At 46.1% G+C, this 71229-nt stretch overlaps 2 protein-coding genes across 3 annotated transcripts; both read left to right on the top strand.

The window, feature by feature from the left end:
- The first annotated feature begins 14846 nt into the window (after positions 1–14846).
- On the top strand, positions 14847–34664 carry TSPAN33 (tetraspanin 33). Of its 2 annotated transcripts, none has more exons than XM_032401605.1 (8): positions 14847–15151; positions 28355–28412; positions 29080–29204; positions 29559–29633; positions 30681–30776; positions 32095–32223; positions 32626–32787; positions 32980–34664. In XM_032401605.1, the coding sequence occupies exons 1-8, from the start codon at positions 15050–15052 to the stop codon at positions 33079–33081; spliced, it is 849 nt and encodes a 282-aa protein (XP_032257496.1). In that variant the 5' UTR covers positions 14847–15049; the 3' UTR covers positions 33082–34664. The 2 variants fall into 2 exon arrangements, with proteins under 2 accessions (XP_032257496.1, XP_032257495.1); XM_032401604.1 differs by having other exon boundaries at positions 14848–15151; positions 29077–29204.
- A 14173-nt stretch (positions 34665–48837) lies between these two features.
- Positions 48838–69618, top strand: SMO (smoothened, frizzled class receptor). Its single transcript, XM_032401603.1, is given in 13 exon segments — positions 48838–48909; positions 48911–49172; positions 61447–61652; positions 62400–62609; positions 62808–62980; positions 63322–63541; positions 63630–63753; positions 64974–65066; positions 65522–65630; positions 66456–66641; positions 67085–67233; positions 67729–67863; positions 68109–69618. Coding segments are annotated over 13 exon segments (2373 nt in total). The 3' UTR covers positions 68543–69618.
- Positions 69619–71229: the final 1611 nt, after the last annotated feature.

Below are 71229 nucleotides of genomic sequence, written 5' to 3'. Positions count from 1 at the left end.
GAGAGGGAGAAACAGGCTCTCTCCACCGAGCAGGGAGCCCGATGCAGGCCCCCAAGATCATGACCTGAGCTGAAAGCAGATGCTTAACCGACTGAGCCACCCAGGCGGCCCTCCAGTCCCAGACATCCTATACACAGAACATCTCCAAGGCATCCAGGGCTCCAAATCCCAAACCTTGTTTGTTTCCCACTCACACAACCTGAGCTCTTCTCCCTGTCTTCTGAACCCCTCCACAATCAGCCCCAAACGTCTTCCTTACTCCTCCTCAATACAATCTGTTCCAGGTTTCGAGGTCCCGCTACTTCTCTGGCTCTTCCTCCCTGAAAAAGGCACACACAATCTCACCTCTTCACCTTTGCCCATGATGCTCTTCCCCGATGCCTTACCGAGTTCTGCATGTTGTTACCTCCATGCACTGTGATCTAGAAGGATGATAATGCCAGTGGAAGTTGAGTATGATCAGAATTTTTCACTGGATTCTGACAGACCTTCAGCGAGTGCAAAAGAACCTGAAGCTTCTCCACTCGTTTGCTGGTTGGTAATCTTCCTGCTGAAAACAAAACAAAACAAAACCAAAAAACCTGCCAAAATCTTCTAGGGCCTTTTGCCAACTTACATGTCCACCAGGATCATCTTTTTACCATTCCTATAGTATGTTGGATTTTTTAGATTCCCCTGTAACATGTTTCTGTCCTGTTAGCCTTACCTCTCGCTAGTCTAACCCCCATTAACAACATGCTCCTAATGACTTTGAATCATTTGTTACTGGCTGCTCATTGGCTGTATCACTCTAGCAGCACAAAATCTCTCTCTCTTTCTTTCCCCGTGTCCTCCCTTCCTAACGGGGTTTAGTTCTAGCCCCGAGACTGTAATCTTACATGCCTACTAGGGCCAGGGAGGTAATGCAATATTTGAAGCTGACTGAATATATATAATTAGGGGTGGTGGAGACCGTGGCTAATTGGAGAAGATAAGGCAAAGCTAAAGACATTTGATTTCAAAATTTTTAACACTGGGACAAAGGAAATTCACCTATTGTTCAAAGAGACCAGTATGCAAACCATTGTTTGGGCTTGTCCTGAAGTTTTTCTGTTTTGCAGGACTCTTCCTGGGCAGTACATTTCCTCCTCACCTGGTGGAGTTTGAATGTATTGCTTAAATCTCTCACAGAAAACGGTAGCAATTAGAAATGGAGACTCAAGCGACACCTGGGTGGTTCAGTCGGTTAAGTGTCTGCCTTCGGCTCAGGTCGTGATCCCAGGGTCCTGGGATCGAGTCCTGCATCAGGCTCCTTGCTCAGTGGGGAGTCCGCTTCTCCCTCTGCCTGCTGGTTCCCTGCTTGTGCTCTCTCTCTCTCTCTCTGACAAGCAAATAAATAAATTCTTAAAAAAAAAAAAAAAAGAAAAGAAATGGAGACTCAAGAGGGGGGTTATGCAAATATTAAAATATCATTTCTTTACCATTTTTCATTATCGATGTACCCTGTAATCATAAGGGGGCTATATGGAGACTTCAGTGCAACCTAGAAATATTGCACTTTTAACACCAGCTTCCTTTTCCCTTCTTCAGAATCTGGTTTTGGATCCTTCATGGACTCAGTCAGTTCCAAGTCATTACTCCTTCTTGTAAGAGGCAGTAAGGTTGAGTGGTTATGAGCACAGATCTAAAGCTAGTCTAACTGGGTTGAAACCTGGACTCTACAGCTTCCTGGCTGTGTCTGTCTGTATAACCTTGGGCAAGTTAGCCCTGCCTCAGTTTCCTCATTTGCCAAGTATAAAAAATAAATAGTACCTACCTCATGTCATCATAGAAAGGATGAAATGAATTCACACATATAAAGTGTAGGGTGTCTGAAAAGTCAAGGAACATAAACTTGTTTTTAAACAGTATGCTAGTTACGTTTTCACAGGACATTGTATCTTTTTTTCAACCCTTGGACAACCCCCAATTTAAAGTAACAAATCCAGGGCGGCCTGGCTGGCTCAATCAGTAGAACATGCGACTCTTGATCTCAGGGTTGTGAGTTCAAGCCCCACAATGGGCCTGGAGCCTACTTTAAAACAATAATAATAAAATAAAGCAATGAGTCCAATTATAATCATTAAAAAGTACAATAAATACATTAAAGAGTGTCTAATAAGTCTGGAAGTAGAAGGAAAATTATATATAATTATATGTATTTATAATATATATATAATAAACTTTTTTCCTCATAACAAATGTATCCATTGCTTCAGATTTAGAGGTAGTTCACTGAAAATACATCTTGGGATTAAAAAAAACAACATTATTTGAAAAGCTAAAAAATATGATTTAAAAATAATTTTATCCTATGTTTCCTAACTTTTCAGACACCCTATACTTAGAACAGTGACTGGCACTTAGCAAGAACCATTACAAATATTTTCCTCTGACTGGTTAGGTCCCATTGCCTTTACAGGGAGGGTCCCCTCCTCAGCCTTAACATCTTAACATCAATTCAAGATTGTTTCTTTTTTTTTAAGATTTTATTTATTTATTTGAGAGAGAGAGAGAGAGCACATGAGCAGGGGGGAGGGGCAGAGGGAGAAGGAGACTCCCCACTGGGCAGAGAGCCTGATGCTGGAGCCAAAGGCAGACGCTTCACCGACTGAGCCACCCAGGCACCCACAATTCAAGATTGTTTCAATGTCACTTCATTCTTCCTTTTCCTTTGGTTTTCAGACTCAACTTCTCTTTCAAACCACTAGGCAAAATATATTTGTAAATAAATTTGTATACTTGTAATTTCAAACCACTAGGCCAGCTTAAGCAATTTTATCACTCACTAAGAATTAACCTCAAAACAGCTTCAAAGTAAAATGAGCAGAATTATCAGGACAGTTCAAAAGGCAATCACAGAATTCTTTCTCTTTTTCTTTTAAAAATTCCAGATATTCTCCGTGATGCTCTCTAGGTCTCTGGAAAACATTAATCATCAGACTTAATTTTGTGAAAAATATGCGTTTGTGTATGTGTATGTGTGTGCTCAGAGAAAACTCTGGAAGCCAGAGGGCTTACAGATGATTTTTCTTTTTTTTTTAATTTTTTGTATTTTTTTATGAATATGTTATGATTATATAGCAGTTTAAAGTATTTTTTCTTTCTTTAATTTTTAAATTTATTTTTATTTTCGTTTTCTTTTTAAAGAGGTGCTGGCATGTTGTTTCCAGAATTATCTTGATTCTTTTCAAATTTGTTTTCTATCTCCATTAATCAAGCAGAGTCCAATTTCTTTTTTGAATCTAAACAATTTAGCTAAGCTTGCAGCAAGATTGTGTGCTCTTCAGTTTATGCCTAAGGCTAGATCTTATTTGTAACTAGCACAGTGCCTGACATATAATGGGTGCCCACAGCATGTTTGCTATCCTGGGTTTGACACTCCTAGCAGCACAATTTCATTCTGGATGCAAAGATTCAAATTCTTTTCATGGATTAAATGATTTAAACCTATTATCACAGGTTTTCATTCATGGTTAGTGCCCACAAAAAGTACCACAGAGAACAGTACCCTATTACAAATATATCACCCTGAGAGCCTCAGTGGCTCAGTTGGTTAAGCGGCTGCCTTTGGCTCAGGTCATGATCCCAGAGTCCTGGGATCGAGCCCCACATCAGGCTTCCGGCTCAGCGGGGAGCCTGCTTCTCCCTCTGACCCTTTCCCCTCTCATGCTGTTTCTCTCTTGCTCGCTCTCTAATAAATAAATAAATAAATAAAATCTTAAAATATATATATATATATCACCCTAAAAAGGTAAGCCACAGCTTTCCTTTAATCAAGGGGACATAAAATCCAAGACTAATAGTGGTCAAAATTGCCAGTGGTAATCTCTACTATTGCTATCACAAATATGTGGATTTCATAATAGAATGAATGTAGACTATGAAACCCAATTTATATCCAACCTCTCTTTCGAAAAGAGATAAATTGCATCTGTTTTTATGTAATGAAATCACATCTTTAAAGAACTGATCATACTAGAAATGCAAAATGCAATTATACTTCCATACTTTTATTTATTGTTTCGATGTCATTCCATTAAGAATTGGCAACAGACTCCCCTCGCCTGCAGAACTCGTTTAATAGCCTTCCCCTTGCAAGAGAGTGCAGGTCCTCCTAAGGACTCATCCCTACTGCTTCTCATTGTTCCTAGACCCATATGATTTAAGTTATAGCACACCCCACAGGATCGGGTACATAGGATAACCCATGAAGAGGTAACATGCATACTGAAGAATTGCATTCTTTTACCAATTTTTTAAAAAGATCTTATCTATTTATTTGTATGTGTGAGAGAGAGAGAGCCAGTGTGCACACAAGCAGGGACTCGATCCCAGGACCCTGGGATCATGACCCAAGCTGAAGGCAGACACCTAACCGATGAGCCACCCAGGTGTCCCGTTATTTTACCAATTTATATCAGCCAACCACTTTCCAGAATGGAACAAATTCACAGACTCAGAGCCCCTTGCATGAAGGAGAATGCAGTTCTTCTTGAAGAAGGAACCTATTACACATAAACATGCACACTGTAAATCTTCCTCCTAGCCTTCTCTAATGGGAACTGCAGCCATTTCCCTGGAAACGTTAGGAAAGGAGAAATAAATATTTTAGGGAAAATTAGACACTGGCTCTGAACTAACTCCTGAACACCCAAAATGCCACTGTGGTCCACTAGTCAGAAGAGGAGTCTATGGCTGTCAGGGGATCAGTGGAGTTCTGCCTCGGGTTTATCTCAACAGTGCGCCCAGTGGGTTCCCACAACCACCCTCTGGGTAATTTCCTAGTTCTGTAATGTATAATTGGCACAGACGTGCTCGGCGACTGGCAGAATCCCCACATCGGTTTCTTAATACATGGAGTGAGGGCTATTATGGTAGGAAAGGCCAAGTGGAAGCCTTTGGAGCTGCCTCTGCCTATCAATACAGTAAACTAAAAGCAACACGATATTCTTGAGATTGGTGCCACTATCAAAGACGTGAGCCACGCAGTGCTCATGGTTCCTAATACATCCCCATTCAACTTGCTTATTTGGCCTGTGACGACCGACAAGTGCATCTTAGAGAATGAAAGCAGTTCAATGTCAACTTAATCAAGTGGTGACTTTCATCGTAGCTGCTGCTCCAGCTGTGGTTTCTTTGCTGGAGCAAATCAACCTATCTCCTGGTAACCTGGTAGACAGCCATTGACCTGGTGAATGCTTTTTTCCTGCCAGCCAGCAGGACAGTTTACACCTCCACTGTCCTACCTCAGGGCTATATCAATTAACCAGCGCTATGCCATGATCTAATCTGCAGGGACCCTGATCACCTTTTCATTCCACAGAGCATTGTGCCGGTCCATTGTATTGATGATATGACTTTGATTTGACTCAATGAATAGGAAGCAGGAACTAGGTAGACACATGGGTAATACTCATGTCGCCAGAGGGATGCAAATAAATCCCACAAAAATTCAGGAGGCTCCACCTCAGGAAAATTTCTAGGAGCATTTGAGATAACCCTTTCAAAAAAAAAAAAAAAATAACAGATTGTTCCACCTGGCTCCTCCTATCTGTAAGAAGGAGACACAGTGGACCTCTTTAGATTTTGGAGGTGACATAGGCCTCATTTGGGAGTGCTGCTCGTATTTATTGAAGGACCTGAAAGCTGCCAGTTTTGAGGGCAGCTCAGGACAAGAGAAGGATCACAATAGGTCCAGGCTGCCATGTAGCAGCTCTGCTACTTTGCATAAGACCTAGCAAATGCAACGTTTGAAGAGTCCGTGGCAGATAGAGCAAGCTGCATAAAGCCTTTGGCAGACCCCTATGGGGAATCAAAGCACAGACCCTTAGGACTTTGGAGCAAAGCTGTGCTATTCTCTGCAGGTAAATATTCGCCATTGGAGAAAGAGCTCTGCTCTGCTTCTGGACCTTAGTACATATTGAATGTTTGCTTGGTCATGACCCACCTGATCCTGTCCTGAGCCATCCATCCACCAAGCCGTAAAGTTGGGCATGCACGGCAGTAGTCCATCAGCCAGTGGAAGCGGTGTATACATGATTGGGAGACTGGGCTCAAGCAGGTCCTGAAGATACAAGAGATTTGCATGACTAAGTAGCACAGATGCCCATGTCCGTATTCCTGCCACACTGCTTCCTGCTTCTCCACCTGCATCTCTGGCTTCATGGAGAGCTCCCCATGACCAGATGACTATGGAAGAAAGAATTTAGGGTTCGTTTACAAATGGTCCTGTATGGTAGGCTGGCCCTACTCAAAACTGGGTAGCTGCAGCACTATGGCCCCCCTCCGAGGTGGCCCTGAGGGTAGTGTGGAGGAAACTCCCCGCTGTGGGCAGAACTCAAGCAGGGGACCTTGTGGTTCATTGTGCCTGAAAAGAGAGGTGGCCAGAGGCACATATATAAACTGACTCATGGATAGAGACTGATGATACGATTGGATGGTCAGAGACACAGAGTAACATGATTGGAAAATTGGTGACAAGAAGGTCTGGGGAAATGGTACGTGGTTAGAGGTATATGAATGGTCACAAAATGTGAAAAGATACTTGTGATCCATGTGAATGCTTACAAAGAGCAACCTCAGTAGAGGAGGATGTTAATAATCAATTGGGCTAGAAGACCTGTCCTGTGGACAGGTTGACCTCTTTCTCCAGCCATCCCTGTTCTTGCCCAGTGAGCTCATGAGCAAAGCAGCCGTAGCCCATGAATCAGTAGACAAGGGAAAGGGTTACTGTACTGGCTGGGGTGATCGATCCTGACTACTAAGGGGCAACTGAGAAGTTACTACACAATGGAGGTAAGGAGGCATATGTCTGGAACGCAGGTGGTCTGAGACACATAGAATCACATATTACTATGTGATCAAAGTCAGTGAAGAACTACCATAACCCACATGATGGGACTGTTAAAGGACCAGACCCTTCAGGAATGGAGGTTTGGGTCTCCCCACAAGATCACAGCCACTTTTTTCCCCTCAAGGAAGTAGAACATGTATAGTGGCTACTTTTCTAGACCTTTTGCAGCTAAGGTGGCAAAATGTGTGTGCCTAGGTCTGGCCAATGAGATATTAGCAGAAGTTGCTGGTAGAGCCTCTGTGAACATTTGTGAAAGTGACAGATGTGTCCGGCTTGCACCTTTTCCTGCTCCCTTCCCTTGTCTGGAGTGTGGACACGATTACTTGGACATGCAGCAGCCATCCGACCATGAAAATTAAGGTTGCACCATAATACAAAGGTAGCAGAAGAATAGAACGAGATTGGCTCCTTGGGGACATTACTGAATCTCTGAATGAGAAAGACCAGCCCTGGACAGTCCAGCTCCTGACTTCTTGTTGCCTGAGATAAAAACCAAACCAAACCAACCAGCCAACAAAAATTTACTTGTTTAAGCTACTGTTGGTTGTGTTTTCAAATTACTTGCAGCTGATCTAACAAACAGACTTCATGAAATGTTTTTAAAAAATTATTTTAAACTAGAACTCATTTTTTAATTGGACAAGTTATATTCTTTTTTTTATTTTTATTTTTATTTTTTTATTGAAGTATGATTAACATACAGTGTTATATTAGTTTCAAGTGTACAATATAATGATTCAACAATTCTATACATTATTCAGTGCTAATCATGGTAAATGTACTCTTTTTTTTAAATTTTTTTTATTTTTATGTTAATCCCCATACATTACATCATTAGTTTTAGATATAGTGTTCCTTTGGACAAGTTATATTCTAACCTAAGAAAAGATGGGGTCCTTTAGAGAAGTTTCTCAAAGTATGGTCCGTAGATGATCTGCATCAGAACTACACAGGCTGCTTGTTTAAGAAGATAAATTTCCCATGTGCTTGTTTGCCTAACCTGCCCTCCCAACTAAGAATCAGAATTAATGGGGCTAAGTCCTGGGGAATCTTATTTATCCAGAGCTATGCTGGATAAATCTGCCTTTTTCACAAACTCCCCCAGTGATCCTTGTGTTCAGAAAATATTGAGACCGAACCCCCAAATATAATCCAAACAAGTTTGAGTTTTTTTCTGGGCAGCAAGGTAAATGTACAGTCGTTGTTGTTTTTTCCCAGTTGTGCACCAATACTCACACCTACCAACACTAATTTGAATATAATCAAGGAGGGTCCATCCTCCTTCTGGAAGGGGAATAAAGTGTCAAGCTTCAAAAAGAACACACAGGGGTGCCTGGGTGCCTCAGTCGTTAAGGGTCTGCCTTCGGCTCAGGTCATGATCCCAGGGTCCTGAGATTGAGCCTGGCATCAGGCTCCCTGCTCCGCGGGAAGCCTGCTTCTCCCTCTTCCACTCCCCCTGCTGGTGTTCCCTCTCTCACTGTGTCTCTCTCTGTCAAATAAATAAATAAATAAATAAATAAATAAATAAATAAATACAATCTTTTTTTTTTTTTAGATTTTATTTATCTATGAGAGAGAGAGAGAGAGAGAGAGCACATGAGAGGGGGAGGGTCAGAGGGAGAAGCAGACTCCCTGCCGAGCAGGAAGCCGGATGCGGGACTCGATCCAGGGACTCCAGGATCATGACCTGAGCCGAAGGCAGTCGCTTAACCAACTGAGCCACCCAGGCGCCCCAATAAATACAATCTTAAAAAAAAAAAAAAAAAAAAAAAAACACTATTTCCTATGTGGTTTTGAGCAAATATTCTTTCTATATTAAATTTAACTAAATTTGCTAACACTGCCAATCATATTTCCAGGTTGTATATGCAGTTGTAGTCAGTATCATATTTCAATTGTCTAACAAATTTGAAATGAACACAGTCCACTATATTTCTGATTTAACATTCCCTTCATTTAGGCTTTATTGAGTTATCGATTCTTTTTAGGCTCGGAATGATCTTATCCAACTTTGTCTTTCTCATTGTATGTAAGTTCTTCTTACATGAAAAAACATAGGTAGACGCAATTTTAAAAACCCCAAATCTTGAATTCAAGTATGATCAGCAGTCATTTATTAAGTAATAACAGAGATCATTGACCAATTTTAGACCCCTGAACCGTTCCTGACCCTATCTTTTGGAAACTCATTTCTCAGAGCATCCCAAAGCACATTCTCCTCACTGGTCATTATGCTATCCTCAACTCATTCCTGACTCCTCCTCTTTGCGTAGACTGCTTCCCTATCTAGTTTAGCCAAGCCCCACCTCCTCCACAAAGCTTTCTTCAATTGCCCCAATCTAGTCAACTGGCTCTCTTCTCTAAATTCTTACTCTACTCACCGTCATTACCAGCCAATTTTTTAAACCTTCCCAAAGGATATTTTAGCATGTTAGTCTTCAACTAAAAATCCTTCAGTGGCGCCATGTTTTCAACAACAAATACATTCTGAGCATCCTGTAAGCATGCTCTGCTACGTGTCAGGGACATACAGGTGGTTAAAACACAGCCACTGTCTCACAGGGATTATGGACTGATGGGTTATTCACTGGAATTCCCAAATGGTCTGCAGAGTGGACTAGAAACAACTTTAAGGCCCTCCATGATCTGTCTCCAATTTATTTTGCTAATTCTATCCCCCATTATTTCTTTTCCTTTGATCCAAATAAACTGGGTTACTTGCTGTTCCCCAAACACACCTGCTACCTTTCTCTTTTTCATATTCTTACTTTGATCTCTGTTCCTGAAATGACCTCCTCACTTCTCTCTCCATGTCAGTTCTGACATATACTTAAGATCCTAGATTTCAAATGCCACCTTCTTCGTGAAATGTTGTGATTAAGTCAGGTTTCTTAAAAAGAAGCAACCCCACATAACACCAAATCAGCCAGCAAGGGCTGGTTCTTGATTAAATCCTGATTTGAACAAACCAGCTCTAAGAAATATTTGGGAGTAAATTAGAGAAATTTGAGTATGAACTGGGCACAAAATGATATTAGGGAATTGTTAAATTTATCAGAAATTATAATGTTATTGTAGTTATGTTTAAAAGATCATTATTTTTAGATATGAAAACTGAATTAATTAGGATGGAATGCTATGATGGCTGAGGCTTAAAAATGGATGAAAGAAACATGGCAAAGTGTGAAAATTTGGTATTGGGAATATAGGTGTTTTAGGATTATTCTTTCCATTTTTCTGTATATTTGAAAACATTTCTAATCAAAAGTGAAAACAAGAACCCCAAACATTTTTTTCCTGTAAGAGTAAAACATGGTCACTAAAGAAAGCAACACCAATAAAAAGCAACCATTATTCTACTGCACCAAGATAATTATCATTTATATTATAATGCATTTCCTTCTATACAGTTACAAATATACTTCTTTTTACTTTATAAAACTGTGGTTACTCTGGACATATAGTTTTATATTGATCTCAGATTTTATTTTTTTAAATTTTTAAAAAAGATTTATTTATTTTATTTTAGAGAGAGAGAGAGCACGAATGCGAGGGGCAGAGGGAGAGGGAGAGAGAATCTCAAGTAGATTCCACACTGAGCACAGAGCCCAAAGCGGGCTCCATCCCACCATGCCGAGATCAGGTCCTAAGCCAAGAGTCAGTCACTTAACTGACTGTGCCACCCAGGTGCCCCGATCTCAGATTTTAAAAGAACATGTGCAACAGGTAGAAAGAAGGGCACATAAATAAGAGAATGATGCATTTTATAGGTATGTTACATATCAATAAAAAATTAAAATAATAAGAAAAAAATTTAAAGCACTAAATAGATTTGCCTCCCAATTCTCTTAGACTCACATACCAGCAGTGAATTCTTTTACAATCCTAGATCCCACAGATGGGCTTTTCAACTGTATATTTCAAATCATCACTGAATCACTTACTTGCCTTTTGGCAGTTCCCAGCATTTGCAGTTCTCATGGTGGGCTCTCTAGGCTACCACATGTTTTTTTAAGGAAATCACCAGCCTGGCTAACTGGGACCGCCACAAAGTCATCAGCCACCCCAGCTGGGCTTTCTCGGCCACTGAATCGCCTTCCTTCCAGCCTCCTGCCCTGATCTACTTCAAGCTCCTCCTTCCCAAAGCTCCTGGTCTGCATCTTCTTTCCTCCTTGGCACCCTTCCTTCACACACCCTCTTGCCAACGTTAGCTCCAGCCACGTGACTGGTTTTTTTTTTTTTTTGCTTTACAGAAATATTGTTCAGATACTTTAATTCCGTTCATAATCACATAAATAACATAAAATACAATTTTAAAGTTAGAAACTGCTACACATCCTACAATATCAGTGCAAAAAATTTTACTTTTACATTTTCTTTGGTTTGTCTCTGTCGATATTTACACATATGTCATACTGTGAATAAGCTGTTCAGGATTTTTCACTTACATTGTTAAAATGTTACATATTATTACATAATCTTTGTCATGTCAGTTTAAGTGGCCACATCATATGGTCCAAATGATTAAAATGCCTTCCAAGGACCTGAAATAAGTCAGAGCCCTTTCCTGGTTATCAGATACTTTATATACTTTATTCTACAACCTGCTTTTCTGCACTTTCTGTGTCATGGACCTTTTCTCAAGTCACTATATATATTTTCTACATTACTTTAAATGGCTGCATCGCATGTTATAATAGGGCTGTAATTTCTTTTAATTTAATGCTTTGAAGAGTTAATATACTCCATGCTTCGAAAATCAAAAAAAATAAAATGGCACACAGTGTAAAGTCTCATTCTTCACATCTTGGTTCTCATTCACTCCAGAACATAACCTCCTTCCTCAAAGGATATTCTGTGTCTTTCCAGAGTTTATTTAGGTAGATGCAAGCTAATACCGATGTCATTTCCTATTTTTGTCTTTTTTTATCAGAATGTCATACCTTATATACACTGTTCCTCACTTTGCTTTTTTTCACTTAGTAATTTATCTTGGAGATTGCTCTTGGTACATGGAGAGTTTCCTCATTCTCTGTTCTACAGCTGCATGCCTTCCCGCTATACAGCCACCATCCTTGACTTCCATCCTGTCCACCCTTGATGGACATTGTGGTCATCCCATTGATTCCTAATGCCATCTCTACCCATTAACCCCAAAACTTTGTCCCATCCATTATCAACCTCAATCCATTTTTACTGGCTTGTTTTCCTATACATGTCAGACCTCTTGTATGCTGAAAGAGAACTTTCCATTCATTCTAAGGTCCCTCAAAGCTCCTATAATCTTCAAATTTCTAGATTGAGGTGTCCACAGTCTTCATCCACAGCTTCCACTTCACCCCCATTCCCTCCTTGACCCCTTGTGATCTGTCTTCCTCTTCCTGTCTAAAACTAATCTGATCTAAAACTGATCTCTGAACTGCCGTCTACTAGAAACATTCAGCACCTTGGTCTTTTTCTCAGTTCTCACCTCTTTAACATCTGAAGAAGGGTGCACACCCTTGGTTGCCCATTCACTCCTAACTTCTTGCAGAATGACCTCTGTTCAACCCACACTTTTTATACTAAAACGGATCTCCAAGCGGTCACCTGTTAATGCCCCATCCCCCAGCAACCTGGTCTCAGTCACTTCTTTGAACCCCATCCCTAGAGCTCCTGTCAACCCTACCCACCCCCTCCATAGCTAGCCCTAAAGAGCCTGTCTTCCCAATGGCTTCACTACTACCCTTTCCTATCAACTCTGTCCCTCACCTCTAAATCAGATCCGAAGTTCTGATTATCTAGACTATTATAATGGACTCCTAACAAACCTTCCTCTCCCAACCTCTTTCCCACTCTAAATGAAAACCGAATACCAAAACAAAACAAAACAACAGGGATGCCTGGGTGGCTCAGTCGGTTAAGCATCTGCCTTCGGCTCAGGTCATGATCCCAGGGTCCTGGGATCAAGTCCCGCATCGGGCTCCTTGCTTAGCATAGAGCCTGCTTCTCCCTCTGCCTGCCGCTCCCCATGCTTGTGCTCAATGAATAAAATCTTAAAAAAAAAAAAAAAAAAAAAAGAGTCCTTATCTTTAAAAAAAAAAACAAAAACAAAACAGATCTTACATCATTCCTTTCTTCAAACTTTTATTTCTGGGGGTGCCAGGCTGGCTCAGTTGTAGAGTATGTGACTCTTGACCTCAGGGTTGTAAGTTCAAGCCCCACATTGGGTATAGAGATTACTTAAAAATAAAAACTTAAAAAAAAAAACAAAAAAACCCAACCTTTTATTTCCAAACTGATGAAGCACTAACTCCCCAATCTGGCATTCAAGCCCTTCCATGATTTTAACTCAATTCAACATGTATTGGCATCAGTCAGTGTTATCTTCCACTGCTATACTAAGCATACCCTATGCTCTAGCCAAACCAATCTGGTTATTTTTCACTAAACACACAGTGTGTTTTTACGCCTCCAGGCTGTGATTCACCCTTTTGTCCACCTGGATTACCCTCCCCTTTCATCTCTTCTATTCTAAGTGTCTTCCTCCCTTAATTTCACTTGCCGTGGTATCTTCACTAACTCTCCAGCAAATAAATGTGCTGTAGTTATTTGTGCAGTTATATTTCCCTACTGGATTCTAAATTCTGCTCAAACAAAATACTGCCTTGAGTGAACCTGTCAATGTACCAGCCTGTGCTAAGTGATTTGCATGCATTATCTTATTTAATCCACACATCAACGTTGTAGGACAGGACTCTCCCCATGTAACATTGAAGAAACTGAGGCTCAGGGGCATCGGTTGCTTGCCCAGGTCATGAAACTGATGAAGGTGGAATCCCTTTCTTAGTCTATTTAAGCTGCTATAACAAAAAATACCATAGCTTGGGGGGCTTATGAACAACAGAAACTTATTTCTCACAATTCTGGATGCAGAGAGTCTAAGATCAAGGCTCCTGCAGATTCGGTGTCTGGTGAGAGCCACTTCCTGGTTCTTAGGCGGCTGTCTTTTCCCTGTGTCCTCACATGGTGGAAGGGGTGAGGAAGCTCTCTGGGGTCTCTTTTATAAGGACACTAATCCCATTCATGAGGACTCCATTCTCATGACCTAAGCACTTCCCGAAGGCCTCTTCTCCTAATACCATCATCTGGGGGGGAGGGGGCAGTTAGGAATATGAATGGGGGGAGGGTACAAACATTCAATCAATAACATTGGTGTTTGTATTACTTATGGTAGCCAGCACAATGTCCACTACCTACACTGCACTCAACCTGTTTGTGTCAGATCAACATGTTAAAAACAGTGTCTGTCTATAGACCAAGATTCTAAGGAAATAGGAAGGGGGGTATTGAAACGGTAATGAATTGGGATGGCAGGATTGTTGGTGATGCTTCCAAATCTCCACTAGTGGGTTACAGAGCTTCTGAAATAAGCATTTAAAATATGTAGTTACTAAACAGGATTGCCGCTACTCTTAAATATTTTCAAATTGTTATATGTAGGTTAGTTTTGTCTCCCTGATTTTATTGTCATCCCCCCGGGGATTCACTCTATTCTCTTGTATTCCCACAGCTTTCGGCGCATTGCTGAACACACGACGTACGTACTTGTTGATTTTAATGTATGTGTGTTTGCATATGTGTACAGCAACCGGGTAGAGGACACGGGTGTGTGATGCAGTGTGCATTCCATCTCATCCCTTCTTCCTTGAGCAGCTGCTGCCTGGATGCTTCCCTTCTCGGGAGAGGCGGCAGAACCACTGACCCTTTAACAAGTTGTCCCTCACAGAACAGGTGTCTCCCCCGCCTTTCGGAGGAGAGGGATGGCTGGACACTTAGTGACATCAGCGACCGACCAATGAGAAGTCAGGCTTCGGCAGCCGCGCCAATGGGCGGCCAGGGGCGGGCCCGGTTTCCTGGGAGCTGGGCGGGCCAGGCTGGTCCTCCCGCCGCCGCGGACTCTGGGCGGCTCACGCTGCCCGCCGCCGCTCCCGCGACTCCCGGCGGCTCCGGTGGCGGCGCCGTTGCCCTGCCCGCGCTCCTCCCGGACGCACGGCTCGGGCGCTTCCCACCGCCGCGCAGCACCCCCTCCTCCCGGGCTCCCGCGGTGGCGCGGCTCATGCCCCCGGGCGCAGGGCGCGCAGGTGGGCCGGCCGCCGCGGGGAGATAGGCCCCCGGGGGGACGGCGGCGGGACCATGGCCCGGAGACCCGGGGCGCCGGCCGGCTACGGGGAGGAGTTCACCTTCGTCAGCCCGCTGGTGAAATACCTGCTCTTCTTCTTCAACATGCTCTTCTGGGTGAGTCGTGGGGGTCTTGGGGGCACCTGGGCTGCAGGGCACCCCTCGAGGGTGCAGTGGGCTGCCCACGGCTGAGGAGGGGGCGTCCCGGGATGCCAGGTTCAAGGCGAGCGTCGTGAACGGCACTGCTTAGTTTTCTGGGTGATGACACTTTGGGGTAATTTATCCTGGGGAGGGACACCATACTGGCGCCGCGTCCGGAGGGGTTGTTGGGGGAGGGAGGAGGAGGGTAATGCAAGAGATTCAGTAAAGACTTAACGGGTATCCTCTGGTCATCGGATGAGCATCTGTGACAGGCCAGAAAAATGGGTTTGCGCGGGAGAAGCGGGTTTTCCTGTTGGCCCAAAGCAGATCCACTGGTACATTCATGATTGGGGGACTTTCAGGCCTGGGGGCTGGGAGGCCCAACAGCAAAGAAAAAAGAGGAAAGGGGAAAAACCCAGACCTTCCCCTCCCCTTACCTCAGAGAGGATGCGTTAAAGGGCTTCATCTTTTCCTTTTGGAGGCCTCTGGTGCCCCCCTCCTCCCAAACGCTGAGAAGGGCAGGAATGGCCTCCAGATGTGGATGCCTTTCCCAGCACTGTCCCAAACTTGGCCCCACCTTTCTCAGGACCAGACTCCGTGCCCTGGAGCCTGACAGTCTTCAGCTTCTTTAAATTGGACCTTGTGTTGGGCTGAAAGGCCAGCAATCCTTTCAGAATCTTATGATTAGCGTGGAAAATTGGAAAAAATATTGGACTGGGCCCACCTGGATTCTTGTCTCCAACCTGCAGTTGTTGACTAACCTGTGCAATACGTTCATCTCTGTAGGCCCTAGTTCCCTCCTCCATAAAATCGAACCCAGTATGATCAGGGATGGCAGAAACACTCCGCTGGAGCTGGGAATCCACCCGGACCAGATCATGAAATGCTAGCTCAATTCCGTTTCACTTCTGTAGAGTCCCTGAGCTCCTCTGGGTTTGAGAACACAGAGAGGTCCTTCTCCCATCCCCCATTCTCTTCCAGCTCCAGCCACGCTCAGAGCAGCTGCTGTAGGTGCCCATTATCCCTGCCCATTTCAGCCTGAGACCTAAAGTTCAGACTTGCAGGAGAGAGAAAGCTTGAGTCTAAAATGCGTTTCCTAGGAGAGGGAGCAGACCAGGCATCTAAGCCAGTTGCTGGAAAGGTTTACAGGGGCCATGGTTTGAAGAACAGACACAAAGTGCATAAGTGCTGGCCTGTTGGGACAAATGAGAGAAATCCCAGAGGGTGGTGATAAGAGCTCAGCCACTGTACTGGGAAAAATGAAGTTTGAGTTCCTAACAAATTCTCAGTTTTAGAACTGGAAAAAAAAAAATCTAGAAGACATTCTGTCCAGCACCCACATTTTATATATGAGAAAACTAAAGCACAGAGATGTTAATTGTTTTATCCAAGGTCTAACAGCTAGTTAGTAAGTTTGATCTAGTGGTTTTCTGTTGAACTACAGTGCCTCTAGGGGAAGTCCGTGGCCCAGATGACTGCTACTGTAGCTGGGGAGTTAGTATTACTAGGTGACTCAACTTCCCATGGTCTAGGGTCGGCCTCAGCTGGAGGTTAGAACAGAAGAAAAACTCCCCACCACTCTGCCGGGGCTAGGGGATGGTCTAAGGGAAACTCCCTGCCTAAGGGCAAGTCCCAGTGAACCCTCCTACATGCTCCCTGAATGTGCCAGGCCAGTAACATGCCATCCTGGGGGATGACATACCATCCTCAGAGCCAGCATTAGCATCCCAGGGGCCTCAGATCCTCATTCTGAGTTTCTCTATCAGCCAAGACTCTGCTTCTTCTTTGGAGCCGTTGGAAGTTCACCCTTATCTGTGTTCCCCAGCGGCAACAGCTGGGTGCATCTGTTACACTTGCGTTCATGGTCATTTTCTTGGACTTCCCCACCCTGTTCCATCCCCCCCTTTTAGCAGACAAATGACTTTGGGAGGTTGCAGCCAGGGAGAGAGTTTGGCTTCATAGGCCCATTTGCCTTGGTGAAAATGATTCATTCAGGGTCAGAGGACCTGGCTAACCAAGCTGGCACCACCCCAAATTAGAGAAGAGCCCCTTCTTGGCCCTACTTTAGACTCATAAAAAGTCAGAGGCTCTAGAAATAGCACAATGAAGGACAAGAGGCCCAGTTCCTTTCTGGCATCAATTTACTGTGTGACCCTAAGCCAATATATCTGTCTCTCTGTCCTTAATCTTTCTCCTCTAAAGGAGAAAAATTTTCTGCCTCTGTGGACTATTTAAAGATGAATGCATCACTTTTCGGACTGTTTTCTTTCTTCAGGACCTGGGGCTGGATCTAAGGATGCATCTCTCTGTGTCCTGGTGTCCCTGGGACATTGACCTTCCCAGAGGCCCGTACCTTTTGGGTGTTGCTGAGTGTCATATCTCCCCCAGGCCCAGAGTCGTAGAGCTACATTCCACACAAAAGCAGTTGGAGATGAAGGGCTGCTTCCCCAGTTCAAGGGTCCTCTTTCTTCCTACCACCCTTCAGGGACTGGTTCCTGCGCTTTCTTTTTTGTAGTCTCTCACCATCCTAATCAAACTCCCCTGTTCTGCCCAGGAGGCACCCATGTTGGCCCTCTGCTTTTCCAGGAAGAGTGCATGTTCTGGCCAGCTGCTGGGGGAGCTGTATATGGGCCGTGTTTGTGCTGGGACACACTGGGAAGGTAGCCAGTATTGCCTGGGGTCACACTCAGTGGTGGCACTGGCTCATCCCTGCTGCTACTTGGGTCATTTAGTCTGACTCAGAAGGCTGCTGGCCTCTTTGGGAGCAGGACCTGTTCCTCCTGTTCACGTTTCAAATCTCACTTCTCCTTTTGCCTAGGAGTTCTGGTTTTCTCCCCAGAATCATGCTGCTGGATCCCTGATTGTTGGGATCCCATGACCCAGAGGAGTTGCTCCAAGATCCCAAAAGTTGTATTACAGTTTTTCAGTTAAGAAGTAGCTGACTTTCCTCCCCTCCCTGTGTCGGACAGCTCTGTGCAGAGGGAAGATCAATGCCATGGTATATTTCTTTATCAGCCTCGGGCATACACTGGCAGGAACACTATCAGTGCTGCCCATAGCGGTCATCTCCTTCCTTGCTGGTCCTTTTTCCACCCAGGGCAGCAGTTGGGGTGGTTTTGAGTCAGGCTGAACTCAGACCTCCAGTCCCTGTGACTCAGCCCAGGCTTTCTTGGTGGCCATGCCTTGGGGATCCCATGACACCTTATATATACCTTGATTGTCACATCCCTTACCTCTGCTGCAATTATGTGTTTATTTATGTCTCCTCTTCTAGACTTCAGGCCCCCGAGGGTACACTGCCTTATTCACTTCTTGCTTCTCAGTGCCCAGCTGAGTTTGGCAGGTTGGGTACTTATTGAATGCTTATTGAATGGCAGATGATGGAGCAGCCCCTACCAGGTGAAGGCATGATGCCCCTCCTCCCTCTCTTATGGACACTAGTCTGTCAAGATGCAGCACAACCGGAAGTCCTTGAGCATTCTTGGTGGGGGAGAGGGATCCAACTGTGTTCTCTTCTGCACTGGGTCCTGTGGCCTAGCACCGCCCCCCCCACCCCCCCCACCAAGCCGGATCAGCCATCCCCTCCAACATCTCCCTCAGGGCCATGCATAATTACTACCTACAGCACCCAGATTTTTTCATTTCCACTGCAGTACATGTGGACCCCCATCCGGGTCTTTCCTAGACTGATCCAGGCCTCTAGTGAGGTATCTTCTTTAAGAAATTCACTCTTCCCTCCAGGACCACTGTATTGGAGTCCCCAGGGCAGTGAGAATGCCCCATACCACCTGCAGCACCATCTGTTGTAACCTGGCTCAGAAGCCATGAGGAAATGACCAGGCATCAAGCCTGGCAAAAACCTCTCCTGAGTGGCAGGGGCCCTTTCCACCACCTAACACAACCCCCAGTGCACGCACACGCACACGCACACACCCACACCTAAGTACATTAGGAGGCAGAGCCCATCCCCCCCCCCCCCCCCCCCCCAGCTCTCCTCCTTTCCCTGTAGACTAGGCAGGCTGTAATAAGTGACGTAGTCACATTCTTTTAATTAAAAGAAAAAAATGAAGACAAGAAACATATCCTATGCTGTCAAGTCACTCACATGCTTTCTTATCTCAACAGCTCTGTTTGCCTTGAACCCCTTAGAAAATCATAAACTTCAAGAAACCTTTAAAAGAATAAAAGAAAGAAAGAAAGAAAAAATAAAAGAATAAAAGAAAACATGTAACACCTCTCGGGTCTTGATAGCAGACTCTGTGTCAGGCTGGGAACTCCAGGGCCATAGTTTGAGTGTTTATACTACTGTGAGCCCTTGTGGACTTCCATCCCTCATGTATAACCTTGGGAAACCAAGACCAGCCAAGGCCTAAAGAGAAGCTAAATGGTTGGCTCCAGACATTGGAAAGGAAACAGTTCTGTGGATTCCCCCACTCCAGCAGGACAATTCCATCCAATCCAGAGAGAGAAAGCCAAGAGCCAGTTTGACATAGATAGTTGTCACCTCAGAAACTCAGGAACCATGGTGCTGGGATGGCCACATGAGGACCAGGGCATGCAGAGCCTGGGCAGTGAGAGAAGGGGCCCTGCTTTAGGTTGAGCAGGCTTATCCAGAAATAAGCATAGAGAGGACTGAGAAACCAGAGGTACAGACCCCTTCCTCCCCACGTCCCTCTGGGTAGGGGCAAGGTCTTGACTCCCACACAGGGAATGACTCTATTCGCAGCTGTCTGTCCGCCACCACCACCTTCAAAAGAAGAGGGGAAGAGATTCCAAAGAAGAGGAGAGGACTTTGAGATAGATGCACCCACTTCGTGTAGACTGGACTTTAGAATGTGGAGACAGACGAGGCCAGGGCTTTCTCTCAGGGGCTGGTGGGCCCTGCATCATGATGCCATGTCTTCCCCTTTCAGGGTGCTGTTCCAGGGGCTTCCCTCTGGGCCCTGCTGGCACCGTCATGTCCTTGAGCTCTCCTATCCCCCCCCCACCTTAGCCCCACCCAGTTTGGAGATTATCAGCTACTCCCCCAAGAGGACTACAGGCAGCTTCTTCCCACCTCACGTGATATCCCAGGTGAAAGCATGGGCCAGGTCACAAAGCTCCAGAGACATAAAGACTTAGGTTCCTCTGTCCCATTTAGCTGCTCACTCTCTGAGGGAGCTGGGGAAAGTTACTTGAATTCTCCCAACATCAGTTCTTGTAAAATGGAGATACTAACACCCTGTTGGGACTGTGGTCAGAATTCAATGAAAGAATAGGTATAAGGAGTCTAGCCCAGTGCCTGACCCTTAGCACTCAACAAAGGGTAGCTATTACTGTTGCTAGAAAGAGCTCCTAGAGGTCACCTGTTAGGGATGGGCTTGGAGAGCTCGGATGAGTGCTCCTTCTGACAAGTGGCAAGTAGCTGAGGATTGAGTCTAGGTGAGGGCTAGCTAACCTTGAGTCTGACTTCCTTCAGCTTCAAACCCCCTTTGCTCATATTTCTACTGTTAGCCAGAGAGAGGTGATATTTAATGATGTCTTTATAGATTTTATAGCTCACAGAGACATTTTGTATCTATCATGGGAACAGAGACCCCACTGTTGTCTCCGAGAGCCTTCCCTGGGTCCACTTGTCAGGGCTTGTCACACCACCTTGGTCTTAAGGTACAATCCAAGTGGACTCCAAGAGCCAATTTGCCTGTAATTATTGGCATTTGGGCACTAGAGCCAGGAGAACTTTTGTTCAGAGTTTCATCTTGGGCCCTATAACCTTTCCTCCCTTAGTGCATTATAATGGCCCCGAAGCCGTGAGTGTTCCAGGGGCTAGAATAGGGTTTTTCTCATAACACCAAATCATGGCTGTCTTTCTGCAATTTGCAAGACAAGAAGTCAAATAATGGAGAGAATTTTCTCCATTTTCTATTTTCTCCCGTGAACATTAGTATCTGTGGCTGCTTATCTGCCAGCAAGTGCTCGCAGAAGGCAAAGGGAAGGGGACAAGGAGCAACCAGGTGTTATGGAAAACCAGGCAACTATTTAGAGGAGTGCCTGTATTATTGTTTCATGAGATGTAGAGACATATGCTTAACAGCCTTGTCATTGCTTAGTAAATTGTTCCTTATTTCCACGATAGAAATTAATATGTTGTGCTTCCTCACATGACACATTGAGAAGGACACAACATTATCTGCGTAATATTTCTGTCAAAAATGTGTCACCTGCATCTAATTGTCAGGAAACAATCAGATAAATTCAAACTGATGGATATTCTGCAAAGCAACTGGCCTGGACTTATAAAAAATGAGTGTTGGGGCGCCTGGCTGGCTCAGTTGGTAGAGCATGCAACTCTTGATCTTGGGGTCATGAGCTACAGCCCTACATTGGACATAGAGCTTACTAAAAAAAGGGGGGGTGCCTGGGTGGCTCAGTTGTTAAGCGTCTGCCTTCAGCTCAGGTCATGATCCCAGGGTCCTGAGATCGAGCCCTGCATCGGGCTCCCTGCTCCGCAGGAAGCCTGCTTCTCCCTCTCCTACTCCCCCTGCTTGTGTTCCCTCTTTCACTGTCTCCCTCTCTCTCTGTCAAATAAATAAATAAAATCTTTAAAAATAAATAAATAAAAATGCCAGTGTCAAAAAAATGTCAGAACAAGTATTGACAAGGTTGTGGAGAAACTGGAACCCTGGTACATTGCTGGTGGGAATGGAAAATGGTGCAGCCACTATGGAAAAAGAGTCCAGTAACTCCTCAAAAAATTAAACATAGAATTACCATATGACCTGGCATTTCCACTCCTGGGTATATACCCAAGAGAATTGAAAATAGGTATTAAAAAAAAAACTTGTACACCAGCATTCACAGCAGCACTATTTACAGTAGCCAAAATGTGAGAACAATTCAAATGTTCATCTGTGGGTGAATGACTAAACAAATTGTGTTATATCCATACAACAGAATATTATTAGGCCATAAAAAGTAATGAAGTACTGATACACACCACAGCATGGATGAACCTTGAAAACATTATGCTCAGTGAAAGAAACCAGACCCAAAGAGCCATATTTATAGGCAGTGTGCAGAATAGGCAAAGCCATAGAGATAGAAAGCCGACCTGTGGTTGCCAGGGTTTGGAGGTGTGGAGGGAATGGGGGGGAGCGACTGCTTAATGGGTTAAAGATTTCTATTTGGGGTGATGAAGAAGCCCTGGAACATGATAGCAGTGATGCTTGCACAGCAATGTGAATGGACTTAAGGCTGCTGACCTGTAAAATGGTTACTTTTTTGATATATGTATTTTACCACAATTTTTTATTTATTTTTATTTTTTAAAAGATTTTATTTATTTATTTATTTGACAGAGAGGGAAAGAGGGAGATAGTGAGAAAGAGAACACAAGCAGGGGGAGCGGCAGGCAGAGAGAGAGGGAGAAGCAGGCTCCCCGCGGAGCAGGGAGCCCGATGCGGGACTCCATCCCAGGACCCTGGGATCACGACCTGAGCCAAAGGCAGATGCTCAACTGACTGAGCCGCCCAGGCGCCCCTTACCACAATTTTTTAAAAGTCAGTGTCTTGAAAGACCAAAACCAAAGAAAAGAAAAAAGCTGCAAAACTCTTCCAGGCCAAAGGAGACTTGATCACTAAAGATCACTAAATGCATGATCCTTGATGGGATCCTGGATCAGAAAAAAAGAAAAAAAAAAAACCAAAACCGGTTATAGGGATGCCTGGGTGGCTCAGCAGGGAGCCTGCTTATCCCTCTGCCTGTGGCAACCCCTGCCTGGGCTCTCTCCCTCTCTCGATCCCCCCCTCTGATAAATAAATAAATTAAAAAAAAAATCTTAAGGGGCGCCTGGGTGGCTCAGTCGTTAAGCGTCTGCCTTCGGCTCAGGTCATGATCCCAGGGTCCTGGGATCGAGCCCCGCCTCTGGCTCCGTGCTCAGCAGGAAGCCCGCTTCTCCCTCTCCCACTCCCCCTGCTTGTGTTCCCTCTCTCGCTGTCTCTCTCTGTCAAATAAATAAATAAAATCTTTTTAAAAAAATCTTTAAAAAACAGTTAAAAAGACATTCTTGGGAGAATTGGGGAAAAGTAAATATGGACTGCAAATTAGATAGCAGTGATAGCATATTAAAGTTTAAGAAAAGAATTTAGTATGTCAAAATTGTATAGGTTATACTAACAGAGCATTGTAGCTTCGTGGTGCTCTTGACACCTGAACTGTTTTAAGATCCATTGCCCTGGGGATGCCTGGGTGGCTCAGTCGGTTAAGCGGCTGCCTTCGGCCCGGGTCATGATCCCAGGGTCCTGGGATCAAGTCCCACATCAGGCTCCTTGCTCGGCAGGGAGCCTGCTTCTCCCTCTCTCTCCTTCTGCTTGTGCTCTCTCTGTCAAATAAAATCTTAAAAAAAAAAAAAAAAAGATCCATTGTCCCATACTTTGGTGTAAGGACAACCCTCTCGCCCCCCCCCAATTAAAGTTTGTGAAATTGCATGCAAGTGAATCCCCAGTTTAGGAAAATCTGATATTAAAAACTGTGGATTTACTAACCAACTAACACCTAACAAATTGGGAATGGCTGTTTTTAAATAGATTTCATTTTTTAGAACAGTTTTAGTTTTACAGAAAGATTGAGAAGATAGTACAGAGAATCCCCATATACCCCACATCCAGTTTCTCTCAACATCTGACATGAGTATGGTACATTCGTGACCTGAGTATACATTCGTGACAATTAATGTTATTATCATTATCACTGAGGTCCATACTTTATTCAGATCTCCTCAGTTTTCACGTAACACCCTTTTTGTGTTCCAGGATGCCATCCAGGATACCAAATCTCATTTAGTTGTCCTGTCTCCTTAGGTTTTTGTTGGCTGTGACAGAATTAGAATTTCCTCGATTTTGGGGGCATCCGAGTGGCTCAATAGGTTAAGCGTCCGACTCTTGATTTGGGAGATTTGTCTTTTCTCCCTCGTTTATTTATTTAAGTCCTCTTTAAAAAAATTTAAGTCCTTTTTATCCATATGGACTCATGGATATTTATTTTATGTTTGGGGTAATAATTTCATACTTCCTTATTTTGATGTCACTTTAGCATACCCACAGTAGTGGGGGGGGGTGTTTGTTTTTGAGCATTTCCTTACTTTCTGGCACCACGAGATACCCCAGGTTTATCTTGTATATCTCCTGCTCCAGTCGTAGATTGAACCATTTTCCCAAGGAGCCCAGGGGATGGCTATTTTCATTATAAGGTGATTACTCACCTTCTATAAGGATAAAGGTATTGGTGCGTGCAAGCTATTTTATATAATTTGACAACTCTTCAGGAACATGCCTTTTGCTAGACTCAGCTATTTTAAAAACTGTGTCTAGCTTTTAAAAATTTCCAGTGAGGCTTCATTCTCGCCAGAATATGAAAAGCCATTCTAAGAAGTGTCTTTATCTTCATCCTCATCACGAAAGGAGGTCATTGGCGATATTGCGGGGTGTTATAAGGATTTTGTGGCAAAGCCTGATATGGTGGAAAGAGTTCCAGACTGCGATTGGAAACTGGGTTTAGTCCAGATGTTTCCTCTGTACCCATGTGCGCTTGGTCAAGTATCGCTGTGCTCTCTGGGCCTCATCTATAAAAAGAGGTGAGTGGCTGAGCTCATTTCGAAGGTTCTATTCAGCTCTAAAATGCTGTGCTATTAACGGCAGCGGCATTAACCTTGGGACGACAGTAGCTTTGAAGAATTCAGGGTGGGAGATGTGGGCAGGAATAGGGGTGTGAAAGGGCAAGCTGTGACTCCAGGATAAAGAGGCAGATCAGTGATAGAAATGTCGAATTTTAGAGTTAGCTAGTGAGCTCCAGGTAAGCAGTGTCATTAGTGATCGTATTAAATGTTAACGATAATATTAAAGTCTTCATCTCAATTTTAATGTAACCTGCACCTGCTGCTCTAGATCCCTGGCTGAATGTGCTTTAGGCTTGTGGTTCTCAAAATTGGAATCACCTGGAACGCATTCAGAAGTACTGTTGCCTGGGTTCCAGTGTCAGAGATTCTGAAATACGTGGTGTGGGGTGCAGCCAAGACATCAACAGTTTTAAGTTCTTCTCTCCCTGCCCTCCCGCCCGTCCTAATGACACCAAGTTTGGAAAGGATAGGCTCTGGTTTTTCTTGTCCCTCTCCCATATAACATACAGGTCTCCTTAAGGGCAGGGACCATATCTCACTCATCTCTGCGGTCCTCTGAGTACCTTGTGCATAGCAGCTGATGAACGGAATTTGGACAATGTGTTAGTTTCCTACTGTGGCTTTAACAACTTACCACAAACTTCGTAGCTTACTACAACACTAATTTTCTTATGTTCCAGGGGTCAGAATTCCAAAATGGGTCTCACTGGGTAAGATCAAGGTATCGGCAGGGATGGTCCCTTCTGGAGGCTCCAGAGGAGAATCTATTTCCTGCCTTTCTCAGCTTTTAGAGGCTGCCCATCTTCCTTGGCTCCTGGCACCACACCTCTCCAACCTGTTCTTCCGCTGTCATACTGATCTCCTTCTCTGACTTGGACCTTCTGGCCTCCTATTTCTAAGGCCCACCAGGATAATCTCCCCATCTCAAGATCCGTAATCACATTTGCAAAACCCCTGTGGCCATGGAAGGTGACATATTCACAGGTTCCAGGAGTTAGGACGGGACATCTTTGGGGGACACTATTCTACCTACCGCAAATAAAGACAGAGCAACTGTTGTAATTACAGGTCCACATGTGGAATTAAGTTACCGCGAGACGTGGCACCTCTTTACTTTCTCTTTCTTGTTTTAGCTGTGTTAGGATTTAATCAGAGACCATCTCTGTGGAAAGTTATACATCCTAGTGAAAATTTAACATGTTGCAAAACAGTGAGGAGTCTGGGAACAACAGAAATAAAGAGCAGATACATACCCTTCAGTGATTCAGTAAAAGGATATTCAGAACTGTTAATTGGCTGTGGGGAGTTTTAAAGGGCAGGCCAAGATGCTCAGTCACTCTGGCAAAGAGCTGTGCCTACAGGCCTCGGGGGTGACTGGGATCTCTTTCGTGTGGTTTCCTCGCCTCCCCACCCACTCCCCCTTGCTCCCTCAGCCTGCTTGTGCTGGGGGACAATAAGCCAGCTTGCACCTCCAGCCCCACTCCCAGCTCTGCAAGCAGCTCCCTCTCTCCTGGACAAAGAGCATAAGGGCCAGCAGATAACACATCTGGCCCTGAGTCCGAGGCAGTGCCAAATGATTGAGGGGCAAGGCTGGGTATATAGCCAGAGAAGAGTCCTGAAAGATACGGTTTTAGATAAGGCTTTCCATTTACTGCTAAATGCACCAGAAGGCAGAGGCCACTAAGGAAAAATGTCTTTCTGCTGAGGGACTACTCTGACCCTATTCCCTCTCTAGGGGCCCTATTCCCTTCTCCCACCAAAGCCCCAAGACGGCTCTTTCCAGCTGGTCTCTGTCTTGTAGGACAGTGGAGTCTAGCCAGCCATCTCCTTCCCCACTGAGTTGGTCAAGTCCCTGCTGCTGAGAACTCCCTCCAGCCAGAGCTTGGCCCCAGCTATTGCCATGGTGACAGCCAGCTGCAGCTTAGCACCAGCCTGGGGACTGGGCACAAAGAAAGAGTGTCCAAGAGTTGTGAACGCTGGGCTGCCCTGCACTCCTGGAGGCCTGGTGTGGGGGTGGAGGTGGGGCAGAAAAGGCCCCTTTGGGGATTGCTGGTAGTCTCTGACAGGTTTAGTCTCTCAAAGAGGAGCCCGGAAGTTTGAAGTGTCTAAACTCTTTTGCTCCACACTGGAATCCAGGTTTATAAAGATAAAGGCTCCTTTGCCAAGGCAGTCTGGTATTTTACTTACACACATGCATTCATGCATGCATTCTTTCACATTGGGATGCACTTGCATTCTTGCATTTGACACCATTTTGACCCCCAAGAGAGTTAGAAACCTGGGAGTGTGCCTCTACTCAGGCCTGCTTCAGCTTTAACACCTGCCCTTTGGGGGCGCCTGGGTGGCTCAGTCAGTTGGTGTCTGCCTTTGGCTCAGGTCATGATCCCAGGGTTTCAGGATCGAGCCCCCCATCAGGCTCCCTGCTCAGCAGGGTGTCTGCTTCTCCCTCTCTCTCTGCCCCACCCCCGCCCCATCATGCTCTCTCTTGCACGCACACATGCACTCTCTCTCTCTCTCTCTCAAGTAAATAAAATATTTTTTAAAAACCCTTCCCTTGGGGCGCCTGGGTGGCTCAGTCGTTAAGCATCTGCCTTCGGCTCAAGTCATGATCCCAGGGTCCTGGGATCGAGCCCCACATCGGGCTCCCTGCTCGGCAGGAAGCCTGCTTCTCCCTCTCCCACTCCCCCTGCTTGTGTTCCCTCTCTCGTTGTCTCTCTCTCTCTGTCAAATAAATAAATAAAATCTTTTAAAAAAAAAAAACCCTTCCCTTTGATGTAGTTGAATTCAAATTCAAAACTTGTGACCCTGGACAAGTTAACTATTAGTAATGATAGATAATATTTATTGTCAGGCATTGTGTTAAATGCTTTCCATGCATTATCTAATTTCACGGTAGTTTTATTAGATGTAGTTGTTTTATTTATTTATTTTTTTTTTTAAAGATTTTATTTATTTATTTGACAGAGAGAGAGAGAGAGATAGCGAGAGCAGGAACAGAAGCAGGGGGAGTAGGAGAGGGAGAAGCAGGCTTCCCGCCGAGCAGGGAGCCTGATGTGGGGCTCGATCCCAGGACCCTGGGATCATGACCTGAGCCGAAGGCAGACGCTTAACGACTGAGCCACCCAGGCGCCCCTAGATGTAGTTGTTTTAAATTCCCATCTTCAGGTACAAAAACTGAGGCTCAGTGATTTGTTTATCAGAGGCCCAGGTTTGACTGACTCCAAAGTCCACATTCTTAACCACTGTTAGTAACCTTGAATTGCCTTAATTTGCTCATCTGTAAAACAGGGAAAATAGCTGCCCCGCAAGGTAACTCTGTTGTGGGGATCAAATGAGATCACCTTGGTAAAAGCTTTTCTTGGAGGCAAAGCAGACAGATGCTATCAATTGTATCTGTTGGGGGGACAGAGATGCTCATCTCTGGCTCCTAGGAAAGTCATCTTCCTCCTGTTCTTTCTGAAGGTAATTTACAGCGGGCTCTCTGGTTTCCAAAATCTCAGGGTCTGCCTCATTCCCTGTGTCCACAGGTGATTTCCATGGTGATGGTGGCTGTGGGAGTCTACGCTCGGCTCATGAAGCATGCAGGTGAGCTATAGGCCCCCCTCCGTCTCCCCGTGACTATTCCTCCTCTGTTTCCTTCAGCCCTGGCCCTCTAATACGCTTTCCCACGTAAGCAATGGGGCTAAAGAGGACAGCAACCTTCTAGCCCAATCTTAACACCCTACTCCAAGGCAGCAGGTAGGCCATGCCGGTTCACCAGGATTTCCCTAAGCTCCCACGAATCTCCCAGGATCTGCCTGCATTTTAGGCTTAGGAAGTGTCTAGGAAAGGAGGTAGGCCTCGGGGAGCAGAGAGTAATCCGAGGCCTCAGCTCCTCCCTCACTCTGTCCTGAAGTAACTCAACCTCCATTCCTGTTCTACTGCACAAAGTCTCCAGGAAACGGAATCTGCAAAACTGGGAGCTAATGCCATTCTAATTCTTTTCTGGAGCGAAAGTGGTTCCTCCTCTCTTAAGCTTGGGAATAAAGGCTCTCACTTTGTTAGCTCCTCAAATTAAATGTCACAAACCCTTCTGGGCCCTTTTTATTCTCCCACGGGAGGGGAGCACTGCCTCCCCATAACCGTCGTCCAACCATACTAGAGATTCCCCCTGCAGAGGAGAACAGTTTTGGGGGGCACCCCCACCTCGTCCCTGGGTATCACTCTCAGTCAGCACCAGGCTCAGACTGAGAGACAGCCCCTCCCCCAGAAGCAGCCTTGGCCTGCCTGGCAGTGGACCCTGCCATCCTGCTGATTGTGGTGGGCGTTCTTATGTTCCTGCTCACCTTCTGCGGCTGTATTGGATCGCTTCGTGAGAACATCTGCCTCCTACAGACGGTGAGTGGTCGGTGAGTGGTCAGGGGCCCCACCAGAAAGACTCTGGCCTCCTCCATATGCCTCTCAGGCTCCTGATGCCATTCCTACAACCTTTCAGTTTCCTCTGCACCTCTTCCCCCTCCCCCCGCCAAGCTTGTGCTGTCTGCTCCCCACTATAGAGCTCAGCCCAGATGACCCAGCACAGGGTGGCCACCCTCAAGACAGCATGGTGGAGGCAGAGGCCTTTATCATGCATGGGGCACCTGAGAGAAGTGCCCCATAGCTCCCCAGTACCCAGTACTCCCCATGGCCCTGGGAGGGGCTAGAGCCCAGCATGGTAATCAACTGTCTCCTTTTCCTGCCTGCTCCCCACAGTTCTCACTCTGCCTCACCATCGTGTTCCTGTTACAGCTGGCTGCAGGGGTCCTGGGCTTCGTCTTCTCAGACAAGGTAACGTTGGGAGCCAAGGGGCCTCCTCAGGTATGAACCAGAGGGAAGAAGAGAAGGTTCCTGCCTATGTTTAGCCTGATTAATTAACCACAGTGCTCCTTCCCCTGAGAAGCATCAGCCTTTGAAAGATTCTCCTTAGGGATGAACGAATGGCCTTTAAAGTCACCATATTTAAAGAGGATTTCCATATTGTAAGGTGTTTTCCTCTGACAGTCTGAGAAGCCAACAGGAAAATAAATTCTATGAACACAAAGTTAAAATAATCTGCAAACTTTAATGGCAAATTATTGGTTAAAACACAATTATCAAGTAGACCATAGACAACATGAAGAATCTTTTATTTCTTCTAAACATTGCTTATTGGGATAAACAGAAGGAAAGAAGGGGGAAAGTAAACGAGATTTTGAGCAGTGCTCACCATAGCTGGAAGTGATCTGCTATTTAGTGACAGTCCTTTTAGTTAAGAACCAGAATTCCTTTCTCAAAGAGCAAATGATTGCCAGGGGATAGTATTGGACTATAGACAAGAAACTTTGAGGGAAGTAGCAGAGCAAGAAGGAAGAAAGCATGGTGGAAACTATGAAATGGGGAGCCACTGAGTTCATTCAGAATGTCCTAGTCCTTCTGGCTTAGTAAAATCCTAAAATGATCTGTTTGGAGTCTAAAGAGATGTAGTTCTCTTCTGTCCACTAGAGGTCAGTGTCTCGGCTTTGTAAGCCCTTTTCTACTAAAATTAATATTAGATTCTCTGCTTTGCATCAACAAGTATTTTGTGGTAATAGTGTTCAGAGGTAAATAAATCTTGGATTATCTCGAAAATGTGGCTCTGAGAAGAGGCAACAGCAGGTCCTGTGTTTCTCTTGCCTACTGGTACCTGAGGGCCCAGGGATGGATGGGCTTCGGAACTGGCCATCAACCTAGGACCTGGTTCTGATTTCAAGGCTGACTTACATGAAGAAGGATGACCACTGTCTACTGTTATTCCTGAATGGAGGAGCAGTTAGGGATTAGTCCTGTGTTCTGATTCCCTACTCATGTCTCTGGCAGGCACGAGGGAAAGTGAGTGAGATCATCAATAATGCCATTGTGCACTACCGCGATGACTTGGATCTACAGAACCTCATTGATTTTGGCCAGAAGAAGGTATGGGCTAGGAGTGGGGGGAGGTCAGCTGTGGTCTCAGAGGCTGTAGGCAAAAGTTAATGCCATCCCAAGAGACACCTCACCCTCCAGGCCTATGGACTTCTTCATTACCTTCCAGGTAATGGATTCTGGAAGGAGGTTTGGCAAAAAACCATACATAGCAGAGTGCTTTAAAAGTACTTCTAAGAGAACAGAACAGTAGTGTATATAGTAATCTACCATTTGTGTAAAAAAAGAGGGAGGAAAGAATATGTATTCATATTTGTGAAAGGAATCTACAAGGATATGTAGAAACTATTCTAAGTGGTTACTTATAGGGGGATAAGGAAGTGGCAGATTTTTAAATATTTCCTATACAAAAGTTAAGTTTTTTAAATTGTGGTAAAATGTACATAACATAAAATTTACCATTTTAACCTTTTTAAGTATACAGATCTGTGGCACCAAGTATACTCACACTGTTTACATCCATCACCACATTCATCTCCAGAACTTTTTTATCTTCCCCAAATGAAGCTCTACCCATTAAACACTAACTCCCCATTTCCCCCTACCCCAACTCCTGACAACTACCATCTATTTTCTATGAATTTGACCACTAGAGGGACCTCATGTAAGTAGAATTGTACAATATTTGTCCTTTTGTGACTGGCTTATCTCACTTAGCATGTCTTCAAATTTCATCCATGTTGTAGGATATGTCAAAGTTTCCTTTTTTTAAGGCTGAATAATATTCCATTGTATGTATCCACCACATTTTGTTAATTCACTCATCTTTTGATGCACACCTGGGTCACTTCCATCGTTTAGCTATTGTGAATAATGCTGCTATGAATCAAAAGTTGAATTTTAAATAAAAGTGCTTTTGAGACCAGTACTGAGTTCCCCTTCCCTTGGTGCAACTTACTTGGATCCTACTTGCTTTCATGGAGTAATTATGGGCCCATAATATTGAAGATTCTCTTCTGTTTTCTCTGTATTAAAACAAACATTTTCAACACTGATCCTTTAATTATTTCAGCCAATGTTTTTGAACACCTCCTTTTGCAGCCTCTATACTATGCAGAAACTGCTCTCAAGGAGCTCATAGTTGAATGTGAAAAACAAAATATATATACAACTATGGTCGTTATAACAAGGTATATAAAGGTAAAGGCCACTGAGAAACGTGAGCTCAAGGTTTAAGGTTGTGTTTAAAAACAGCCTGAATTTACAAATGGAAGCTGGCCACGGACTTTTGGCTGCTCTGAGAATTCCCCTGGTCACTTCAGTGTGAGGAGTGGGTGATTCTTAACCTCTGTGGTGGGCTTTGTTGCAGTTCAGCTGCTGTGGAGGGATTTCCTATAGGGACTGGTCCCAGAACATGTACTTCAACTGTTCAGAAGACAACCCCAGCCGTGAGCGCTGCTCTGTGCCTTACTCCTGTTGCTTGCCTACCCCAAACCAGGTGAGCCTACATCCCACCTCATTTCTTCCTGGGCAGCAATTTCAGTTACTTCCCGACTAGGGTAGCCACTGTAGGGAATCCCCATTCCCTAGCTTAACCAATCAATTTTGTAGGACAGTTGTCAGATGTTTCTCTTTGCCCCAATCTAATGGCTCTGTTAACTTTTCACTCCTGCGGTCCACGTGGGGATTCAGAAGGTGCAGGTCTCTAAAGCAAGGGAAACTGAACTCAGATCTCCCAGAGGGAAGGAAGCTTGCATTTAGAAACTTCCAAGTTAGGATCCTCCACATATATTCCCTAACAATTTAGGAATTTAGGAAGGGTGGGAAGACCATAAGCTAGGACCTGAAATAAAAAGTTTGGGAATGGGAGTTCCATTTGGCTTTTCAACTCTTTCCCCAGGCAGTGATCAACACCATGTGTGGCCAAGGTATGCAGGCCCTTGAATACCTGGAGGCTAGTAAAGTCATCTATACCAATGGCTGTATTGACAAATTGGTCAACTGGATACACAGCAACCTCTTCCTTCTTGGTGGTGTAGCACTGGGCCTGGCCATCCCCCAGGTAACTTACCCTGTAAGACTTGTGGGTCTTAAAATTCTGCAAAGGCTCCTTTGTTTAGGGGAGGGCACCTGCGGACCAGCTAGGGTGTCAGGCACTGGGATGGGATGGTGCTAACCATACTGGGAAGATTGAGTCAGGGAAAACAAAGACATCACTCATTGCTGAGGGTCCGATCCATCTCGCCTCTCCCAGCTGGTAGGAATCCTGCTGTCCCAGATCCTTGTGAATCAGATCAAAGATCAGATCAAACTACAGTTCTACAACCAGCAGCACCGAGCTGACCCATGGTACTGAGAATTCACCCCGCACCTCCTCACTATGGCGACAGGCAAGCCTCACCGACCAATAGCAGTGGGTATAGCTCTCAGCACCAAACGGAGATTTGGATTCCAGTTCCCCAGCGACAGCCCAGTGGGGAGAAGCCAACTCCAGCTGGGCAGAAAGCAGGGGGCACAGGTGGCTCAAGTCTAGGAAGGATGCACCTCCTCCTCTCCTCCATCCTAGCCCTCGGCATTATTAGAGTTATTTTGCATTATTTTTAACCTTACACATTTGGGTTTATGGTTTGTTGTTGTTTTTTTAATTTTGTCTGGGCAGAGATGTTTGGGAAACATCAGTTGCACAGAGTCTTGGGGGTACTAGGTGGTGCTTTTCACTGAGGCACTAAACCAATGGTTCTACCAGGGCTGATATTACTTAGGCTGCTGGACATACTGATTCCATCTGTTGCCAGCAAGACCTGGCTGGAGAGTGGACACTAACAGCCCTACCTGGAGTCCAGTTGGTAGGATACCAGCTCCAGAAGGGAAGGGAGTGGAACAGGCAGTGAGCTTGGGGTCGACTGGGGACAGCTGTATGTGTTGGGTAGGAGTGGAAGGCGATACGTTTACTAAATGCTGCCCGGCCATCCCTCCAGGTAGTCAAAGTGAGCTACATCCTGCCCCTCCCTCATTTCCATGGAAACATGGCAGCAAGGGCAAGGGGTACAACAGCAGCCAAATTCATCCCTCTCCCCCACTCCACCCTTTTTTAAAAGGTCTGGAACCATGGTCTTTATACTCTGCAGCCAGCAGAGGTGGGACTGAGCCATTTGTGCCCTTGAATTCCTCCCCTCTGGCCCTCGCTCTCCAGCAAGTGGGGTTTCTTTAACCTTGGCAGTGTGCAGAGGAGGCAAGGTTAACACCCCCGCCCCCGCCCCCATTACACCAGAGCTCAGTGTTTCTACAGTGTAAGAAGCGGGGATTTTGCAGGGGCAGGGGAGCCAGAAGTGGCAATAAAAGTTTGTTGACCTGCGCTAAATTGGACTCCATGAATTTTCCATTCTGGCAACTAGAACGGGAGGGGTAGAAGGGCGCAGCGGGTGGGCCCTCTCTCCAGGTGGGGACTGGAGACTCCCCTAACACCACAATACCTCCCGGGCCCCATCCCTCGCCCTATCTCCCTCAACCAGATGCAATCCTCCCCTCCCACAACTCCGCCCCCCCGGTCTAAATTAGGTCGAAAGATTCCCACTTCCGACCTGGGAACGGCGTAATGTTATCTTAAAACCTGATGTTAATTTTTTCCCCAAACTAAACTGAATTAAAATTGGCCACCCAAAACTTTCAGGACGGGGGTAGGTAAGAACACAGCTGGAAATCAGAGTCTAGCACTCTCCGCTGGGGCGGGGAGGGGAACGAGGAGGAAGAAGGCCAGCTCTTCACCCCCAGTCTGGGCCCTCTGGCCCCCTCCTCCATCTTCATCTGAAGGAGCTTGTACCGCTGCCCGCCGTACTTAAAGGAGTACTCAGAAAAAAATGCCAGCGGGGCGCGGGGCTTCCCCACGCCCAGAGAAGCGTGCGAGGGCGGCTAGCCGGGAGGCCGGGCGGGCGCGTCGGGGGCGGGGCCGGGGCGGGGCCGCGCGGCGCTGTGGGTGGTCCCCGCCCCCGCGGCGGCCGGAGCCGGCGCCTCCGCCCCCCGCCCGGGAGGAGCTGGGAGCCGGGTTGCCAGGGAGTGGGTACGTGGCTGCGGGACGCAGTTATGCTCTTAGTGTTCCCCGAAGTCTCCTCGCTGCCCTCTGCTGTCGGGGGTCTCAGACTGGGAGCTTTGGCCTGGCCGGAGAAAGACTCGAAAAAAATCCCTACCGCGCTGGAGAGAGCGAGTCGCGAGTTCTCTCCCCGCCCCCAGTTTCTTCTAAACGAGCCTTCTGCTCCTGGGAGGGCGCCTTTCCAGCAGCCGCCTGGGGCCCCAGCCAATGTTTAGCTCCAGCTAGTAACACAACGGAAAGAAAAAAATTAAATCATCACAAATAAAAAAATTAAAAGTAAGGGCCTTTTATTCTGAGAGAAGAGTAAGAAAAGCGCGCTTTCTCTGTGTCGAAGACACATTTTATAAAGCATTTTATACTTTTCCTTCTCATGCTGACGCGGACCATCATTTGGGTTAGGACTTGGGGTGACGCACTTTCCCGGTTCCCTGGCTTTGAGGAGCTCACCTGGCAAGGGGCTCGTTTGGGGCCTCTTGGAATAAGAGAACAGGAATGGTGGTCCGCAGAACCAGGGTTCAAATCCAGACTGCTTAACTCCAAACTACACTTTTACTTACGTCTTAGGGTATCTAGCCTTCTGGGCTTAGACAAAAGGGTCAGGAATTTCTGCCCAAGTCCCGGGCCTTAAAGGGCCGCTGGCAAAAGTGCAGAAGCTTATATTGCAGTTCATCGTTCCTAGCTAGATTCATTCTTCAGTGTCTCTGGTTCTCAGTTTCTCAAGCTTTCTTTCTCTTCGGCCTGATGCTGGGAGAGAAAATGCCCCAATTTTTAAAATGGTTTCTTACTGGTATTTCATGTTTCATTGTGATTTGCTCCCTGGATTTCAGTTTCTAATAACCCTAGTCTCAAACATGTGGTGGGGTTAACGCCGGTATCTTAGAATAGCTATCAAATCTAGGCCTCAGAGCTGGGTGAATGGAAGAAAATTCTTGGGGCTGCGGAAATCAGGCCAGATCGACAGAAGTGTGGAGAAAGGCCTGAAGGAAGGTGAAAATCTGGCCGGGGTGAGGTGGCAAGAAAGGTACTGCTAATTCTCTGGGCCTCAAACCCTACTACGTAAACAGGGACTTTGAGTCCAAGAGTGCAGATTTTGCAGAATGTTCAATGAAATTCTGATCCCCTCTGAATTTGTTTTCTATTGCTGCTGTACCAAATTACCTCAAATTTAAAACATACGAATTTGTTATCTTATAGTTTTGAAAGTCAGAAATCTCAAATGGGTCTCACTGGTCTAAAATCAAGGTGTCATCAGAGCTGAGTTCCTTCTGAGGGCTCTAGAGGATCCATTTAACAACTTCTAGAGGCTGTTTGTTTGCCTGGCCCCTGTTTTCATCTTTAAAATACATCAACCTCTGCTTCTATGGTCACATCTTCTTTTTCTCAGACTCTGACTCTCCTATGTCCCTCTGATTATATTGAGCCTACCCAGGTTATCCAGAATAATCTTCCAATTTTAAGAGTCTTAATTTAACCACATCTATAAGGTTCCTTTTACCGTGTAAGGTAATAAACACACAGGTTCCAGGAATGAGGACATGGACATTTTGGGGTGGTCGTTATTCAGCCTATGATACCCCCTTCCCACTCTCATGCATCTCTTAAGGTGAGGGAATCCTAGGAAGAGCTTGAGGTGGGCGTTGTCTGGCCTTGGTTCTAAAAATTACCTAACATTTATTGAGTGTTTACTGTGTGCCAGGCACACATTTATTGCAAGTTTAATATGAGGGTCCTTTAATATGCTATTTTCTGCCATGTTCTCATCCCAAAAGAGAAGATACCTAAACAGGGTCAGGGTCCAGTTTCAAAAAGGGGACACACAAACCTTCTACCAGAAGAGTTCCCCTGGGCCATTACTCTAAAGAGGTCAGGAACATGTTGTAAACCATACTCTCTCCCCACAAAAAATAAGTTAAGAGTAATTAGATATTCCAAATTGCCATAGATAAAACACTTAGAGAAGGAGATAAAGTGGCGAGTAACCATGCTCTAGAATTTATATTGGAAGTTAAGCCTCTAGAGTCTTCTCACTACCACGCCAGGAACCTGGTAAATCAGTCAGATGAATGGAATAGCATAGATACTCCAGAAGCATTTTCAACCATCTGTACTCACTGACTAATAAATACAGTGATGAGAGGAAGGGGTGATCACTAATAATGTTAGGACAAGTAGGTTACGGTGTGAGAAAGAAGCAACTGAGATTCATCTATCACATACACTAGATTGCATTCTAGAGGGTAAAATAACTATTTTAAAACAAAAGAAAGAAAAAAATAAAAATTGGAATATCATATTGATCCCAGCTGTAGGGAGCTAGAGTGGACAGCTTTTCAGTGCACCTGCCCAGCCCACAGTGGTTCTTCCTTCTTTGGAAATAGGTCCCCTACCCCTCAAGCCATAGGGGTGAATCTTAAGGAGCCATATTTGTACTGTAAGACATGGTCTCCCAGACAGAGCTAACCGGATCAGTCTTAGGCACTGTATTACTTTCCAAAGATCCACAAACTGGGTGGCTTAAAACAACAGAAACTTATTGTCTCACAGTTCTGGAGGCCAGAACTTAAAATCAAGGTGTTGGTAGGGCCATGCTCCCCCTGGCATCTCTAGGGGAGGATCTTTTCTTGCCTCTTCCAGTTTCTGGTTAAGCTTCCAGAGCCTTAACCTTGGTTGGCATTCCTTGGTTTGTGGCAGCTTAATTGCAACCTCTGCCTCCATCTTCACGTGGCAATCTTCCCTCTGTGACTGTGTTCCAATTTTCTCTTCTTATAAAGACACCAATCGTGCTGGAATAAGGGCCCATCCTATTCCAGTATGACCGCATCTTAACTAATTACATCTGCAATGACCCTATTTCCAAGTGAAGTCACATTCTGAGGTACTGAGGGGGTTAGGTTACTCAGGGGGTTAGGGCTCCCCTTTTAGAGAGGAGGAACGAGAAACACTATTCAACCTGTAACAGGCACCTAGTCCAAACCGTGCCAGACTTCCTTTCCTGCGATTTGGAATTGAGAACGAGATTCTAGTCACAGCCTGAGCTGACTGGTCTGGTGAAGAAAGAGAAGAAAATGGAAACTGAGTCTCAGCCTTCTTACACTTTATGAACTAAGTAGCAGAGAAAGTCTATTTACAGAAAGAGAAGAATGAAACAGATGGGGGGTGGGGAGACAGAGAAAAAAAAGGGGCAGAGGAAGGACGCTCCGGGTGGCAGCTTTCACTACGGTCCTACAACCTTTCTGCAGTTTCACTGCTGCCCCGCCTTGGGTTCCCTGAGACACCGTAGGCTTCCCGAAAAGCTTGGTTTGTTTGCTTAAGGAAACTCAACTTGGTTTCTGTTGCTTACAAAGCTAATAGAAAAGCTATAATCAGAATAAGATACCCTATTAGTTTTCCTTGCTGCTGTAACAACCTATCACAAACTTAGTGCTTAAAACAACACAAATTTATTATCATACAGTTCTGTAAATCAGAAACCTGGTACAGGTCTCACTGGGCTAAAAATCAGAGTGTTGGCAGGGCTGCATTCCTTTCCGGAGGTGCCAGGGGAGAATCTGTTTCCTTGACTTCTCCAGCTTCTTGAAGCCCCTTCTTCCATCTTAAAAGTCAGCAACACCATTTGTCTGGTTCTCTACAGCCAGAAAAGTTTTCTTCCTTTTAAGGACTCAAGTGATTGGATTGGACCCACCTGCATAACACAAGCTAATCTCCCCACCTCAAGGTCCTTAACTTTAATCACATCCATCTGCAGAGTCCCTTTTGCCATGCAAGGTGTCATATTCACAGGTTCAGGGATTCGAATGTGAACATTTTTTAGGACCCATTATTCTGCCTTCCACAGATGCATAACAAAATATGTCATGACCATCTGTAATAAGATGGCTGAGAGTTTAATGGTCTTTCTTTGTACTGTTTTTCTTGTAAGATTGTTTCATTTTATTTGAACCACTCATTCTGAAGCTTTGGCCTCCTAAAGCTCTTTTTGAGGAACACAGGGTCAACTCTGTCAGATTCAAGGACCTTTATTTAGCTGCCTTCTCATAGCTGAAGGTTTAACTATCCCGGAAAGACACTGAATGAGGACATATTCCCAAAAGACCTGATTGGAGCCAGGAAGGAGTAAACAGAATGGCATCAAATTGCTTATTCCCCACTAGAGAATTGCATGTATTGAAATGTTATTACTGAGGAAAAGACAATTGAAATTTCTCTGAACAGAGAGTCTGGGGTGAATACCTTGATAAAGGTGTTGTTTCTGGCAGAGGGCTGTAAAGGCCAATTTACTTATAGACACAATAAAGGAAATGTACATCCACAGGAAGGCAGGTAGACTCGTGTAGTCAACAAAGACAAATGGGCCAGGTGCCATTGTAGGACTGGGCATACAGTGGAAAACACAAGTTCCTGCCTTCCCAACTCTACTGAAGGATATAGATTTATACAAAATATGTTATATCTTATGTCAGGGAGAGAGACAGGCTATGGAGAAAAATAAAGCAGGATATGAGGGTAGAGAGTGAAGGAAGAGGTGCTGTTTTGGATGAGGCAGTTTTAAAATACCTCAAATTTAAAAAGAACATTATTTTTGGAAACAATTATAGACTCACAGGAGGTTGCAAAGAAACATACAGAGAAGTCCCATGCGCTTTTCCCTCATCCCCCCGAATGTTAGCATTTTATGAAATTATAGCACAGTATCAAAACCAAGAAAGCAACATTAGTGCAACCCATAGGGCTTGTTCAGATTTCACCAGTTACACATGCGCTCATTTGAGTATGTGTGCATAATTCTAGGTAATTTTAACATATGTATAGTCTTGCATAATCATCACTACGATCAAGGTACTGACCTACGTATACGAATTATACTCAATAAAGCTATTACAAAGAAATACTTAACTGTGCCATCATCACAAGACACATCAGTTACCTCTTTGGGGCCACATACATCCCTCTCCACCATCACTAATCCCTGGCGATCACTAATCTGTTCTCCATCTCTATCATTATGTTATTTCATGCGACATAAATGGAATCATGCAGTAGGTATCCTTTTGAGATTGGGTTTTTTCACTCAGTGTCACTCCCTTGAGATTCATCCAAGTGACACGTATCAATAGTTCTTTCCTTTTTATTTCTGAGTAGTGTTCCATGGTATGGATGTACCACAGTTTGTTTAATCATTCACCCTTATAAGATGCTTGGTTAGTTTCCAATTTTGAGCTATTATGAATAAAACTGCTACGAACATTTGTGTACAAGTTCCTGCGTAAAAATAAGTCTTTGTTTCTCTTGGCTAAATGCCCAGGAGTGTGATTGCGGGCTTGTATGGTAAGTGTATGTACGGTTTTTCCAGAGACTGACAAACTGTTTTCCAGAGGAGCTGTATCATTTTATATTCCCCAGCAATGTATGAGTGATCCAGTTTCTCCACAGCCTTGCCAACATTTGGTGTTAATCACAGTTTTTCATTTTAGCCATTTTGATAAGTATGTTGTGATATCTCATTGTGGTTTAATTTGCATTCCTCTAATGACTAATGTTGAATATTTTTTCATGTATTTATTTGCCACCAATATATTCTCTTTGGTGAACTGTCTGTGCATGTCTTGCTCATTTTCTAATTGGATTGTTGGTTTTTTTAATGCTGAGTTTTGAGAGTTTTTAAAAATATATTCCAGGGGCTCCTGGGTGGCTCAGTCAGTTAAGCGTCTGCCTTTGGCTCAAGTCATGATCCCGGGGTCCTGGGATCAAGCCCCATGTTGGGCTCTCTACTCAACGGGGAGCCTGCTTCACCCTCACCCTCTGCCGGCTGCTCCCCCTGCTCATGCGTGCACTCTCTCTCTTTGTCAAATAAATAAATAAAATATTTTTAAAAATAAATAATAAATTAATAAAATATATTCCAGACATTAGACCTTTGTCAGATATGTGATTTGCAAATATTTTCTCCCGGTCTGTAGTCTGTAATTTGTCTTCTCATTCTCTTAACAGTGTCATTTTCAGCACAAAGTTTTAAATTCTGATGAAGTCCAATTTATCAGTTTTTTCTCTTATTGGTCATTCTTTTGGTGTTAAGTCTAAGAACTCTTTGCCTACTCACAGGTCCTGAAAATTTTCTCTGTGTTCTTCCCTAGAAGTTTTATAGTTTTACATTTATATTTAAGTCTATGATTCCTTTTGAGTTAATTTTTGTATAAGGTGTGAAGTGTACATTGAGTTTCATATTCTTTCTTATGGATGTCTAATTGCTCTGGTACCATTTATTGTAAAGATTATCCCTCCTCCATTGATTTTTTTTTTTTTTGCTTCTTTGACAAATTCAATTGGGCATATTTGTGGGCTTGTTTCTGAGATCTCTATCTGTTCCATTGGTGAATGTGTCTATCTTTCCACCAATATCACCCTGTCATGATTACTGTAGCCCTATAGTAAGCCTGAATATCAAGAAATGGTTTCTCCCACTTCATTCTTGTTTTCCAAAAGTTGTTTTGGCTAATCTAGAGCCTTTCACTTTCCACATAAATTTTAGAATAAGCTTGTCTATGTCTAATACAGAAACTTGCCGAGATTTTGATTAAAATTATGTTGAACCTAGAGGTTTAGGGCATCAGTTTAGGGGAAAATGACGTCTTTATTATACTGAAGCTTCCCATCCATGAACAGTGTGTCTCTTTAAGGATTTAAGTTGTCTTTTATTTCTTTCATAAGCATTTTATAATTTTCATCATACAGAGCCTATACTTATTTTTGTCAGATTTATACTTAAGTATTTTATTTTCTTTGGAGCGATTTATAAGGCATGTCTTCTTCAGGGGGAATAGTTGAATAGAGACCCGAGTGCAACAAGAACATGGAGTGAGCTCATGCTCATAGTGCAAAGGTCTTGAGACAGGAGCTTGCTTGGTGTACATAAAGAATGACAAGGAGAACAGCATGTTTGAGGTGGACTGAGCTAGAAAAAGAGTAGTAGCAAATAAGATCCAGGTTGTCAGGGGTTGACAGGGCCTTGGTGAAGTCATGATGAGACTATAGAATTTTACTCTAAATGTGATGAGGTGCCATCAGAGAGTTTTGAACACAGAGATGATATAGCCCAATTGATATTTTAGAAGGACTGTCCTGGCACTGGAAAATAGGCTGTAGGAAGGTAAGGGGAAACAGGAAGCTGTATTAGGAAGCTCTTGGAGTGGCCCAGGTGACAGAGGCTGGTAGCGCAGACCAGGTTGGCAGCTGTGGAGGTGATGAGGAATAGTTGGAGTCCAGACATATTTCGAAGGTGTAGGTGAGAGGACTGGGTATGAGAAGTTAGAGAAAGGGAAGAGTTGAGGATGACTCTAAGGTTCTTGGCCAGTGCAGCTGGCTAAACAGTGGTGCCATCTACTGAGAAGAGGAAAACTTCATTCTTTTTTTTTTTTTTTAAGATTTTATTTATTTATTTGTCAGAGACAGAGAAAGAGAACAAGCAGGGGGAGCGGCAGGCAGAGGGAGAAGCAGGCCCCCTGCTGAGCAAGGAGCCCGAGGCAGGACTTGATTCCAGGACCCTGGGAGCATGACCTGAGCTGAAGGCAGACGCTTAACCAACTGAGCCACCCAGGTGTCCCTGGAAAACTTCATTCTTTAGCATAAAAACAAAAATTGTGTACTGTCCAGAAAAGACCTAAAACCTGCTATCCCAGTGCGCAGTCCCAGACCAGCCACATATCTGCAATGTTGGCTACTAGTTGGACTTCCAGAAACTACTGAAATGGCACCATAGGAAGGATGTTGGAGAGGAAAGAAGGGAAATGAAACCAATAGTTATTAAGCACATAAGGACCAAGATTTGTCATGCTGCTTCACATTAATATTCATTAGTTTCCCTATAGCTAAATAGTAATATGCTTTTTTTGTCTTTTCTTTTTTAATTGCTGTAATATATATATATATATATATATATATATATATATAAACATAATAGTTATCATTTTACCCATTGTAAGTTCATACTTCAGTGGCATTAAATATATTTACAATGTTGTATTACCATCACCACTATCTAGATCCAAAATGTTTTCATCATCCCTACCAAAAATTCTGTAGTAAACCTAGTAAACCATATTCTACTTTCTGTCTCTATGAATTTGCCTATCCTAAGTGGCTCATATAAGTGGAGTCATTCACTCTTTGTCCTTTTGTGTCTGGCTTATTTCACTTAGCATATAGTTTTCAAGGTTAATCCATGTTATACCATATATCAAAATTTTATTCATTTTTATAGTGGAATAATATTCCATTGCATGCATATACCATATTTTGTTTATCCATTCATCTGTTAATGGACACTTGGGTTGTTTCCACCTTTTGGCTATTGTGACTAGTGTTGTTGTAAATATTGGTGTATAAGTATCTGTTTGACTTCCTGCTGTCAGTTCTTTTGGACATATACCTAGAAGTGGAATTGCTGGGTCATATGGCAATTCTATGTTTAGCCTTTGAGAAAACCATGAAACTTTTCCATAGCAGTTGCACCATTTTCTGTCCCCACCAGCAAAGCACAAGGGTTCCCATTTCTCCCTGTTCTTGTCAACACTTGTTATCATCTGTGTGTGTATGTGTGTTTTATTAGCCATCCTAGTATAGTAACTGCAAAGTAATATCTCATTGTGGTTTTGCATTTCTCTAATGACTAATTATGTTGAGCATCTTTTCATGTGCTTATTGGCCATCTGTAGATCTTCCTTGGAGAAATGTCTATTCGAGTCTTTGCCCCTTTTTAAATTAGGTTTTGTTGTTGCTGTTGTTGTTGTTGTTGTTGAGATTTAGGCGTGCTTTATGTATCCTGGATATTAATCCCTTATTAGATATATGATTTGCAAGTATTTTCTCCCATTCTATAGGTTGTTGTTTGTTTGTTTGTCTTTGCTTTTCTGATAGTATCCCTTAATGCACAGAAGTTCTTCATTTCGATGAAGTCCAATTTATCTATGTTTTCTTTTATTGCCTCTGCTTTTGGTGTTCTACCCATGAAATTGGTGCCAAATCCAATGTCATGCAAATTTTCTCCAATGTCTTTTTCTGAGAGATTTATAGTTTTAGCTCTTAAATATAGACTTTGATCCATTTTGAGTTAATTTTTATACAGTGTGTACAACTCCATTCTTTTGCATATAAATATCCAGTTTTCCCATCACTGTTTGTTGAAAAAACTGTCCTTTCCCGATTGAATAGTTTTGGCACCCTTGTAGAAAATCAATTGACCATATAAGTGAGGGTTGGTTTTTAGGCTCCCTATTCTATTCTATTGGCTGTCTTTATGTCAGTACTATACTGTTTTAATTACTGCAGCTGAGTAGTAAGTTTCAAAGTTGGGAAGTGTAAGTCTTCCAATCTTATTAATCCTTTTCAAGATTGTTTTGGCTATTCAGAGGCCCTTGCAATTCTGTATGTACTTAAAGATCAGTTTTTCCATTTCTGTGAAAAAGGTTATTGGAATTTTAATAAGGAGTGCGTTGAATCTATAGATCGCTTTGGGCAGTATTGACATCTTCCTATCCATGAACACAGAATGTCTTTCCATTTATTTAGGTCTTCTTTAATTTCTTCAAGCAATGTTGTGTAGTTTTTTTTTTTTAATTTTTTTATTGTTATGGGTATTTACCCCAAAGATACAAAACTAGGGATCAGAAAGGGTACGTGCACCCCGATGTTTATAGCAGCAATGTCCACAATAGCCAAACTGTGGAAAGAGCCAAGATGTCCATCGACAGATGAATGGATAAAGAAGATGTGGTATATATATACAATGGAATATTATGCAGCCATCAAAAGGAATGAGATCTTGCCATTTGCAACGACGTGGATGGAACTGGAGGGTATTATGCTGAGCGAAATAAGTCAATCAGAGAAAGACATGTATCATATGACCTGACTGATATGAGGAATTCTTAATCTCAGGAAATAAACTGAGGGTTGCTGGAGTGGGGGGTGGGGTGGGAGGGATGGGCTGACTGGGTGATAGACACTGGGGAGGGTATGTGCTCTGGTAAGCGCTGTGAATTGTGCAAGACTGTTGAATCTCAGATCTGTACCTATGAAACAAATAATGCAATATATGTTAAGAATGTTGTGTAGTTTTTACTGCACAAGTCTTTTACCTCCTTGGTTAGATTTATTCCTATGTATTTAATTCTTTTAGATGCTCTATAAATGGAATTGCCATCGTGTAATTTCCTTTTCAGGTTGTTCACTGCTCATGTATAGGAACACGATCAACAATATCTCATTTTTTGTAAAGAAAGAAATAGGGACTTAGAATAAGTTGTTCAAAGATCCTTGGCTAGTAAGGTCCAACTCAGGTCTCTAACTCCAAATCTATTGTGCTACCTCTCAAAGGAGGTAGCTTACCTGGCCCCTTTCCCATATTGTCCTTTCTTTCTGACTTGATGCTCTTAGTTGCAAATTAAGAAACACTAGAAAAAGAAGAAAATGGAGCATTGCAACAATTATGCTCTAAATTCTGGCCAGTGTGACAACTGAACCATAAGGAGGCAACCAAGTTCTCAAGGACACCCATGATATTCCATAGATACATTCATGTCCATTCTTTTTGAGTGGAGGGACAAATAACAAAGAGTCAACATTGAATGTGTGACATCAAAATGCCAAAATGGTTGGTGAGAATGACTCAGAAATCAAGAAGCTAGTTGTAGCAAATCAAGTACGGTAATGCATTGTCAACACAGGAGAGTTCCTCACGGCCCTGACCAAAGGACTATGTCATGGCACGTAGATGGGGTTAATACTCTTGAGGAACTGGGTGGGGATGCCTGAGGCTCAGGAGAGGTGCACTCTGCAGCCTGCCACCAGGTTAGAGACCAGGAGTGTGTCAAGTAACACTGAAGAGTCTCTAACGACCATGGCAGTCTTGATATGCCTGCAGGAGGGGATGGATGAGCTTTGTCCAAGACCCTGAATGCCATTCAGGAACCGCTAGGTTCTCTTCCCCAGTCCGCACTGAGTACTTTTCCTCCTCTCCCAAACCTGCTGTCTCACAGGATTTCTGAATCTCCATCTCCTGCTGATTCTGCGGAATAGCACAGGCAATTTGAATGTGGAGCCATGACTACTGTTGCACCTGCCACTGATGGGAACCTGCCCACTAGCTGTGGACAGTGCTATGAGAAGTTCCTCAGTCTGCTTTCCTGCTGCCCCTTGCCTAGGCCAGCAAGATAGCCAGAAAGGAATGCTGAAGCCTGGTAAACAGAAGTATGCTTCTATGTATACTTCTATTATACATACATACACACAAACACACAGAGTTGAGAAATTCGAATATCTTCTCCCTCCTCCCGAAGGGAAGAACATTCTGGCCAGAAGATAACACCTTGGGATCTTCTCAATTTACCCTCTTCTATCTCTCCAGTGTAAAGGTGCTCTATTGCAGTGAGGTATTCTTCCTCATACCTGCCAAGAAATCCCAGACAAGGAATGATAGAGCCTTCATACCTAATGAATTACTAACATTTTTAGGTGGAGAAGTAAGGAGTTGCCCGAGCACATATGTAGGTTCCTCCTGATATGTAGGATACTGAGAAAATCCCACAGGGCTTCAAAGCTACCTCAGTAACAACCTGATAGAAAATAAGTGAAGAAAGTTCACAAAGCAAAATGTCAGCATGGTATCCAGGTAACTTTCTCTGTGGTTCAGACTTTGGACATGTTATAACAGCATTTCATTTATATCACAGAAAAAAATTAATCACGTAGGTCATAATGCTTTAAATTATTTTTCCAGTGGGACTCTTATGCTCTAATGACACAGTCTATTCCTACTTCTTCCATAAATCACCAGCGACTTCCCTCAAATGGTCCCTTGCCTCCAGCCTCTTGCCCTTCAGACCATCCTCACATTGCCTCATTAATGTTCTTAAGCATATCAATCCTCTGATCAAAAATCTGCGCTATTTCCTTGTTGCCAATAGAATTAAACCTGAATTCCTCTCTATGCCATTTGAGGTTTCTTACCGATCACTTTCCCTCCTTCTCCTCTACTGGGTCCTGATTGCCAGGCCAGTCACACTCTGGAGTAAAGTCCTAGCTTCCTGCACTTGTAATGGCAGCTCTACTCCTCTCTACTTTTCTAACTCCGCCTTCTTACACTTCAGGGCTGGGTTCAAATCCCGCTTCTTCCATTTCCACCCACACCAGTCTCTCCCTGCTAGAAATTCCTATTGCACACTCACTGTACACCTCATTTTGGCAGCTTATTTATTGAGTGGTTACTATGCATGTCTGACTGCACTAGATGCTTTGTGACTACAGAGACTAGAATAAGGTCCCTGCCCTGGTGGAGAAGACTTAGCTGCTTTATCATGATATATTACTGTCTCCCGAGGGCAAGGCTGTCCCCACAGTAAAATGTAAGTTCTCAAGTTCTGCAACGATATCATGGTTATTATGGTGCTATGGACATCCTAGGATTTCAGAAAAACTAAATTGAATTAAATCCTCTCTCTGTGTCTCCGTCTCTGGGGCTTACCTACTAATTGAGGATGGTAGCTGAAGTGTAATAGCTAATTTGTTCTTAAATGGCCAAACCTAACACAACTCATCTACTTCAGCTGTGCTGAAGGGGTAAGGGTAGGGGTGAGAAAGGAAAAACCATCCCAGTGTGTTGCAACATGGAAAAGTTGCTCAATGTAAGTCCACTCTCCTGGAGGGACCCCTTGCTGTAGGTGTAAACTGTTGCAGGGTGAAATCAAGTGCGGTGACTCAAAGCCCCACAAGTAAAGGAGTGAGGAAAGGCCAAATGAGTAGAATAGGGAAGGAAAGCAGCAGAAACTTCCTCAGCCAGCATATGAGCAGCAAGGGCCATAAGGAAAGGAATGGCTTCCTTTGAACGTAACCAAAGACATGCCAGGGTCAGTCGTCGGAAACCACAGCTCGCACTTCACACATCTGTAGCAATACAGGCTGATGTGGGCACGTTTGGTTTCCAAACACCTGCTCTCACAGGTTAACAGCAGCCCGAGTGACTCTGAGCTCTTCTCTCACACCGGTCCTGAGCTGGAAGGATTGAGACAAGCAAGTCCACCCAACCCTGGTTCTCTTCCATGGGGCCCCGGGACAAGTCGAAAGATCTAACCAAAAACAGAAAAAACTGGCGCGTTGGGGGACGGGGCAAGGATGTAGAAGAGGCTTCTGCTGACTTCAGGCATCCCCGGTCTCTCCCATCGTAAACCAGAAGAGTCTATTCCCTGCAGATGACCAAGTCGAACGATCCTCGGGCCGATCAAGGTGCCCGCTGAGTCTGGTTGCCCCTCCCGGCCACGATTTCCTCCCACCTCTTGCTCCAGGGCGGCGAACGGGGTCACCAGAGCCCCCTGGCCCGGGCCCCTCAGGGCGCCCGGGACAGTGAAGCTCGCGCTCCTCCTCTCTCGCATCCCCTCCCCTCCTCTTCCCTCCCTCAGCCAGTCCCTCCCCAAGCCGTGGCGGAGGTGGGGCCGGGCTTGGCTCGGCAGGGCCCGTGCATTCCAGAGAGCCGAGCGAGCTAGAGCAACAAAGGAGCTGGGGAGTCGGTGGGAGAAGTCGGGGGGCTGCGGCGCGCTCGGGCGAAGGTGGCGGCTGGGCCGCGGGCTGGCGCAGAGGGGAAGCCGGGGAGTTAGTCCCCCACCGCCGGCCCGCGCCTGGCCTCCATCGCAGGGCCGGGAGGTAGTTTTAATGGTGGAAGAGGGAATGGGGCTGGAGATTGGGGGCCCAGGGGGCTCCCGGGGCTGAAGACAACTTGGATTGGCCGGAGAAAGAGTAGAGAGTTGTGCATCCCGGCGGGGGCCTCAGCCGCCCAACATGGGCCCCGGGGTCCAAAGTTTGCGAAGTTGGGCTCCGAGGCCCCGCGGAGCGCCGAGCGTCCGAGGGGGCCCGGCACCGGACTTGCGGGGCGCACAGGTCGCCTGAGCCACCTCCGCGGCCCCAAGGGTTGCGTGTGTGGCCGGGGGGCTCCGGGGAGCGGGCGGGGGCGCCGGGGCTTCTGCTGAGTTGGCGGGTTTGGCCATGGCCGCTGCCCGCCTCGCACGGGGGCCGGAGATCCTGCTCCTGGGGCTGCTGCTGCTGCTGCTGCTGGGGGGGGGGCCCGGGCCGGGGGGCGGCCTTGAGCGGGAACGCGACTGGGCCTGGGCCGCGGAGCGCCGGCGGGAGCGCGAGGAGGAGCGCGGCGGTGACCGGCCCTCCGCCGCTGCTGAGCCACTGCGGCCGCGCAGCCCCCTGCGAGCCGCTGCGCTACAACGTGTGCCTGGGCTCGGCGCTGCCCTACGGGGCCACCTCCACGCTGCTGGCCGGGGACTCGGACTCCCAGGAAGAAGCGCACGGCAAGCTCGTGCTCTGGTCCGGTAAGCGCGCGGGAGCCGGAGCCGGGGCTGCCGTGGTGGGATGCGGGACTCTTGGACAGAACAGGCTCGGGCCTGAGCTTTGGCGAGGGCGGGAGCTGCGCCCGGGAAAGTTGGAGGAACACAGTCTGGAACTTTGGGTGCCGGCTGTAAGCAGGATGGGATCCTCGGTGAGGAGGACGGAGGGCGAGGCAGTGGAGGGAGCCGGTCACAAAAGGCCGGAGCAGGGTGGGTGCGCAAAGGATGCGGGGGAATTGAGGGGCCCATGAGGAAGGGGCTCAGAGCCACGGGAAAGGACGTTTTTTAAGAAATGGAGCTGCTCCACCTAAGTGCTGCTTTGGAAGCGGGGTCCTTGGGGATTCAAGGAGGTGTTTAGATCTTGGAAGAGAAACCAACCGGGAAGTCCAGAGTTGAAGAGGAAAAAAGGAAAAGGATGGGGTAGAAGATTTAGGCATTGAGGGACAGGGTGGGGGGAAAGAACTGAGTGAAATTTGTGACGGAATCGAAACCCCCTGGTGTTGAGTAATTAAAAGTTAAGCAGAAATTTCCAGAAATCTTGTTTTGGGAGACAGGAAGTCCAGAGAACGGTGATCCTGTCTTGCTTTTACAGGAGATTTCACTGTTTCCTCATCTGAAAAATGGGGACTCTGATCTTTTTCTGAGGTTGTGAAGGCATGAGACTATTCTAAGAATTATTTGTGTATTCTTTGGAAGTTTGGATCCTCAGGCTGGTCAGGGCTGCGGAAGGACACTTAAGTCTGGGATGTTGAGAGCCTGTGGAAACTTTCATAGTGGTCTGAAGTCCCAGAGCACTCACCTCACGGTAGGATTATGGCCTACCTGAAAAACTGCAGAGTGACCCCAAACAAATCCTTCCTAAGCAGTGTGGAGTGGATTCTCTCCCCACTTGTCACTCTTCTGGGTTGGGGGCCTGAAGGGGCCTGGGGAAAAGAACTGGTCTTGTCATCCCTTGCTTCTAGTCCATGTGATTCCAAAACTGTCCTTGAAACAGAAAACCAGAAGTCAGGAGCCAACTTGGCAACCTCCTTCTTTCGACAGGCCTTGGGTGCCCTACATCTTCGTTCTGCCCTGGGGGCTGGTGATGATCCTGAAGGAGGGAGCATTATGCAGGCTGCCTGTCATTGTCAACTTGGCCACTAGAGTTCTCAGAGTCATTGCTGGATGTTGGACAAAGCCATGTCATTCCTGGCCTGGTATCATTCTCTGGCAGATGCCAGAGGAGGAACTTGGGAGATGGTACCCATGGTGGAGCTACGTCCTTAGTGGGAATCAGGTTCTAAAGTCAGCATGTAGGCAGAAACTACGTGTAATCAACAGTTGCTTTGAAAAATCCATAAATTACCGTAACATAAGGTCTATGTGATTTTGCCTATACACTCTTTTTATGGTAATATGTTTGTATAAATGTGTAACATATAGGAATGTATAGTATATAAGAAGGGGCATACCTAGAGAATATAATTTTAGTCTTTAAAGTTACGTAAATGCAAAAGAGCAGAAGACTGAAAGAATAAAAAAGGAACACGAAAGAAAGGGATAAGCAGGTTTCTTTGAGCACTACCTGAAAGAAGGTTTTCCTTTAGGAGCCAGTTGTTGGAAAATCAGATCTCTCAGCACTAGGAGCTTCCCCAGTTCTGAGACACTCACACTGAGAAGGTATTGATGCCTCCCGCACCCCCACCTCTCTCTCCTTATTTATTTTGCAGGGCCCCATGGTTGAATTCTCCTAAGTTAAATACATGTGTGATGCTGCCCTTCGGTAGTTACCATCAAATCAAGGAGGAAGGGTATGGACCTCTTTCCAGTCCATACTCCTGAGAGAAGCTGCTGAGCAGGCAGAAGTGGTTTTGGCAGGAAAGTTCAGGAGTTAGAACCATCTGCTGGCTGTGTAGTTTTGCTCCTTACCAGCTGGGCCTCTGGTGAGGCCGGGTCCTGCAGAGGTGCCAGCCCGGAGCCCAGGTCTTTAGTTCACACTGAAGTTTTCTCTGCTGCCATCATCCCTCAGCTCAGTCACATTCCCATGTGTTTACTGCTTGTTCTTTCTGCTTTGGGTCTTTCTGCTAGATGTTCTGGGCAGTGGGGTCAGAAAGCAGATGGTGGTACAAGCTGGGCCAGTGGTGGGTAGAATAAATCAGAGCCAACTCTAAGAATCACAGACAGGCCTTTGTCTGGGAGCCTCTGGTGAGTGATTTGTCCTGTCCTGAGTGAGTGGTCTTGATTTGACCGTGACTAAATGGTCGGTGTCACCTGGCTTTTGGAGGTGTTTTTGTGGGTGAAGGATGAAGATGATCTAGGTTGTCTTCATCTGTAAACTTTTGAAGGTAGAGCCTGGTTCTTCACTTTTTTTTTAAAGCCTCAGAGTTCTAAGTACACAGCTGTCCACTCATTCATTAAATTAGGCATTGGGTGCTTGCTCTATGTCAGCCTGGATCAGGTTCTGGGGCATATAAAGATGAGGAGTACAGACATGATCCCTGCCATCAAAGGGAAAAAGACAAACAGCTTTAGCAGTTCCTGTGAGAGGTATTGTGACAGGGCAGGGTGCTCAAGGAACACAAAGGACTTTGGGGAGCAAGGGAAGACCCCCAGAGGAACTGACCTTTAGCCTATGACCTGAGAAATAAGTAGGAATTACCTGAGCCAAGGAAAGGTTGGATGGGAAGGAATAGGAAGAGGGGACAGCATGCAAAGGTGAGGAGGTGAGAGGGCTTGGTACTTTTAAAAGAGTGTAAGAATTTTAGCAGAGCTGGATCAAAGCATGTGAGGGATAGAATTATAAGAGATAAGGCCTAGAGAGTTAGAAAGCAGAGGGATTCATACCCCGTATTAAGAAGTTTGGATGTTATCCAGGAGATAATAAGGAGCCACTGAAAGCTTTTGAGCAAGGGAGAGATGTAATCATATTTGCATTTTAGAAAGATCTCTTTGAGTATTGTGTGAAGAAGCCATGGGAGGAGGGAGGGCCTGGAGCCAGGTTGCTTGTCTAGGGGATGGTTGAAGTAGTTCAAGTGAGATATGATGGTGGTCATGATGGAGGTGGAGGTCCATCATCCAGAGATGATGGGTGCAGCTGAAGGAAGTGGACAGATCCCAGAATTTCCGAGTAGAACCAGTGGGACTTGCCGATGAGTTGGATGGAAGGCATGAGCCAGAAGGAGGACCTAGGTTTCAGGCTTGAGGGCAAGGTGGTATCGTTCCCTTTCACTAAGCTGGGAATGCTGGAGGAGGAGTATGTTTAGGAAGAAAGCATGGCTTCAGTCGGGCCATGTGAATTAGAGGTGCTCAGTGGACATCTCTGTGGAGATTACTGGCAGATTTGGAATAGGAGTTGCTGAAGAGAGCAACCACTGTGTGCTCCCTCAGCCTAGAGCCTTGGGAAGTACACCATTGAGCGAGGAAGTTTATAGCCAGGCTGGACTACTTTCTCGATCTGCAGAGAACTCAGGTCCCTCCTATATCCTTCGACTCTCTGGACTTGTTCAGGCACTCAGCATCTTTCCCCATTATAGCTTGAAATGTCTCTTCATAAGCATTCCAAGCTGACCAGACAAACATAATATCCAGGCCGCAGTCCACCTTGGGCCAAATCTGGTTTGGTAAATGGGGCAAGAAAGCAGAGACCTGCAGCTGGTGAGGGAAATAAGTCCCTCTCAGCCAGCACGTAGCCTCTTTGACCAGTGAGTGCACAGTGATGTGTGGCCTTGCTACCCAGCCGGGGGCAGCCAGCGGAAGAGGGCCAGAAAAGCTGGGAGGAATTTCTCTTTTCCTCTCAGACATCTGGTTGAGGTGATGAGAGGAGGGATGGTGTTGGTGATGGTGGGTTGTTTGCAGGGGCAGATCAGAAAGAATTTCCCTAGAGCTATTCCCAAACCTGGCTGACGAGGAGAATCAGTTAAGATCTATATATTTGGAAAGTGTGAAAATACAGAAAAGCGTCTATCAGCCCGAGTTTTAATTTTTGCTTTAGATTTTTCACTTTTTAATTCATTTTTATTTATTTATTTTTAAAGATTTTATTTTTAAGTAATCTCTACACCCAACGTGGGGCTTGAACCCACAACCCCGAGATCAAGAGTTGCACACTCCTCCGACTGAGCCAGCCACGCGCGATGAGATTTTTAACTTTTTAATTGTGAAATGCTGCATGTATACAGGAAGTGCATAAAACACAGAGGTACTAAATAACAAATAATTATAAAGTGACACCTGAGTCAAGAACTAGATCATGGCCAGAAGCTCCCATTTGTCTTTTTCAATCACATCTCCTTCCTTTCTCTTCTAGAAGTAACCACTACGCTGATGTTTTTGATTATCAATTCCTTTTTCCTCTATAGTTTTATCATCTAGTTTTGGAATCCCTAAATAGGATATTTCAGTTTTGAAAGTTTTTTTTTTTTTTAAGATTTTATTTATTTGACAAAGAGAGAACAGTGAGAGAGGGAACACAAGCAAGGGGAGTGGGAGAGGGAGAAGCAGGCTTCCTGCTGAGCAGGGAGCCCGATGCGGGGCTCGATCCCAGGACCCCGGGACCACGACCTGAGCCAAAGGCAGATGCCCAACAACTGAGCCACCCAGGCGCCCCTCAGTTTTTAATGTTTTTGAGCTTTATACAAATCATGATATGTATTTTCTTTTATGTCTTTTATGTCTGGCTTCTTTTGTTATATATTCTTTTGTAAGATTCATCCATGTTATTGCAGCTCATTTTTTCTTTCATTGCCGATTGGTATTCCATTTTAGAATATATCACAATTTATTAATCCATCTTATTGTTGTTAAACATTTAAGTTGTGTCCAGTTTTTGGCCGCTGTGAATACCATTGCTGTGAGTATTCTATGTATATCCTGGTACACCTGGGCCAGGTTTCCTTAGGTGCCTACTTAGAGGAGTGGGATTACCAGACAATAGGGCATGCATAACCTTCAGCTTTAGTGGGTAATACAAAACAGTTCTCCAGAGTGGTTGTGCCAAATTAGGTTCCCCACTAATCCCGTAGAAGAGTCGCCATTGCTCCGCATGATTCCTGATCCTTGGTGGTGTCAGCCTTTTACATTTTTGCCAATCTGGTGGATATATTGTGGTATGTATTTGTGATTTTATTTTATTTTATTTTATTTTATTTTATTTTTTTAAAGATTTTATTTATTTGACAGAGAGAGAGACAGCTAGAGAGGGAACACAAGTAGGGGGAATGAGAGAGGGAGAAGCAGGCTCCTTGCCGAGCAAGGAACCTGATGCGGGGCTCGATCCCAGGACCCTGGGATCATGACCTGAGCCGAAGGCAGACGCTTAACGACTGAGCCACCCAGGCACCCCATGTATTTGTGCTTTTAATTTGTGTTTCCCTGATAGCTAGTGAGGTTAAGCACCATTTCAAATGATTACTGACCATTTGGATTTCTTCTAGTATGAAATGTCTATTCACATTTTTGGCCCATTTTTCTATAGGACTGTCATTTTCATAAGATTTGTAAGAGTTCTTTATTTATGCTGGGTATGAGTCCTTTATTGGTTGTATGCATTGAAAATATTTTCTGTGGCTTGCCTTTTCATTCTCTCTGTGTCTTCTGTTAAACAGAAGTTCGGAGCTTTAAGGTAGTCATTTATAAAACTTTTATGATTCGTGCTTATTGTCTTATTTTAAAAAGTCCTTTCATGGGGTGCCTGGGTGGCTCAGTCGGTTAAGCATCCTACTCATGGTTTTGGCTCAGGTCATGATCTCAGGATCCTGAAGTTGCCCTGCATGGGGCTCCCTGCTCACTGGGGAGTCTGCTTCCCCTCTCTCTCTCTCCCTCTGCCCCTCCCCACCCCTGCTAGTGCACACACACACACTCTCTCTCTAAAATAAATAAATAAATCATAAAAAAAAACAGTCCTGTCATAACACAAAGTTATAAACTTATTCTCTTATGTTATCTTCTCAAAACTTTTTAGATTTTCCTTTCAATTTAGACATGTAATTCACTAGTTTCATACATGTCTCAACGTCATTTGTTAAAAAGAATATCCTTTCTCCACTGCTCTGTCATAAATCAAGTGTCCAAATATCTATTTGTTTCTGGGATCTTTATTCTGTTCCATGGCTCTCTTTTGTCTATCCCTTGCCAATGTGTACCATCTTAATAATCATATCTTTTATTTTTTAATTATCATATCTTTATAGCATGGTTCTTCACCTTCTTTGGGCTATGAACCTCTTTGGCAGTCTGGTAAAACCTATGGGCCCCTTCTCAGTATACTATTTTTAAATTTATAAGGTGAAACACATAGGATTAAAAAGGAGCATATAGGATTACAAAGGAAATGAATTATATTGAAATATAAATATCAAATATATTAAAACAATTTTGTGATCTAACATATATGTGCTTATTTATTAATACACTAAGTAAGATGTACTATGTGTTTAATAACCACCATAATGTCAAGGTAGAGATAAACAGTAACAATATTTTGAGATATCTATAACAAAAATATCTGATTTCCATTTGTGACAAAAACACAAGTACTGATAACATTACTGTAGTATGTGGCTTACATCCATAATTGAAGGAAAGGCTAAATTTCTGTTAGATGTAATTTTTTTCTCATCTAAGTTCATGGGCCCCTAAATTCACTATAAGAATCCTTTGTGAGTTCCAAGCCAAGAACCTCCACTGTTCTTTTTTTTATATATAAGATTTATTTATTTATTTTAGAGAGAAAGAGAGAGCATGAGTGGGAGGGATAAAGGGAGAGGGAGAGGGAGAGAGAAAGTCTCAAGCGGACTCTGTGCTGAGTGCAGAGCCCGACGCGGGGCTCAGTCTCACCACCATGAGATCACAACCTAAGCCAAAACCAAGAGTTGGACGCCTAACCGACTGCACCACCCAGGCGCCCCATCACTGTTCTTACAGTACTTGTAGTATTTATAGTACAGGAGTATCTAATAAAGTCTGGGATACTCTTGACCCTTTTGTGTTTTAATATAAAAATAGTTGGTGGTGGTTTTGATGGGGATTACATTGAGTATACAGACTAATTTGAAAAAAAAAAAAAAAAAGACATCCTTACAATATTGAGTCTTCCAATCATTTCATTATATATTTCTGTCTATTTAGATCTTTCATTTTCTCAATTTTTTAATTTTTGTGCAGCGTTTCAATGTCATTTGTTAGATATAGTCCTGGGTACTTGATTTTTAAAATACAATTATATATAGTCCCTGTAACATTTCATTTTCTGTTTGTTGCTAGTATTTAGAAATACAATTGATTTTGAATCCAGTAAACTAGCTAAATTTATTCTACACACATAGCCATCTCATTTGTGAATAATGAGTTTTGTGTCTCCCTTTTCAAGGTGTGTATTTTTTCATCTTTATTGCCTTAATGCAGTACTTAAGACATCCAGTACATTGTTAAATACAAGTGGTAAAAGTAGCAGCATCCCTTATCTCTGACTTAGTTTCTGTATTCTAAAGTTTTTCTATCCTTCACCATCACGTATGATGTTTGGTATAGGTTTCCTGTAGTTACATTTTATCAGATTAAGAAAGTGTTGTTTTATTCCTAATTTGCCTATTCTTCTTTTTATCATGGATGCATGTTGGACTCTATCAGCTACTTCTACATATACTGATATGATCATCTGGTTTTTTTTCTTCTTTAATCTGTTAATGGGGTAAATGGCATTGGTTGAATTTCCTAATGTTAAGCCAATCTCAGAACAATGGCTTTCAACTTGACTGATCATCAGAACCACACAAAAAGTCATTTAAAAATTTTTAAAATTTCAGTTGTGGTTGGGTGGCTCAGTCAGTTAGGCATCACCTTTGGCTCAGGTCATGATCTCAGGGTCCTGGGATCGAGCCCTGCGTCGGGCTCCTTGCTCAGCGGGGAGCCTGCTTCTCCCTCTCCCTCTGCCCCTCCCCCCCATGTGTGCTGTCTCTCAAATAAATTAAAAAAAATCTTTTAAAAAAAGTTTAAATCGTGGCAAATATTTAAGAAGTCTGTGAATATAGAAAAATGCCAAGACTAATAGAACACCTGTGTCTTTATTTTTTCTTTTTGTTTCATATTTTAATAAAATGAAAGAAGTAAAACAATACACAGATAAAGTTGATATCCCCTTTCTTCCTGTCTACAATTTTGTTCCCTTCTCTAAGGAGATTCCCCCATCTCAATAATTTGCATATTTATTTTTTTAAGCTTAATTACATCTAAAAAGTTGGTAGTATGTGCACATGGTACAAAATTCAAAAGTAACAAAAGTTAATCCCTCCACTTCTGCTTCCAGCTACTGATTTCCCCTTCCTAGAGGCAACCACAGTATGATTTTTATGTGTCCTTTTAGAGATATCCAACATATATATAAATGTAGATGTGTCCTTAGTCTTTTTCCTCCTGCATCCAGTAGTAGCCTGCTCTTCAGACTGTTCTCATTCAACTGCATCCATTTAACTAGATGCATTGGAGATAGTTCGATTTCAGTGCAAAGAGTTCAACCTTGCGTAGTGTCCTATTATATTGATATATGCTATTTTATGTAGCTGGTCTCCTATTGATGGCTATGCATTCATGCAGTGTCTACTCTTTTGCTGTTACAAACGATGCTGCAATGAATAATCTCATGTATTATCTTTGTAAACATGTGAAGTGGGATTGCTACTATAAAGTTCTGATAGATAATGCCAAATAGTCTCCACAAGTGTTTACTAATTTCTGTTCTTACTAAAAATATAAGTGCCAGTTTCACCCACATTCTTGTCAATACGTTTTCAAATGTTTTGATCTTTATCACTCTAAAAGTTAAAAAATTATATCTCATTGTAGTTTTATTTCACATTTAGTTTATTAAGAGTGAGATTGACGGGCGCCTGGATGGCTGAGTTGGTTGAGCTTTGGACTGTTGGTCTGACTCTTGGTTTCAGCTCAGGTCATGATCTCAGGGTGGTGGGAGGGAGCCCACCCTGCCCCTCCTCCTGCTTGCACGCTCTCTCTCTAAAATAAATGAATAAAATCTTAAAAAAAAAAAAAAAGAATGAGGGGCTCCTGGGTGGCTCAGTTGGTTAAACAGCTGCCTTCGGCTCAGGTCATGATCCCAGCGTCCTGGGATCAAGCCCCTCATCAGGCACCCTGCTTGATGGGCAGCCTGGTTCTCCCTCTCCACCACTTGTGCTCTCTCTCAAATACATAAATAAAATCTTAAAAAAAAAAAAAAGAATGAGATTGAATGTCTCTTTATGTGTTTAAAGGCCATTTGAGTTTGAGCTTTGTCTTTTGCCCATTTTTCTATAGGATTATGAATTTCTTACTGATGTGGAAGAGCTTCATGCACATAAGGAAATTAGCTCCTTACCTGTGATATGTATCCAAAATATATTTTCTCAGTGTGTTGCTTTTCTTTTTTTTTTTTTTTAAAGATTTTATTTATTTATTTGACAGAGAGAGACACAGCGAGAGCAGGAACACAAGCAGGGGGAGTGGGAGAGGGAGAAGCAGGCTTCCCACCGAGCAGGGAGCCCGATGCGGGGCTCGATCCCAGGACCCTGGGATCATGACCTGAGCCGAAGGCAGACGCTTAACGACTGAGCCACTCAGGCGCCCCAGTGTGTTGCTTTTCTTATGATTTTGTTTTTTACTCTACTGATTTTATTTTTCTGAAGTCTTTTAAAATCTTTTATAGCTTCTGAGTTTTGTGTCATACTTCAAAAAGCCTTCTCTACTTCAAGATTTTAAAAAGCATTTCCCATCTTTTCCTCTGGTACTTTAATTTTTAAAACTCATGTAGTCATTTTGATTCATCTGGAAATTATTTTTATGTAAGAAATGGGGTAAGGATCCAAAGTATTTTTCCCTAGATAGTTCTTCAATCGTCTTTTAAGATTTCTTTAATAATCTCTTTTCCTTAGGGAGTTTATTTTTCAGGTACAAAACAGTATTTATTTATTTATTTTTGTTTTTAAAGATTTTTTATTTATTTATTTGAGAGAGAGAGAGAATGAGAGAGAGCAAGCACATGAGAGCGGGGAGGGTCAGAGGGAGAAGCAGACTCCCTGCCGAGCAGGGAGCCCGATGCGGGACTCGATCCAGGGACTCCAGGATCATGACCTGAGCCGAAGGCAGTCGCTTAACGAACTGAGCCACCCAGGCGCCCCAAAACAGTATTTAAAATGAGAAAAAAAGCAACAAAATTCCACATTTTTAGAAGTTGATTACTGCAAATATCACAAAATGCTGAAAAATAACACAATATTTTTATTAATCAACTGCTTGCTGCTCCTCTAGAATACATTTTACTCCAGTGAGATCCCCCATTTAAAATATATTGTTCAGTAAACATCAGTAACATTCACTTTTTCTTTGTTGTACAGCTTCTATGACTTTAGACAAACACATAGTTATGTAAGCAGCCACTACACTCAAGATAGTGACAATCCCATCAGACCCAAATAGTCCCTCATGCTGCCCCTTTGTAGGCAAATTCTCCTCCTACCCAACTCCTGATAACCACTGCTGTGTTCTCCATCCATACCCACTTGGTCAGAATTTCTCAGAGTGGGTTCCTCCATCTAGAATGATAAGGGTCCCCAGGTGATTCTGATTTGAATCGGGTCTGGGAACAGTTAACTGAGGACATTGCTTCCTTTTTTTTTTTAAGATTTTATTTATTTTATTTGTCGGGGTGGGGGGAGGAGAGCACAAGCAGGGGAAGCGGCAGGCAGAGGGAGAGGGAGAGGCAGGCTCCCCGCTGAGCACGGAGCCCGATGCAGGGCTTGATCCCAGGACTCTGGGATCATGACCTGAGCCGAAGGCAGATGCCCAACCGACTGAACCACCCAGGTGTCCCAGGACATTGCTTCTTGACAGGAACTTGCTCTGTGCCCCAGGAATAGGCTCTGTGGTAGTGGGAGCTGTGAGTGATCAGAGATCTCAGATGAGTATAACAGCTAATATTTCCTGAGTGCCTACTATCTGACAGGTACCATGCTAAACAGATTCAATGCATTATCTAACTCTTCACAACATTTCCATGAGGTAAATCTATTATCCCCATTTCACAGATGAGGAAACTGAGGCTAGAGATAAATTTGCCCAAGGTCACACAGCCGGGAAATGGTAGAGCCAAGGCTTGGACCCAGGGAGGCTAAATGCAGTTTCCATGCCCCGTATCCCTCTACCGTATTACCTCCCTCCCAAAAAGAGCAGGTACCTACCCCCACCGCCCACAGCCTGGCAGTGTGGCAGTCACCCAATTTGGTCTCACGTCCTTAGAAGCTTCTCCTAACACAACTTCTTGTGTGGGCAACAGGTGTTCCTGAAGCAGGGATGACTCGGGAGGGGCAAAGGGGGGGCAGATTGCTGAGTGGGCCCAGCCACTGGGGAGCAGGGTAGAGGCCTGGGTTGGGCCAGGGGTGCCGGGAGACCTCTACCTGTTTCTGCCTTGCTGACAACACGTTTCCTCCCTCTGCACTGGACAGAGCCTCCTCTGTTTCTCTCCATCTGATTTCCTGTTTCCTCCTCTGGCTCTGGAGTACCTGACTCCCCTGACTACCTCTTCTTAAGTTCCCACCTGTTCTCTGTTTCACCTCAAGTTGGTAAGAGGAACAAGGATCCTGGGGTCTGGGCGAGGGGCAACATCTGGTTCTGGTGCATGGGCCCCGTGTGGGGTGGGTCCCACCACCTCCCTTTCCCCTGGAAGAGACCTGTAGAAGGTTTTAAGAATGCCCCTGAAAAGGTAAAAGGCAAGTCGACTTGGGGTTCTCAGCCAGAGGCACTAATACCCCCCAGCAGTGCATTTGGAAATGCAGGCTGCTTTTTAAAAACTTAAATTGAATTACAATATACATACAGAAAAGTGCATGGATCACAGGCGCACTTTTCATAAGGTGAACACACACACACACGCAAACACTACCGGATCAAGAAATGGAACATTACCAGCCTCCCAGAAGCTCCCCTTCAGGCCTTCTTCCAGTCACCAAGCCTGGAGTAAGGGTGGGGGGGGGGGGGCATTTTTTGGTTGTCATAATGACTTAGGGGTTCTGCTGGCAATTAGTGGGAAGATTCTAGGGAGGCTGGATGTGCTGCGCTCTCTTGGACAGTCCCGCAGCACAAAGAATCATCCTGCCCAAACGCCCTGTTGAGAAACACTGTGCCTGAGAGCTCTAGCACGGTGGCAGAGACTTGCCTTAGGCCTGGGAACAGCTGTGACTGTGGGTCAGCGTGAGGAGGGGTTTCACCGCCATGCATCCACACTGTTGCCTCCCCGCAGGCCTCCGGAACGCCCCCCGCTGCTGGGCAGTGATCCAGCCCCTGCTGTGCGCTGTGTACATGCCCAAATGCGAGAATGACCGGGTGGAGCTGCCCAGCCGCACCCTCTGCCAGGCTACCCGAGGGCCCTGTGCCATCGTGGAGAGGGAGCGCGGCTGGCCCGACTTCCTGCGCTGCACCCCTGACCACTTCCCCGAGGGCTGCCCGGTGAGTGCTTTGAGGGGCAAGCCCCAGGCCTAGGGCAGGGCCCCCACAGGAGGCAGGGGCAAGGGGAGCCCCACAGCCTTCTCTTGTGCAAGACCCCAAATCTGCTGCCATGGGGGTCACTGAGCCACACACCCAAACTGACGTTCCCTGGCTGAGCCCGTCTATTAGGGATTATCTGTTTATTTATGAAAGATAACTGTGTTCAACAAATACTTTTTGAGCACCTACTCTACTAGGTGTTGGGGGGTTTCCGGCATCATGGACGACAGGAACTCCTTCTCCAAGAAGTTTATCATGTATTTAGGGAATCAAGGCACGTAAAACAGCTAGAGATACCAAGACAGGGAGGTGATCTCATTCTGGTGGTAAAGGAGAGATCATAAGTAATAATAATAATTAACAGCAATGATATTGGTAATAATCCTAGTCGTTACTATTCACTACCTGCCAAATACCCTATGAGCACTTTACATCTATTTATTCATTTAACCCTTACACCACACCATGACGTAGCAACTGCTATCTTATAGCTGGGGAAACTGAGGGAACAGAGAGGTCAAAGAATGTGCCCCAGGCTATTGATATCATTTGTCACTGAGCAGCCGGGCTGGGATTCAAAAGCCGGAAGGCTGTCCCCAGCCTGTGCTTTTTGTCTTCGGTACCCCGCCACGCTACCCCCAGGCCTCGTATTCGACCCTGGGCGTCCTGCTCCCTTTTGCACTGCCTTCTCCCCTTCCCTTGTGCCAGAATGAGGTGCAGAACATCAAGTTCAACAGTTCGGGCCAGTGCGAGGCTCCCTTGGTTCGGACCGACAACCCCAAGAGCTGGTATGAGGACGTGGAGGGCTGTGGGATCCAGTGCCAGAACCCGCTGTTCACCGAGGCCGAGCACCAGGACATGCACGGCTACATCGCAGCCTTCGGGGCAGTCACGGGCCTCTGCACGCTCTTCACCCTGGTCAGCGGACGGCAGGCCTGCGGGCGGGGCGGTTCCGGGGAGCCGTGGGAAGGAAGTGGATTGGCAGTCGGCTGGGCTCTGGGGGCAGAGGGAAGTGGGGACGGGATGACCTGGTCGGGTCCCGGGGGTCAGACGAGGGCCCCTGTGGCGGCAGCATCACCCTGACCTCGTAGAACGGCCCTCCCTTCTCCCTTCCAGGCCACATTTGTGGCTGACTGGCGGAACTCGAATCGCTACCCTGCTGTCATTCTCTTCTACGTCAATGCGTGTTTCTTTGTGGGGAGCATTGGCTGGCTGGCCCAGTTCATGGACGGCGCCCGCCGGGAGATCGTCTGCCGTGCAGATGGCACCATGAGGCTTGGGGAGCCCACGTAAGTGGCTTGGGGACCCAGAGGTGAGGGTGAGGGGCAGAAGGCTGAAATGTGTGTTTCCCATGGAAGGGACAGGTTGGGCTTGAAAGTGAGATTTCAGTGGAGGATTCAGCCCTGCCTGTGGTGTCCAAAGATTCCCGCGTGAGGCTGTGATTGTTTGCATCTGCTCCAAGGGGCATCTTCCACACCCTCTTCGAATCTCACCTGGGTCCTGTCTCCAAGCCCTGACTCCTAGGGAACCTCCAGACCTTAGAAGCCGAGGGTCTGGGGACAGGGTGGAGAGAGCTGATAAAAGGAGTACAGAATGACCTCCCCAAGTGACCCCTCACGTGTCCACACAGCTCCAACGAGACCCTGTCCTGCGTCATCATCTTTGTCATCGTGTACTACGCCCTGATGGCCGGTGTCGTCTGGTTTGTGGTCCTCACCTATGCCTGGCACACCTCCTTCAAAGCCCTGGGCACCACCTACCAGCCTCTCTCCGGCAAGACCTCCTACTTCCACCTGCTCACGTGGTCACTCCCCTTTGTCCTCACCGTGGCAATCCTTGCCGTGGCCCAGGTATGGTGACTGGTCGGGGGCTGGGGACTTAAGCGTAAGGGGGCCGGTGACCCACTCTGTCCCTCCCACCCACCCCTTCCTGCCGCAGGTGGATGGGGACTCCGTGAGCGGCATCTGTTTTGTTGGCTACAAGAACTACCGATACCGGGCGGGCTTCGTCCTGGCCCCGATTGGCCTGGTGCTCATTGTGGGAGGTTACTTCCTCATCCGAGGTGAGTGAGTGCCGGGCCAGCACCAGCCGGGCAACGACATGCGGGGAGCACCTGCTCTGCGGAAGTAGGAGCGGGGAGCTGCCGGCTCACCCAGGGCCTCGGTGCTGAGTGCCAGGTGCCCCCTCGAGGCAGACAGAGTATCACGGCACTTGGTGTGGGGCAGCACCTTTGTGCTGGCCAGAGAAAAGCAGCCCCTTTCTCCAGGGCCTTGGGCCAGGGCTCACAGCCTGTTGAACAGATCCTGAGCTGGGGTCCAGCCTCTGCCCAGCCCTGGGCCAGCAGCGCTCACGTGGTGAATAGCCTGCCCTGTCCCCGTGGACCAGCACAGGGCCTCCAGTCATGTGTGTGCACCCTGAATTTCTGTCTGCTCTCCATCTCTTGGAGCCTGGCTCCTCATCCGCTTCCTACCCACAACAGTTTCCACAACATGCACAGATTTGCTGTTCCCTCATTTCCCATCTGAAGCCGCCTCCTCCCCAGTAAGCCTCCGTCTCTTAGCTCATTCGTGTTGCATTCTCTTTGTAAACTTCAGCTTCCTCCCCCGGTGCTGTCAGCCTTCTGTTCGGCCCACCTCTTGTTGGCAGTCTCTGGGCCTCTGATTTCTGTTTTGTATCTCTGCTGTCCTGTACGGTGGCCACCAGCCACATGTGTTGGAACTCGTCCACACTGGGATGTGCCCTAAGTATAAAATCTGCGCTGTATTGCAAATGCTTAGCACAAAGAAAGCAGACTATCTCATTAATAGTTTGTTATATGGATTCCATGCTGAAATGTCAATTAAATAAACAATGACGTATTGTTTATGAAATGTATGGAAATTAGCTTCACTTGCAGCTTTTTACTTTTTTAATGTGGCTGCCAGAAGATCTGAGATTATGTATGTGGGGCTGATGTTGTATTCCTGTTGGATAGCACTGTTCTGGCGTCTCTTCCTATGCCTTTTCCATCAGCACAGCGTTGACCTGGCTGCCTTCCTTAGGGGTGGCTGGAGCCAGGACCAAGGCACCTTCTCTCTCTTCGTGACGTCCGTTCTGGGCTCTGCCCCAGGCTTGCCGATGCACAGCACATCTGCTAAGAGTGGTGCTCCCTTTCTCCCGCGTCTCCAGTTCCCCGAGCTTTAAATCATCGGAGTAATCAGACTGGGGACCCCCTGCCACACCCATTCCCTCCCGGGAGAGTGGCCTCGCCCCACTAATGTCTGCAGTCTCTCTTCTGTTCAGGAGTCATGACTCTGTTTTCCATCAAGAGCAACCATCCGGGGTTGCTGAGCGAGAAGGCTGCCAGCAAGATCAATGAGACCATGTTGCGGCTGGGTGAGTGGACCCCAGGCTTTTGGCCAGTCCAACACTGGACCTTCCTGGGGCTGTGGGACCTGCAGGATAGGGTCTGGGAGGATGCAGTGTCAGCGGTGCAAATTAGCAGCCAGGGGGACAAGACAAGGCTTTGGGGCGCACGCACGTGTGTGTGCGCGCGCACGCACACGTGCGCACCTATTGCCTGTTGATGGCGGTAGCAGCTCAAAAGAAGGGGACCTTTTTGGACAGAAGAATTCAAGTTCATGCCAAGACTACTTCCTCATGCCCACTGATCCACAGTTGGCTCAAGTGCCCTTCGGGCCTTATTTTGGAGAATACAGCAAACTGAGCCTGGCATGGATTCACCCCAGACTCAGCTATCTTTTAGGCCTGAGTGGGGCAAATACCTTGTCCCCACTGCTGCGCCCACACCTGGGATTCGTAATGCTCTGTCCCACCCTGGCCTTCCACAGGCATTTTTGGCTTCCTGGCCTTTGGCTTCGTGCTCATCACCTTCAGCTGCCATTTCTACGACTTCTTCAACCAGGCTGAGTGGGAGCGCAGCTTCCGGGACTATGTGTTGTGAGTGCAGGGCTGGGGGCTGGGGGGCAGCCGCCCCAGGAGCTGGAGCCAGGACTGAGATGTGCCCTAAGTATAAAATTCTTGCCCCTCAGCAAGGGTTCGCCAGGTCCCTGCCTCCAATGGCAGGTGAAACTGCCCATCTTGCTCCGGGCGCCCAAGACGTCATTTGCTCTGTAATTTGCAAACACGGCAGACAGCTCTCCCAGCCTGGCTCAACTCTGCCCTCCTCTCTGCACGAGCCGCCGTCTGGCTGGTGTGTTTGTAACGGTAAAGCCCTCTCGTGTGTGGGCTTCTCTGACGACCCTGTGCTGGCCGCTCTAATTCTCATGTACTCTCCCAGAGCTTATTAGAGAGCCCTGCGCGGAAGTAGTCTCTACGATAGGTTAACAACCTGTTAATACTTGCTAGCTTTGTCTGTGCCTTTTTGTGTCACCGTGAGGATGAATCTGAGAGGAAGGCAGCTCACCCGCTGAAACACTTGCTGATGGCAGGAACAGCAGTTACGGGGCTCATTAAAATGGACACCAGTCCATGTCCTGACTGCCTCCGGCTCTTCCTTAAAGGCTCCAGCTTCCAGTCTTTAAACCACACTGATGCCGGGTCCTCCCCCAGAGATTTGATTTAATTGTCTGGGGTGTGACCCAGACACTAGTAGTTATTACAAGTAACTCTAATGTCCCAAGTGACTCTAACGAGCACCCAGGGTTGTGAATCATTGTGTGGCGCTTAGCTGTTTTTGGAGTCTTTGGAATGATTGTCTGGGTACCACTCAAGAGACCCAGAAAGCCTCACCGGTCTGCTACCCCACCCCCACCCCCACCACAGGTGCCAGGCCAATGTGACCATCGGGCTGCCCACCAAGAAGCCCATCCCCGACTGTGAAATCAAGAATCGCCCTAGCCTCCTGGTGGAGAAGATCAACCTGTTTGCCATGTTTGGAACTGGCATCGCCATGAGCACCTGGGTCTGGACCAAGGCCACGCTGCTCATCTGGAGGCGCACCTGGTGCAGGTGGGTCAGCCGCCAGCTGCTTCTGACCTTGCGGCCTTACTCAGGCTTGGTGTCCCTGCCAGTAGGTGGTGTGGGCTCCATGGTCTCCCAGCAGTCTTGGGCAGGCTAGTTTTCTGAGGGTCTGTGCTGAGCTGCCTAAGGCCGCCTTCTGTGTGGCTCACCACTGCCCCCTGGTGACACCTCCTGTCCCTGGGAGGATGGGTCAAGTGCAGAGCCGTCTTCTAAGAGGGGAATGATCTGAATGATTAGAGTACTGGGCATATGGGAGCCCTGAATTCTAGGCCCACTTCTTTGCGGAGGTCTCTATTCCTCAGAGTCCTCGAGGGACTTGGGGCCCTCTGGAGGCCGCTTCCCTGGAAGGAATGGCTTCACTGCTCTTTCCGAAGATTTGGTGGGAAGTAGCTGCTCCTCCACCTCCCCTCCCCCACCTCTTCTGCTCTCAGGTTGACTGGGCAGAGTGATGATGAGCCCAAACGCATCAAGAAGAGCAAAATGATCGCCAAGGCCTTCTCCAAGCGGCGTGAGCTGCTGCAGAACCCAGGCCAGGAACTCTCCTTCAGCATGCACACTGTCTCCCATGATGGGCCTGTGGGTGAGCTTCAGGCCCCTTTCCTCCACGGGAGCCACTCAACACCCACAGTCCCTGGGCCCCACCCCCCTAGGCTGGTGTGGACACCTGGACTGTCCGGAAGGCTGGGAGGAATAAAGCACCCCGGCCTCTCCTCACACACTCAACTCTCTCCAGTCCCCCTCCCATCCCTGGCTACTCTGCCCTCTGTTTCTGCCCCTGGGTCCGCTTGCTGGTACCTTGGTTTCCAAAGGACTCATCTCCCTCTCCCTTCTTCTGTCTTCTCCAGTTGCTCTCCCTGGGTTAGAGTAAGTCAGCGTTCCAGGAACTGGATTTCTGGCCTCTAGTGAGGCCCCACTCTTCAGACGGACTGGGTCGATCGCTGTGATTACCTGGGTGGGCTTTCTGGGCTCGGTGGATGGGGAGGGAGCTGCTGGGAGAAGGTAAATGTGCTGAGTCAGGGAGGAGCCATCATCCAAGGCAGTCATGATTCCTTAACCTAGCCTTCCATCCCCACAGCGGGTTTGGCCTTTGACCTCAATGAGCCCTCCGCCGACGTGTCCTCTGCCTGGGCCCAGCATGTCACGAAGATGGTGGCTCGGAGAGGAGCCATTCTGCCCCAGGATGTGTCTGTCACCCCTGTGGCAACTCCAGGTACGAGGGGTCAGGCCTCTGTAGGAAGGTGGGGGGCATGGAGATGGGGGTTCTTGGGACTGGAGCACCAGCAGCCGCCAGAGGGGAGGAGGAAGGAAAGGCCCTGGAGGGTCTAGAGTGTGGGGCTGAGGCACTAGAGACCTAGAGTTGTGGGTCACAGAGCTCAAAAATAGGGGTCCGAGGAGAGATCAGGTGATGTGGACAGAGCCAGCCTCCCAAGCTCACGTTCTCTCTCCTGCCATCAGTGCCCCCGGAGGAAAAAGCCAACCTGTGGCTGGTTGAGGCAGAGATCTCCCCAGAGCTGGAGAAGCGCCTGGGCCGGAAGAAGAAGCGGAGGAAGAGGAAGAAGGAGGTGTGCCCGCTGGTGCCACCCCCTGAGCTTCACCACCCCGGCCCTGCCCCTGCAGCCAGCGCTGTTCCTCGCCTGCCTCAGCTGCCCCGGCAGAAGTGCCTGGTGGCTACAGGTGCCTGGGGAGCTGGGGAATCCTGCCGACAGAGAGCCTGGACCCTGGTCTCCAACCCTTTCTGCCCAGAGCCCAGTCCCCTGCAGGATCCATTTCTGCCCAGTGCCCCAGTTCCCACGGCCTGGGCTCAGGGCTGCCGGCAGGGGCTGGGGCCCATTCACTCCCGCACCAACCTGATGGAGGCAGAGCTCATGGATGCAGATTCAGACTTCTGAGCCTGGAGAGCGGGACCTGGGCTAGGAAAGAGGAGCAAAGACCATTCTGAGGTTCCTCATCCTCCCCGAGAGTGCTTCCCCGGGATCTTGTCTTCCGGAGAACCTGAGGGTGCAGTGCCCTCCTGGGAGGACTCTCTATGTCTGGCTCACGGCAGCGGGACTGTGGGAAAGGGCCCTGACATCTCCACGGGTAGGCCTCATCCAGGGAAGGGCTCTGGAGCTCGGGGTCCTTGTTTCTGCCCCGCCAGCTGGAGTCTGGCTGGCAGTATCCATCTGCAGCAGGGTCATGGGATAGGCAGAGCTTGAGGGGGGACAGTAACGGTAGAAGCAGGGGTGACAGTACCCAGAGTGGGCCGTGGTTGCCAATGAGGCAGTCAAAGCCCGGGCCTGGCAGATGAGGGCTGGCTGCCCTTTTCTGGCTCTCTCAGACCAAATGTGTTTATTGGGTCACTAGCCCTTTGTCTAAATGGAGACAGGGCTCCCTTTTCCTTCTTCCAGATGGTTGTGGAGCTGGAAGTGCCCATTCTCATAGGGGCTATAACCTCTCTTCACAGGCGTCCAGTTGGCCCAACCCCAGGCCAGTAACCCATCCTGTGCGCTCCTGCAGCCTCCTTCCCCCTTTCCCATCTCAGTTCAACCAGGCCAACCTCTTCCTGTGTCCTGTTTGTTGATTAGGCCCCAGAACTGCTGCATGCTCCGCCCCCCCACCCCCCTCCCCCCTGATGCTGGGCTCCGTCTCCAGGTGAGAGATGGGTTCGGCTGTGGAGTGTGGCGAGGTGTAGAAGCAGTGAGTGACAGGGAGCCTCTGGGCCCCTGAGAGACACGTGTTATATCTTCCTCCCATCCATCCAGTGGGGGATGGACCCTCTGACTTGAGGGGCTACCCTGGGAGGCTGCTGGCCTTTCAGCCAGGCAGGAAAGCTACCTTCAACTTCCGCAACTGGGGGGTGAGGAGATTCCCACCTCTCATAACCCCTAACTCTGTCCCCGAGGCCCCAGTTTCAAGAACCAGACAGCAGGAAGCCTTAGGAGCTGGCTGGGTTCCAGAATGGGGATAGGGATGGGGAGAAGGAATACAAGCAGTAAATAAAAGGTTTTTGTATAAACTCTTGATGTGCTTCTTTTTCACGGGCCCTGGTCTTGGGAGGGGCGCCTGACTGGCTCAGTCAGTAGAGCATGCGACTCTTCATCTCGGGGTCGAGAGTCTGAGCCCCACGTTGGCCATAGAGATTCCTTAATAAAATAAAGTAAAGTAAAATCCATAGGCCCTGGTCTTGACCTGTTTACCTGGTCCTGATCGCGTTTGTGTCCCACTTCCTCTCAGGCTATTCTGGAAGGCCCGCCGCTTGGTGCTATTGAGATCACAACCGACAGATGTCAAGCTGATGTCAGCTTAATGTGCTGGCTGGCCTTCCCGGCCGGTTGGCTCCATAGGGACAAAAACTCTCCTGCGGCCATAGCTGCCTCACTGTGGTTGCCTCTGCAAGGACGATCGGAAGCAAGGGGCCCCCGTCTAGTGTAGGTGAGCCCGGCTCCGGTGGCAATCCTGGGCCCCACCTCTGGGGGCCTCTTCCTTCTAAAAGGGGTGTCAGGAGGACCAGTGCTTTCTGATCCATAGCTGGGCAGTCAAAGGAATTCAGACTTCCCCAAGGAAAGCCTGTTAGCCCCACTTCCTCCAAAAAGAGGTCAGTAGAAGATTGGGCTGTGGGTTGCAAGGACTCAGGATCATGTGGAAAGGATCTGTGGAGGAAACGGGGGTGATAGCCACAGACTGGGAAGGTATTGTGGAGTACTGACCGGGTTTGTTTATGTGATGGGGACGTAAGCATTTTGCCCAGAGCTAGATTCCAGGGGAAAAAGGAACTCACATACTGAGCTGATCATATTCTAAGTACATTACACACAAATGATTATAATCACAGCTAGCTTGCTAGGCTCTTTTCTAAGCACTTCACATACATTAATTCACCGACTCTCACCACAGATCTGTGAGGCACAGAGAGGTTTGATAGTTCACCTGAGGCCACACAGTAAGTGGTCATGCTGGGATTCTCCCAGGGTATCTGGCTCCAGAGTGGGCTCTTGGCCACTGTGTTTGACTGCTTCTGGTTTAATTCAGAGGGATCAGAGGAGCTAGTTTTTTGAAGAAATAAGTTCAGCGAAGCAAAAGGACTTACGCACAACCTCACAGCTCGTATGTGACAGACCCCGGGCCCAGGGTCTTCCTAACTACCAAGTCCAAACTCTCCAGTCTCAGCTGTGACTCTGGATTTTTCCTCCCCTCCAGGTTTCCTGGGCTGGGTTCCCTGTGGCCTCCCTGCACCCCTTGGTGCTTGCTTACCTCACTCGCCCTTGCCATTAGTGCCTCTCTCAGCAGGGATATAGCTATTTTTAACCTTTATCAACAATCAACTGTATTCAAAACAGTAAAATGTATCAGTGTGGTCTAATGATCTTTTCTGAAATAAGGGAAAATGTTAACAATATTCTTTCTTTTCACCTTCGTGGACATTCCCTCCATCCCTTCTTTCTTTAATGGGAAACACTTACAGGATGAGGAATGGGACCATAGGGGGAGTTGACTGCGGGCTTTATTTTTTTTTAAAGGTTTTATTTACTTATTTATTTATTTGACAGAGAGAGGGAACACAAGCAGGGGGAGTGGGAGAGGGAGAAGCAGGCTTCCC

The sequence above is a fragment of the Phoca vitulina genome, unplaced genomic scaffold (genome assembly GCF_004348235.1).
Source record: "Phoca vitulina isolate PV1807 unplaced genomic scaffold, GSC_HSeal_1.0 scaffold4, whole genome shotgun sequence".
NCBI classification, from domain to species: domain Eukaryota; kingdom Metazoa; phylum Chordata; class Mammalia; order Carnivora; family Phocidae; genus Phoca; species Phoca vitulina.
The sequence above is the reverse complement of the archived record's forward strand: the minus strand, read 5'-3'. Positions and strand labels throughout refer to the sequence as shown.

Bases quoted from the DNA above. Each gene is read 5' to 3' on its own strand.
- TSPAN33 (XM_032401604.1), top strand. From the start codon at position 15,050: ATGGCCCGGAGACCCGGGGCGCCGGCCGGCTACGGGGAGGAGTTCACC. The intron at 15,152-28,354 runs GTGAGTCGTGGG...CTGTGTCCACAG, and splicing joins TCTTCAACATGCTCTTCTGG to GTGATTTCCATGGTGATGGT. The intron at 32,788-32,979 runs GTAACTTACCCT...CGCCTCTCCCAG, and splicing joins TGGGCCTGGCCATCCCCCAG to CTGGTAGGAATCCTGCTGTC.